The sequence below is a fragment of the Nicotiana tomentosiformis genome, chromosome 8 (genome assembly GCF_000390325.3).
Source record: "Nicotiana tomentosiformis chromosome 8, ASM39032v3, whole genome shotgun sequence".
NCBI lineage: Eukaryota > Viridiplantae > Streptophyta > Magnoliopsida > Solanales > Solanaceae > Nicotiana > Nicotiana tomentosiformis.
The window spans coordinates 88,679,924-88,751,200 of NC_090819.1; the positions used below are offsets into that span (position 1 = coordinate 88,679,924).

The window sequence follows — 71,277 nt, forward strand, 5'->3', positions numbered from 1 at the left end:
AGGGGTCGACTCCGACACTTACTAAGGGCTAACAATAAAATACTGATACTATAATTATGCGTGGATTGTATAGAATGGTTGTAAACTCCATAACGTGAAGTAAGTAAACAATTCTTTTGTTAATAGGAACTTTCCAAATTTATTTTCGTCATTTAACAATTTATATCTCAAGCCAAAGAAGCAATATCAATTATAATTGGTTCCAAAGATTTATCATGCACAAATTATGTTGAGGTCGTACGGCCCGATCCAACATAATATTTAAACTGTACACTGCCGAGGTTCGAACGGCAAGAACCATAAATGCATCTATCTACTACTGAGGCATTTGGCCCGCTCCACAAAAGAGAAAACACATTAAACAACCAATTCAAGATTTATTAAGGGGCAAATATTCCAAGAATTTACAAATTCTCATTTAATGGTCAAGTAAATGAAGTTTAACCTTTTTATAATTCCTCTATCGAGTTTCTAAATATTTTAAACAATTAAATTAATAAGTAGGGCGCAGACATCGCAAGTACAATATGATATGGGTCCTAGACTACCCGGATATAAGCATAATAGTAGCTACGCACGAACTCTCGTCACCTCGTGCGTACGTAGCCCCCACAAATAGAAGCACAAAATATTTGATTCACCTATAGGGTTAATTCCCTCTTACAAGTTTAGAACGGAGACTTACCTCGCTCCGAAATTCCATAACCGGCTCCCAAGCACTTCCAACAACTCAAACCGATGCACATCGCTCCAAAACTAGTCAATAAAGGTGCAAATCTATAAATATATACTCTAATACTCATTATAAATCAATTTACAATAATTTCCAACTCCACTCGAAAAGTCAATAAAAATTCCGAAAATTTTCGAAGACAAACACTACCCATAGCACTACGAACTCAATTATATAATTTATTCACAATTTCATGCCCAAATTCGTGATCAAAATCCAAGAATACCAATTTCTACATTTTTCTTAAAAAACCCAAATTTCTATAAATTTTCATGCTTGAATCCATATATAAATCTTGTATTTAACTTGCAATGGATGGGAATAACTTACCTTGGAATAGATGATGAAAAATCCCCACTTGAAGCTCTCTAAAAATCGCCCAACCAAGAGAGAATGGAAGAAAATGGGCCAAAACCCCGTTCTTAAAGAACCCTCACTCCCAGCCACGATTTCTGTTTCTGCGGTCCAATAGCCGCTCCTGCGGCTCTGCACCTACGAAAATTCCATTGCGGGTGTGGTTCAAGCTCGGCCCAACAGTCCTCGCATCTGTGCCCCATGCATTGCATCTGCGCTCGCACACCTGCGTGTTTGTGCCCGCTTCTGCGGCCCTAGGCCCTTTGGCCAGCCTCTGCTTCTACGACCCTCATGGCCGCTTCTACGGCTCCGCACCTGCGGCCCTAACCTCGCAGGTGCGGTTACACCATAAGACAACAGCCTCAGAATTTCACCCAAATATTCCAACAAGTCCTAAGACATCATACGAACTTAGTCAAGCCTTTAAATCATATCAAACAATGCTATAAACACGAATCACCCTCCAATTCAAACTTAATGAATGTTAAAACTTCAAACTTCTACAATCGATGCTGAAACCTATCAAATCACGTCCGATTCATCTCAAATTTCGCACACAAGTAACATTCGACATTACAGACCTACTCCAACTTCCGGAATCGGAATCCGACCCCGTTATCCAAAAAAGTCCACTCCCGGTCAAACTTCTCAAAACCTTCAAATTTCTAACTTTCGCCAAATGACCCCAAAATGACCTACGAACCTCCAAATCCACATCCGGACGCGCTCCCAATACCAGAATCATCTTACGGAGCTATTCCCAAACTCGGAATCCCAAACGGACATCAATAACATTGAAATGCACTTCAACCAAAATTTATGAAATTCTTCCAAAACGCCAACCTTCCACAATAGGCGCCGAAACGCTCCCTTGGTCATCCAAAACCCGATTCGCACATACGCCCAAGTCCAAAAGCATCATACGAACCTGTTGGAACCTTCCAATCCCTATTCCGAGGTCGTTTACTCAAAAATCAAACCTTAGTCAATTCTTCCAACTTAAAGCTTCCAAAATTAGAATCTTTCTTTCCAAATCAACTTTGAACTTCCCTAAATTCAATTCTGACCACACGCTCAAGTCATAATACCTTAAGTGAAGCTGCTCATGGCCTCAAACCACCAAACGACGCGCTAGAGCTCAAAATGACCGGTCGTGTCGTTACATTCTCTCCCACTTAAACATACGTTCGTCCTCGAACGTGCTAAGAACTACCTTGAAGTTGTCTGAAATTACTGTTTTAACACCTCGTGCACCTACCCTTGCTACCACAACTCAGTTGAGCACATTAGCTCGAGCAAATCTGAAGATTCTCTCTTTTATTTAGTCAAATAAGCCTTAGTGCCAAATTCCAACATCCGGAATTCTCCACCAGACCTGTTTCCAACATACGAGTACCGTATCAATCGCTACACACTGCACCAAACACGATTGTATACCCTTACTGAATTCTTACCATGCACCGCGTAACTCATTTGCCCAATGCAATCTTTCCAAAGCACAACAACTAAAATTTCCACTAACCGAAGCCCGTAGTGTACCTCATGACTAATTAAGCCTTGCTTTAACTCTCGCAATACTGCCATGATAGAGAAGATGTGTAGAACTCATAACCACCTGCCGAATCATAATTTATGGATTCTCTCCTCCCGACAAGAACTATTACCTCATTCTAGACTGAATAACAATATTTACTCTTTAATATGCTTCATATAAATCTGATCGCACTGATCCCAAGTCCAATAATCTCGTCTCACCCAGTACAAGCTGCTCAGGCAATAAGCCACCTCAGACATTGCCAAAAGTTTCATATAATGCCACAGTACACCAACAAGCTACAAACTCGAATGTGATACATAAGGAAAAATGAACTCTGGAAAGAACTACTCAACCCACGTAACTAATTAAAACACCGAAAGGATGTTATGAACCTTCCTCAGAAACGAGAAACAAAACACACAAGAATAGATATGGGAAACTTTACTCAATATCATACTGTTGCGGCATGCAACCTGATCCACACATGATACCGTTGCGGCGTGCAACCAGATCCAACCATGATACCCATGGCAGCGTGCCACTTGATCCAAACAACATATCTGTGGCAGCGTGCCACCCCGATCCACACATAATATACCCGAATATCAACCACCAGCATGCCAAGTGCATAATACAATCCTGGGGAGACGGATAGCGCCATACGTTGCGAAACTTAAGCACAATTAAGGTGCAATAAATGACTTGTATCTTGAGAGCCTTCCTGCTCTCACAACACCACAAATTTCCCGGGATCTCAATACGAGTGCAAATAATCAAACCACCTCACAACCCATCTAGCATAATATAGATTACACGGAATAGTTGATGACATAAATAACATCCAAGGCCCGAAGACTCTTCCGAAAACAATGTTATGCTGAAATGAACACATCGCCCTGATATTGGGCCCACATTCACATTTAGATCCATCCACGGACCTCAAACCGATTCTGATCATACCATGTTTGGCTAAATAGCCCCTCAAGGGCCCACAATGACCTATTCACGACACATAAGAACAACCCAAGGAATAGAATGCCTCTCAGGCATAAACTCTCGCACTTGCGATATTACTATGACCTCCATATTCGGTCTTATTCTTTAACAATCAAGTGACTTACATGTCACACTTATACAAATCACCCTGTGGGGCATGCTCCCACGACCATTCCTCTCAGGTAGCAAGTCTGCACCTCCATACTACCGGCGACAATAATGTTGTAAAACAAATCAAGAAGCCGCATATTAGTACACAAAGCCTCTTACATAGGACACCGATCTCAGGTGACTCTAAAGAAAATACCAGCTTACTCTAAGCATCTAAATTCTTCCCCGTTCATCCGAACTCTTGACATTCTTGTCGACATCAACTACAACCTTGATCCTCAACTTTCAATTCCCATGCCGCTCACTACACCTAACATACCAATACGTGAGAGTACAAGAATTCCATCACAACTCCTGATCCACTAATAGAATAATCACTCCATCACATAGCAACCTTTTACTTAACTCATTTAAGGAGAACCATTGCAACACACGACTCAATTCCCATAACCACAGAAAATACAATCCTCAAGTAGTGGTCTAAACCACCATAACTCTAATGGGACCCATCTACACATGACAAGCCATAATACTCGAATGCCTCCAAATGAAAATCAATTATAGCGGTCATCGAGCCTCGCACGTACCGCCACAAATCACATGTATAATTTCACGCTAGAGAAACTGGTCACTGCTATAATTGTGTTGATTCAACCATTACCAACCGAGACACTTCTTCTAATTTACTCGGGAGTTACTCTAGAAATAATAATAGCTCCATTCAAAACATCATGAACCCAAATCCACACTCATCCCAAGTGACCTTATTTCATGAGACCACACTGTCTCCAAAACCCACGAACCATCTCATACCCTCCTTATGCGCATATTCGCATCTTCAACTGGTACACCCATTCTAAAAATCCCTCTATGAATCCGAAGTTATTTTCTCCCATTCCTCCAATGCCACACTGCAGACCGAAGATAACGTAGAACACTCCAAGCCACTTTTCATAATCCACTGCAAAAGATTAATACTTAACCATACTACTGGCTCGAAATCCTTAGGCACCGCACTTTGAATCTTTGAACCCACTAGAACCATTGTTGAGAGTCACCCACTCTGGATTGTTCCCAATTATGATCAAACTCCAAGGCCTTGCTAGCACATGAACACCTTCTCAAAGAAGCACTCGGCTGGATCACTTTCCTTGTACTTCACATCTACACGAAGCATAAACTCTGAGTCCTCCCAAAGCCTGAACATGAATAGATAAGGCCAATTATAGCACACATCCCTCAAATCCTTTGCTCAAATTACCACTGATGTTCTCTTTCTTTAGTCGTAATAACCCACCAATATGTCAATAACCGGAAACCTCACAAGTAGATAACCATGCAATCCAATCATAGACGGTGGAGCTCTCCCACTTAGCTTGAAGCTACCATTGCATAACTCTGGAACCCACCGAGACTCCTTATCCCCCATTGACATGATTTTGCACAATCAACCCATCAAATTCCTCGAAATCCTTATGTTAAACATTTCATGAACATTCTAAATCACTAGCCACATTCACATATTCGACCTTTTTCTGGATATCCAGTAAAATCCTTCGTAGAGGCTTCGTCAACACCATGCAACCGCTAACCTGCTCACCAGAAATAACCCACCTATGGAAATTCCATGCCAACATCTTCCAACAATGCTGCATCGAGTACAATTACTAAGAAAACAATAAACCACCCCGAGCTCGTGCTCATTCACTAGGTGTACAAGTCCATTCATTCCCCATTGGCATCAACTAAAGGTGTGACGATACATTCCAATCCAAAGTCAGGTTGTATCCTTCTTCATACCATGTAACTCCTTTCCGTCGTATCCAACCCTTCTCCGTATAGCAGCCAATATTCCAAATTAAGTTCGTAGACTTAGTCACTGCCCACTATGAGTTGCAAATCACTCTAAACTTTCCTCAACACGTGTAGCTATCCTACCACAGAACCCATATGATACTCTGCCACTCTCCCACTTTGGTCAAACCCTCTTCTTTAAGCAACTACTCGACTTCTGCTTCTCAGACTTGGCCTTCTAGAAACTTAACCGCGACAAGACACCTCCCACATGTCCTTCCTCATCTTTCGCTGCCCAGTTGTTGTCTTAAATCAAAATCTATCTCTGTAGTACTTAAACCAATCGATCGCTACCAACTTTAAACCTTTCCGAAGATCATCCTTCTCGAATCATGAACCACTACACACCGCGATCTCTGATAGCCGCTTCCCCGGTACTATTTCACAATACCCTGCCCCACAAGTGAATTGAAGAAGACCATAACACTGGCAAACTTAACACATTCAATCAAGGACGATGACATCACATCACAGATGAAAATTCCACCACGCTCGAGAATACCAAGTCTCGTTACTCCATCAACCCAAACGTGAACACTCATAGTTAGATTGCATTTCCTCCACTGGAATTAAAATACTGAACCTCTTAATCATGCACTGAGAAAAAAAACCTCCTTCCAATTCATTCATTGGCCCTACACGTAGACAAGTATCCTACCATTACCTTAATACTGTGCGATAACAACTCATGAACATCATAGCAATTGGTGCATATCCCCAAAACTATCAAAAATACAGCTACTGAGCTGAGATGACAAAACATCCTTCCATAAGGCGACGACATTAGCCCAATCGAATACGCAGGGAGAAACATCCTGATCTATATCAGTAGTGCCATTAAAATTCCTCGATTCCAAATTTATAACAAGCGCTTCACGTCGTATAAGATTGAGTAGGAAGGAAATGAAAGCATAAGCCTCAAAAGAATCAAATCGCACGATGAGGAATCAAGAAGGGAAGTGCTCCTAACAATCATGTAGCCTTTCGAAGATAAGTACAGACGTCTCCGTACCGATCCGCAAGACTCTACTTGACTCGCTCATGACTCGTGAGACCTAAGTGAACCTAGTGCTCTCATACCATGTTGTCACGACCCAAAATCCATTTAAGGTCGTGATGGCGCCGGACACCGCTGTCAGGCAAGCCAAAAAAATAAATACTTAATTTGGTTCTCATTTTAATATTTTGAAGTCATATTTTTCTTCAATTAAATAGTAAAATATGGAATTTACAGAGTAAATAATAATATCTTTAACAATTTAAATACAGGACAACGCATAATCACCCCAAAACCCCGTGTCATAAGTGCATGAGCCTCAACTAGGAATGTAAAATAAAATACAACATCTATCCGGAATAAAAATTGGACAGGAAAAATATAAATACTCTGGAGGAGACTTTGCTGGTTGCGGATCGTAGAATAGAATACAGCTCACCTAAGTCCCCGCAATAATCGCACCTCCGTGCCCACAAGGCCACTAGACATATATGTACCTGCACAAAAATGTGCAGTAAGTGTAGTATGAGTACGTAAATCAATGCGTACCCAGTAAGTATCCCGCCTAACCCCGAAGAAGTAGTGACGAGGGGTCGACTCCGACACTTACTAAGGGCTAACAATAAAATACTGATATTATAATTATGCGTGGATTGTATAGAATGGTTGTAAACTCAATAACATGAAGTAAGTAAACAATTCTTTTGTTAATAGGAACTTTCCAAATTTATTTTCGTCATTTAACAATTTATATCTCAAGCCAAAGAAGCAATATCAATTATAATTGATTCCAAATATTTATCATGCGCAAATTATGCTGAGGTCATAAGGCCCGATCAAACATAATATTTAAATTGTGCACTGTCAAGGGTCGAACGGCATGAACCATAGATGTATCTATCTGCTATCGAGGCGTTCGGCCCGCTCCACAAAAGAGAAAACACATTAAACAACCAATTCAAGATTTATTAAGGGGCAAATATTCCAAGAATTTACAAAATTTCATTTAACGGTCAAGTAAATGAAGTTTAATCTTTTTACAAGTCCTCTATAGAGTTTCTAAATATTTTAAATGATTAAATTAACAAGTAGGGCATAGACATCACAAGTACAACATGATATGGATTCTAGACTACCCGGACAGAAACATAATAGTAGCTACGCACGGACTCTCGTCACCTCGTGCATACGTAGCCCCCACAAATAGAAGCACAATATATTTGATTCACCTATGGGGTTAATTCCCTCTTACAAGGTTAGAAAGGAGACTTACCTCGCTCCGAAAATCTATAACCGGCTCCAAAGCCCTTCCAACAACTCAAACCGATGCCCATCGCTACAAAACTAGCCAATAAAAGTGTAAGTCCATAAATATATACTGTAATACTCATTATAAATCAATTTACAATAATTTTCAACTCCGCTCGAAAAGTCGATAAAAATCACCCTCGGGCCCACGTGCTCGGATTTCGAATATTTTCGAAGACAAACACTAACCATAGCACTACGAACTCAATTATATAATTTATTCACAATTTCATGCCCAAATTCGTGATCAAAATCCAAGAATACCAATTTTTAGATTTTTCTTCAAAATCCCAAAATTCTACAAATTTTCATGTTTGAATCCATGTATAAATCTTGTATTTATCTTTCAATGGATGGGAATAACTTACCTCGGCATAGATGATGAAAACCCCCCCGCTTGAAGCTCTCCAAAAATCGCCCAACCAAGAAAGAATGGAAGAAAATGTGCCAAAACCCCGTTCTTAAAGAACCCTCACTGCCAGCCACGATTTCCGCTTCTGCTGTCCAATAGCCGTTCCTGCGGCTCTGCACCTGCAAAAATTCCATCGCAGGTGCGTTTGAAGCTCGGCTCAATAGTCCTCGCAACTGCGCCCCATGCAGCGCATCTGCGCTTCCGCTTCCATGATCTTCATGCGTATCTGAGCTCACGCACCTGCGTGTTTGTGCCCGCTTCTGCGGCCCTAGGCCTTTTGGCCATCCTCCGCTTATGTGACCCCCATGGACGCTTCTGCGGCTCTGCACCTGTGGCCCTAACGTCGCAGGTGCGGTTACACCTGAAGAAAGCAGCCTCAACATTTCCCCCAAACACAACTCGATCCGTTAACCGTCCGGAATCCACCCGAGGCCCCCAGGGCCCTAACCAAATATACCAACAAGTCCTAAAATATCATATGAACTTAGTCGAGCCTTTAAATCACATCAAACAATGCTAAAACATGAATCACCCTCCAATTCAAACTTAATGAACTTTGAAACTTCAAACTTCTACAATCGATGCTGAAACCTATCAAATCACGTCCGATTGACCTCAAATTTCGCACGCAAGTCACATTCGACATTACGGACCTACTCCAACTTCCGGAATCAAAATCTGACCCCAGTATCCAAAAACGTCCACTCCTGGTCAAACTTCTCAAAACCTTCAAATTTCTAACTTTCGCCAAATGACCCCAAAATGACCTACGAACCTCCAAATCTACATCCGGATGCGCTCCCTATACCAGAATCACCTTATAGAGCTATTCCCAAACTTGAAATCCCAAACGGACATCAATAACATTGAAATGCACTCCAACCCAAATTTATGAAATTCTTCCAAAATGTCAACCTTCCACAATAGGCGCCGAAATGCTCCCGGGTTATCCAACCCCGATCCGGACAGTCGCCCAAGTCCAAAATCATCATACGAACATGTTGGAACCTTCCAATCCCGATTCTGAGGTCGTTTATGCAAAAATCAAAACGTAGTCAATTCTTCCAACTTAAAGCTTCCGAAATTAGAATATTTCTTTCCAAATCAACTCCGAACTTTCCGAAATTCAATTCTGACCACACGCATAAGTCATAACACCTAAAGTGAAGCTGCTCATGGCCTCAAACCACCAAACGACATGCTAGAGCTCAAAACGATCGGTCGGGTCGTTACAGTTTCATCAAAGATTTCTCTAAGGTGGTGAACACGTTGTGCAAGCTTCTTGAGAAGGATGCTAAGTTAAACTTTAATGATGATTGCATGAGGGATTTTGAATTTTTAAAGTTTATGTTGTCAACTACTCCCATCATCACTGCTCCAAATTGGAGTGTCCCTTTTGAACTCATGTGTGATGCAAGTGACGTAGCGGTTAGGGCAGGTTTGGGGAAATGCATCAACAAAAAATTTCACCCAGTCTACTATGCTAGTAAGACCATGAATAGTACCCAATTCAACTATACCGTTATGGAGAAAGAGCTCATTGCCATTGTGTTTGCAATTATGAAGTTATGCCCATACTTGATGGGTGCAAAAGTCATCGTCCACACAGATCATGCGGCGCTTCGGTATCTTCGAGCAAGAAGGACTCCGAAGCTCGGTTGATGAGATGGGTGCTTTTGTTGCAAGAGTTTGATATTGACATCTAAGATAGAAAAGGGAGTGAAAACCAAGTGGCGAATCACTTGTCTCGTTTGGAGGAGGAGGGAGGCCGCATAATGGCCTTGAAATTAATGACTCCTTCCCCGATGAGCAACTCTTGGCTATTTTAATGAAAGAGGTTCCATGGTTCGCTGATCTAGCAAATTTTCTTGTGTGTGGAATCATTCTGGATGAGTTCTCTTCAAACCAAAGAAAGAATCTCAAACAGGATTGTCAAGATTATTATTGGATGAACCATACCTTTTCCGAATTTGTACGGATGGGGTGATTAGAAGATGTGTATCGGAAGAAGAGCAAGGTAAAATTCTTGGGGCTTGTCATTCTTCGCCATATGGTGATCATCATGGTGGAGCAAGAACGTGGCCAAAGTGCTTAGTTGTGGCTTCTATTGGCCCACTCTTTACAAGGATGCGGGTGAGCTAGTGAAAAGATGTGATGAATGTCAACGGGCCGGTGGAATCTCAAAAAAGAATGAAATGCCTCTCACAACCATTTTGGAGATTCATACTTTTCGATGTGTGGGGTATTGACTTCATGTCCCTTTTGTGAGTTCTTGTGGAAATACCTACATCTTGGTCGCAGTTGATTATGTGTCCAAATGGGTTGAAGTCATTGCTTTACCTAACAATGAGGCGAGAAGTGTGGTGGCTTTCTTGAAAAAGAATATTTTCACAATGTTTGGTACTCCACGTGCTATTATAAGTGATGGGGGGTCACATTTTTGCAACAACACTTTCGATACTTTGCTTAGCAAGTATGGTGTTACTCACAAAGTCACGACTCCTTATCACCCACAAGCTAGTGGGCAAGTGGAAGTCTCCACTCGGTAGATAAAGAGTATCTTGTCCAAAACAGTGAATGCTAATCGAAGGGAATGGTCCAAGAAGCTTGATAATGCATTATGGGCTTATCGGACGGCTTACAAAACACCTATCGGAATATCGCCATACCGGTTGGTGTTCAGAAAAGCTTGTCATCTTCTGGTGGAACTAGAGCACAAGGCCATGTGGGCTCTAAAGAAGTTGAATCTTGATTGGGATGTAACCTCTAACTTGAGGGTTACACATTTAAATGAATTGGATGAGTTCTCGTACCATGCTTATGCAAGTACATCATTGTGCAAAGAAAAGATGAAATATCTTCATGACAAATATATTTGGAACAAAGAGTTTGAGGTAGGCTATCTTTTATTGTTGTTTAATACAAGGTTGAGGATCTTTCCCGAGGAAACTAACGTCTAAATGAAGTGGTCCTTTTGAATTTGTGGGTGTGACACCTTTTGGTGCATTAGACTTGAAGAACAAAAACAATGAAGAATTCTGAGTCAATGGTCACCGGGTGAAGCACTATTTGGGGAAGGTTGGAGAAAGCCACGTCGTGGTGGTTATTTATTTCAATTGATGGTATTCTGAGTCGTGCTGCGACGTTAAATCATACGCTTCTTGGGAGGCAGCCCATGTTTCTTTTCTTCTTTTTTTTTCTCTTTTGTGGTTAGGTATTATTTTCATTCTAACTTGATTTGAAGTGTGCTACAGGGCTGAGTGTGACTTAAAGGAATTATGAACAAAAATCTGGCTAAGTGTTGCAAGAATTGTGGACCGCGGTTGATTTGTGCGGACCGCATATTTTGGGTATTGCAGCAAAAGAACATTGAGGCCGCACAATTACCTTCCGGACCGCACAAATGAGAGGTTAAAAATGTCAACTCTCTGGAGTTTAGTCTGTCAGAGAAAAGTCTGATGTGTGACTGCACATGAAATCTGCGTAAGCAACATGAAATCTGTGACCACACACAAAATTGTGCGGACCGCAGATGAAATGATAGGAGGATGTCTTCAGGTAACAGAGTGCGGACCGCACATGAAAATGTGCGGCCGCACTTGCCCTTCTTTCCCTTAGCAAACCAAATCATATAAATAGAGGATTAGGGCCACCGTTACATTTTTTCACTCTCTGAACAAAAGAATAGTGCCCTTATGAAACTTCTTGGTGATTTCATCTGTCCACACACACAACATCTTTGATCAGTCACTCAGTATACTCATTCATCTGGTATGCTTCAATTTCTTGTTAATCTTTTTCTTTTAATTTATAGATTTTTAGTTCTTTTTAGGCCATTTGTCAGTATTCAATTGTGGATCCATATGTGGGTAAATCTGTAATGTATTAACTAATAAATGCTCTATGGGGAATAGGTCAACATATTTTCATGCCTCTATGATGTTGCCATGTCAAATTGTGCACGAAATTGAAAAAAAACTAGATAGAAAAAACTGAACTATTCGTAATTTTTGAATTCTGCGGCCGCACCTGAAATTGTGCGGTTCGTATAAATTGATTTTAGGACAAAATTAGTGAAGAAGGAATCTGTGGCCGCAAGATAAAATGTGCGGGCCGCTGAATTCCTACCGCGGCCACAGAATATCATTTTTACTATCATCAGAGAGTCTATACTATTTGACTCCAATATGTGGTCACATGTCTAATTGTGCGGACCGCAGAAATCATGTTGCGGCCGCACATCAGCCATTTCTCTACTATTAGAGAGTTGGCATCTTTTGGGTTTCACAGGTGCGGCTGCAAGTGAAATTGTGCGGACCGAACTTCACTTTTGCGGCCGCACAACAAAATTGTGCGGTCCACAAGTCCTCATCTGCGGCCGCGAGAAACATTGTGTGGACCGCAGATCATTTCCCTGCAAGCATGTTCTAACTATGTACCCTCACTGTGTCTTCTAGTTTATAGCTTACTTGCATATCTCCCATGTATGTCTAAACATAGAATTGCAACTAACAATCACCTTTGCTTGATACAGATAATGATTCGATCTAGAGGATGTGGCGACATATCTAAAGGAAGAGGTGAACCTTCTCGGGGTCGAGGCAAGAGTGCCTTACCCCTTGGCCAACAAAAGAAAATTACAAAGAAAGCTACAGCCGGCAGAGGGAGAGGTGCAGATCTCTTCGAGGCGAACTCATATGTCCCGTCTAGGGAAGCATCAGAGGGCAACTCAGCCTCTGTTCAGGAGCAGTCAACCGTAAAGTCAAGGATGCAAGGGAGATACCAACTCAGGGACGAGCTGTTCTCATATCATAACACTTCTGAGGAATCAGAGAGTGCTAGTCAGGATTCAGAGCCATCGGCTATACCAGTCCCTGAGGCACAGAATACACCAGTTCAAAATACCCCCGATGATGGTAGATGGGGAGATGCTACAACTGACGGTCTTGAAAGATCGAAGAAGAAAGAGGTTTGGGAGAACCGATTTGTTAGCTTGGCTGCCTTCACCAGCTTTCGTACATGGTGTCCAGCGAGGTTGCTAATACTTGAGCGACAGTTTCTATTAAAAGATTTAGAGAGGTATAATCCAGCCATTTTGAGGCAGTTCAGGGAACGCAAGTGGTGGGTGTGGTTCACTGAGAGTGTAGTAGATGCCAAAGAGAACCTTGTCCGAGAATTCTACGCCAATGTGGCAAATATCAAAAAAGGGACAAAGGTGACCAAAGTGCATAACCTCAAAGTAAGGTATGATAGGCATACACTTAACACGTACTTGGGCTTCGAAGATATTGAGCCGAAGGAGTATTTGGAGAAGTGTGCATTGAGAGACGCAATCCGACCTTGGTTAGCGGAGATTCTAGCAGTACCAGGGCCACCACCACCATGGATTTCCGCTTGGGTTCCTATGCACCGGAGCACTCTGAGTTTCAAGGCGAAGGGGTGGCAAACCTTTGTCTGCAGCAGACTGGACCCGAGCCAAAATGATACTCACCTTCCGATTCCTCGGGCAGTTTTGCTTGCTTCTTTTATGGCCTGGTACCCTATCAATGTGGGTGTCATGATGTCGGCTAACATCTCAGTGATTGCTCGGCAAGATGACTCGTCGTACCCGTATCCCAACACTATTACAGAATATCTCATGGATGCAAGGGTAGAGTCGAGAGATTATGACACAAAGGTGAAGTCGAAGAAGCCTTTTACTTGGTATTCCCTAATGGATGCGAACAATCCGAAGAAGAAAGTTCAGCCTCCTACCACCGCACGCCAGTATGATGAGTCAGTTATGGTAGCTCCTGAGGCAGTTGATGTTCCATCCACTTCAGTCGAGCCTTCCTCCAGTGCCGCAGCTATGCCTCCACCTTCCTCTACAGGCCCTACTGTAGCTCCTACCACATCTCCCACCTCGGTTTTGAAGCCAGTGCTTGTGCCTCCTCATCCACTATCTGCATTACAAGTCTCCCGGACATTGGCGAGTCTCAATAATTGGATGCAGACAATCACTGTAAAGTTGACTGACTTGTCCAATACTATTGCAGCACAGTCCACCTCACAAGCATCACAGATTCCCTCTGACATTGAGGAGACATTGAAGAAAATTCTGGAGAACCAGAAGGCTATTATGGACACCTTGGTGCAATATGGGTTAGTGATTGAAGAGCTGGAAAAGGAAGTAAAGAAGATGAGAAAGTCCCAGGCCAGCAAGAAGTCAGTGGACAAGCTCTGGAGATAGGTGACCAGGCTTGCTACAGCCGGAGATCTCCCCTTTGACATGATACTTGACCCACACCACTTAGTCCCAGATCCTACAACACCATCTGCACCGGTGGCACCAGCTAGCCAGTCTGAAGAGCCAGACCTTATTGCCGACACTGCTGAGGAAGTGCGTCAGATGTTCGCCAACCCAGCGACACCTAGAGTTGAGGATGATGAGATTCAGTTGGCTGATCCTGAGGGCGATAACATTGTTAGGGACACAGAGATGTCCAAGGAGCCATAGGGAGTTTTCTTTACTCTTCCCTCTTTTACTCTTATTTTGCTAAGCATTGGGGACAATGCTTACTTTTATTCGGGGGGGGGGGGGGGGGAGTTTATTTGATACATTTGGTACTTTGATACATTTGGCCAGTAATAATTTGATGATATTCTCTCTTTTCTTATTTGTATGTATATACCTTCTCTCTCTCTTACTATATAGATTCATTTTATCCTTAGTAGTTTTGTTCATTAGCTTTTTTATCTTTGTTTTTGCTTATTAGCTTCTTTTTATATTTTAGTAGTGTATTAGCTTTTGTTTTGCTTAGTAGCTTCTTTTTATATATTAGTAGATAATACGCCTTTGGTTTTCTTAATGCCACGGTTCTTTCCAAAGGTTGTTTTAGTGTGAATCGGGTGACTCGTCCCAACGATGAAGGTGTGAAAACCTTCTTAAGGGAATGAGTCCATTTTTGGAGTTTAGATAATAATAGTAGTAGTAATGAATAAAAAGACCTAATCAAGTCATGCTTGAATTGTCAACCATGCTTCAATTGGCATCAACACACTTAACTACGTGCTTATGGTTAGAGACATATTTTTTGAAAGAAATAACTATAGTTAGTGACTTTTTGTTAACTTTAGCAATCATCGAGTGGTTTAATTGGATCATAGTGATCTTTAAACTTGAATGTGGTCGTAGTGGGCCCTCAACCCTGTCCTCTTTTACAATCTGGTTGCGTGAGGGATGAAATGAATTGTTGCTAGTCCAAGTATTCGTGCAAAGGGTCTAAAACTTGCCCCAAATATGTTTCAAGGCGAAATCCTAAGTGTTGTTGGGTTTGAGATGTGATTGTAGGATCTCCTTGGCCTGTTTGAGTTTTTCTATTGCCAACTAATGTCATTATCCCTAGTCAACCCATTTCAGCCTCTAGCCTTTCTCATTTGATAATCATGTTACAAGTTTTTACCTGTTTTGTCGTGACCCTCTTGGCACACAAGCTTTCCTTAACACTCTTATGAAACAAATTGCTTAAAACGTAAGTTTTGGGGGTAAGATGAGGAACTTGAAAAAAGTATCAAGGCACAAAAAGAGAAAAGAAATGATCTCTATAAGAAGAGAAGGCAAGAAAAGAAAAGAACAAAAAGAAAAATGCAACAAGTGAATAAGTGGAAGGGTTGAATGGATTCAAAAAGAGGTAATGATCCCAAACATGGAGAAATCAAAAAAAGAAGAAAAAGAATGAAATGATCAAGAAAGAGTGATGCTAAGTCTCTCTAGTTCCCAATGAAAAGAAAGTGGCCTCTAAGAATTGGCAAAGTGTGAGCCGAGAAATGAAAGACGGAGTGTTTAAGGAAAGGTGTAACCACTTACACATACGGTATTCTATCATAACCCAAAAGCTTTCATTACATCCCGAAAGAAGTCCTACTTGATTTCAAACCAAGTGAGCTTACATTAGTGGCGATCTATATGAGGGGCAAGCCTATGGTACTTGAAGCCGTACTTGTGACATTCTCTTGAGAGAGATGAGTGAAACTTTCATAAATCTTTGGATTGATTGCTAAATTTCTTAAGTGAGCTTGGAAAATAGAAAGTAGCAGGAGGAAGAGTTTGGAGTCCACCATGGCCTACATGATAGAGCAAGGGTCCTTGATGAGTATAGTCAATTCTTGAAGCTCAATTGTCACATTAGAACTATATGTGCATGAATGTTTAACTTGTCGCCTTGTTAATAATGCATGAGTAGTGTGGGTAATTATTGGTCCCAATTGATGTGTGAATGGCTCACCTTTGACTCGCTGAAATGACCCTTAATTTTTGGAGGCGGGAACTAATTTGTTTGCTTGAGGAAAAGTAAAAACTTAAGTTTGGGGGAGTTGATAAGTGAGGATTTTGACTGCTTATTAGCACCTTTTAGCTTTTGTTTTGTTCCGAAAGTATTAAATTGTGTTTCCGAAACTAATGAAATTGTGCAAATTGTAGGAATGCTAGAAGTTCGGTCTCTGGAGATGAAATCCGACTAAAAAAGGAGTGTTCTGAAGCACAAGGAAATAAAGAGTGCAGAAGCACAAATATGTAGTCCGCAGAAGAAATTGCGGACCGCAGAATTCCATCTATGGCCGCAAACCAAGAAGAAAAACCCAACAAGACTTTCAGCAATATGCGGACCGCACATGAATTGTGCGGCAGCAGAACTGGGCTTTTACTAACAAAGATGCAAAGTTCAGAGAATATACAAGAAGAGCAAGTCTTGGAGCCTTTGTGAGGTGCGGACCGCACAAGAATTGTGCAGCCGCAGAAGTTCTGCAAGCTGAATAAATATGCGGACTGCACATGGAATTGTGCGGCCACAGAACCTCCCGAGGGACATTTTTGTCTATGATTTTTTGCCCCGTATAAATAGACGAGTTTCACAAAATTAGGTCAAGTTTGAACACTAAAAGTTGCTGTAGCCGTTTCTTTTTACTACTTTAGGAAGTTTTACATTATTTTGGTGAATTAACATTAGATTTCATCATTTTAATCTTTAATTATGGGTTTAATTAGCTTATCTTCTTTATTCTCTTCAATACCCATTATGAGTAGCTAGATTTTTACTGGGGTTGTGATCCAACCCTAGTGTGTAAACCTTATGGGTGATTAATTTTAATGCTTGTTTATGATTGGGTGTTAATTATTTAGCTTAGTTCATGCTTCAATTTTAGAATTAATGGTTGCAAATATTGATTCATGCCTATTTGACTTAGTCTCTACTTGAGAAAGAGAGACTTAGTCTAGGATAACTTGGCTAACAAGTAATTGGGTTAATTGAGAGGTTGATTAGCCTAATTAAAGGGTTCAAACTAGAGATAGTAAGAACCCGACTTGAGCTCATATCAACTATTTTGTTTGATACCCATTTGGACTTAAGAAAGTCAAATTGGGCAAAATTACTCTCTGACCGAGAGGTATTGAGTGGGTAACGTAGAGTTGAGAGTTATAATACACCCAATCAACAAAATAAGTGTTAACATCTTTATCCCATTAGGCAAACACCTAGGTCATGGTCACAACCCCAGACCTTTAAACTATTTGGAAAAATATCAAAAATATTTATCTCTAGTTTACTTCCCTTAGCTTACAATCATTAGAGTTATAGTAGAAGTAGAAATCAAAACTCTATTGTGGAAGTGCAAATTTAGGTAGTCCATTCACTTGCTTCAAATATATACTCCTGACACCCCTTATAAATCCTAGTGGATTCGACCCCGACTCATAGTTGGGTAATTATTATTGCATACGACCGTATCATATCTCTTGTTGAGGTGTGTTGTGGACGTCATCAATCTTGTAGTTACTCGACCTGATATTAGCTATGCATTACAGAGTTTTAGCCAATTTATGCAACTACCTAGGAAGTCACATATAGATGCTGCAATTAGAGTAGTCAGATACTTGAAATCTGCACCAGGAATGGGTGTGTTGATGAAGCGAGGACCTGTTGATACGTCGACTGGCTTTGTGACTCTGACCGGGCAGCATGACAATAATAAGGAGGTCTGTTAATGGTTATACAGTCAAACTTGGCGAATCATTGATTTCATGGAAATCAAAGAAGCAACACGTTGTTTTAAGGAGCAGTGTTGAACTAGAATATCACAACATGGCTTCATCAGTTTTTGAGATAGTGTGGTTACTGGGACTGTTTTCAGAGTTGGGAGTTTTCATTGTTAAACCAGTGACATTATTCTGCGATAGTAAGGCAGCAATGCAAATAGCCGCAAATCCCATTTTTCACGAGCTCACCAAACACATCGAGATATATTGCCATTTTATTCGAGAACGCATTAAAAAAGGTCTATTGACTACTCAGTATGTCTCAATTAAAGATCAACAAACAGATCTTCTCACCAAAGGTTTAACATCAGGACACCATCATTTTTTGCTTGGCAAGCTGGGTGTGTTGAACATTCTCCACCCTCTAGCTTGAGGGGGAGTATAGGAAGTTAGTGAGTTTATTATAATTTATTGGGGTCAAAATATAATTACTAGAAGTTTGAGGTCCTTATTATTATTTTAGTTTCTCTCTTAACCACTTTGTATATATGTGGGCGGTTATGGTTGTTAATAATAGAAAGAGAAAATTTCCAAAACACTTGTCTTCTTCACGCTTCCAGCTAACCTCCATGGATGAATTCTAACAACCTTCTATGCGGAGAAAAGTATATAAAGAGAAAGGCTTCTAAGCTTTATTATTTGGTCTTTAAGACATATAATTTCACCATCAAAGGTTATGGTGGGGGTGAATAGGATACATTTACCTTTAACTAGAAGCTTTGAGTTCGAACCTCTGAAATAAAATATTTTTGTTAAAGAGCGCTTTACACTTTAATGGGCCTTAGGCGGTGTTAATTCAAATTATTAGGGATGTAGGTTTTGGGGAAGTGCACAAACAACTAATTTTAGGACCCGGTTTAAGCAAAACCGAAGTTCATAAAATTTTGTAAGTTTAACTGCGTCAAAAAACTTCAAACTCGTGAGTTTGAAGTTAAAATCTTTTAGACATATGAAGTTGGGCTTACGAAAGCCTAACTTAAAATAAGTTGGCATATTAGAGCAAAATTCATTTGTAGCCACTCGACCAGAACTTATATTACCCGGTAACCATAAAATGACCTCATACAAGTCATAGCCTAAAAACAATAATAAGGGCTATTTTTCTTTCTGCTCCTCCGGTCCCTCACCGCACATTACTGGAAATCAAAGCTGAAATCTTCTGTAATTATTTTCAACTCGTTGTAAGTGATTCGAGTTAGCATAATTTCCGGTAAGATTGGCTCTAAATCCAGAAAAACCTCAGCCTTGCTGGACTCATATCTCCTCTTATTGATAAGGACAAAGCAGGTACTGATACTTAAAATTATCCCAAAGAAAGCTGCAAGAGTAGATCCTATTATCACTCCGAGAGGTCTTGATTTTTCTCTTTCAGAAACGATTGGAGGCTGATTCTGTGCCTTTGCGGAATTCTGTGCCTTTGAGGAATTCTGCACCTTAAGAAATACTCTTTTTTTCCCCTCAAGGCGTGATGTGAAATTGCAGAGAAAAAATCAGGTATTAACTTAAACCCTGCATAGCTAGTGAACTTAGTTTAATTCATAAATAATTTTTTTTAAAAAAAATATATACTAAATAGACTGTCACTATATAAAATATATACAAAATAGACTGTTACTATATAAAAAATATACTAAATAGACTGTCACTATACAAAAAATATACAAAATAAACTAACTATATAAAAAATATACTAAATAGACTGTCAGTATATAAAATATATACAAAATAGACTGTCACTATACAAAAAATATACAAAATAGATATTTCGGGCTATTAGATGTAATATGTTTGGGTCGAAGGGTCATTTCGTGTAAGTGAAAAAAAACATGGGCTATTAAAATTTAGAGGGGCTATAAATGATAGTTTTCTCTATTACTTTTGTAAGGTTGTTATTGAATTTGCCAAAGCCTAACTTCAAACAATTTGGCATATTTCTTGTGCAAATTTATCTGAAATTTGGTTTAGCAATCCCAAGTCTGAAGTTTGAATTTGAAATACAAACTAAACTTCAGACCCCCGTCTATGCACCTTTTAATAAGTTCCACTGCATTTTTTTTTTCCTTCGATTAGGATAAAATTAGTAATAGAAAAATTCCATCGTTGAATTGAAATTAGTTAATCTCCATCCCTGAACATCTCTATATATTAATGAATATGTGAAATTGAACCGTGCTTTTCTTAAAACATGGAGAATTTGAGGACTTGCAGCAAATCATCCCAAGTACCAATATGGATGCAAAACATATTCTAATGGTCAATCTTCATACTTAATTATGCTATTAGAGATACTTGATGCTATTTAACGAAATATTTCTAGTACCAATACGGATTTGACATTGTAATGTCAAATTAAACCTACTTCTCTTAAGATGGGGCAAGGATCTATAACATCAAACTTTGGTTTTATATTTATAACAATAAAGGAGGAGAAGAATAGGTTTTTGTATGAAGTTTGTCAATTGTCAACACTTATAAATTAAATAATTTGAAAATTTTAGATAGATTTTTGTCAGAAATTTGCACTACAAGTTAAATAATAGCAGTGTAAAAATTAGCTATCAAGTACAATTCCGATTAAATTTTTTGTAGTGAAATGGAATATTTTGAGGAAAACTCGGCCAAGAGTTCTAAATTGTTATTTTTGAGCAGTCAACCAGACACACCACTTATTATCCCGTTTGTTCGAGATCAAAATTGCAGCAAAATAAAAGCTTAGAGGACTATTTATGCTGAGAGTTATATTTTAAAAGGATGAAATTAGACTAATTCTTAAATTTGAGGGACTATTTGGTCAAAAACTCACCAAACGACCATAATGGTTATGTGGACAAAAATCCCGTCCTAGGGAGGAAAAGTCAAGTCTAGTACTTGTATTCTTCTCCCCCGCCGGAGTTCAATCCTGCCTCCATTTCATTGTATTACTTCTTGGTTTTCAATTCACAAAATCTACTGTTGATTGAATCAAGAACAAACTAGGGGGAGGGGTAATAAATCTATATGGAGAGAATAATTGGGGAGAAGTACAAGTTAGGTAGGAAGATTGGAAGCGGCTCTTTTGGCGTTATATATCTGGGTCTGCCCCTTCTTCTCTTTTTCTTTCTTTTTTTTTTTTTTTTTTGGAAATTAAGTCTGCTATTATATTTTATAGAATCTGATGGTCTTTTATGGTTTTCTGCTAAATTTTCAGCTACCCACATCGAAACCTTTGAGATTGTTGCTGTTAAAATTGTAAGCTTTCTTGCCTAGATTTTATCTCTCCCTCTCTTTATTTGGTTTAAGAAGTTGTTTGGCAGTTGCTGTTGTTATTCATCTAGCTATGTTAATCATGTACTACAACTTTAAAATTTCATTGTTGATTGTTAAGTGTACCTTGTATTTTGATCAATTAACATTTTCATTATAAAACACCAAAATGATGTGAAATTTATTATACAAAGTGAGCATGTGGCTTAACACCATTTTAGAAGATCCTCATGCTCTTTCTTAAGTTGTCCACTGTTAAAATGACATCCCATAATTTTCTCTAAAAAAATGATATCCATATTGTACACTGCTTTGTGATTTCCAAACTTTTCTCCTTCCCTTTTACGCCCCCTCCATGCCAACTCCAACCAATATGATTAAATTGTAAAGGATTTCGTCTCTGCCACTTAGATATAATCTTATCTCCTCCCTCCCCCCACTGAATAATCGTGCATTTTAGTGGAGAAATTCCTCAACCTCGTCGCATTCCCAACATTAGATGCCCTCCTAAAACTTATATCTCACGGTCCACCGACCATCAGAATTCAAGTAATTGGCTTCTGTAACTTCTATGACATTCACCTGACCATCACCAAATCATATACCTACGAATAACATTCTCCTATGCTATCCCTTGTACCATACATCTTTTGAGAGATGTACTCTAGTATCATTATCCTCATTACAGCCAATGCATCTCGAGTACTTTTCCATTCCCTCTATAATTCACTTCACTAGCTCACTCAATAAGAGTTTCACCCTCTGCTAGTCGTCCAGCATCTAATAATCATCTGAGGAGTTATGCATAACCATTTTCCTAGTAGTGCCATCTTGAAGGTGGGCAACCTTCAGATGGTGTATCCCTCACTGAATGGAAATAAAGAACTTCCTCCATTCCAAATAATATTTGTTCTTTTATCTATTTGCAACATTTGCTTCCATAAAGCATTCTCCTCTTGTGCAAATCTTTCATCGTCATCATCATTGTTAGTGTACTTAGTTGTTTGGACAGATGTGGTTTACTCCTCTGAGCTCTAGTTCCAATTTAGTCCCAAGTTCCAATATCATGGGGTTTCTTTCTGTAGTGGGATTTGGTATGCTCATTTGTCTATGGCTGCTTTGAGTTAATAGTTGAGTCACTTCTTTTGCATTATGTAATTAGCTACTCGTTCTGTCATCTGTATGTAAATTTTAAATAGAAGCCATCCTTGTGCTCACAAAAACACTTTCAAGACTAAAGTGATAAGTCTTCCTAAGGATTATATTTGATTTGTGTTCCTCCATATGTAAACACGTAATACTGATTGACCAATGTAGTTTGTAGATTAATTTGAATCCCATAATTATCCTACCTCTTCCATTTCTATAGCATGATGTATTTCCTGGTTTAATCCCAACAAATAATCTTCTTTAGAATGGATTATTCAAAAAAATACTTACATAAGATGCCCAAACATCAATGACATGGATGGAGGATGTGAGGATATCTAGTTTTAAGCAACATTTGAGTTAGAAATCTTAGTTGTGGTTGCTAGAAAGGCTGAATCAGTCATTTGACTCTGCTCTCTGTGATTGCAGGAAAATAGGCAGACAAGACATCCTCAGTTGCTTTATGAGGCAAAGCTGTACACTATACTTCAGGGAGGAAGTATGTCTTCCTTTATCTTTATGTTTAATGTTTGTTATCTTTGTTATTCATTATTAGTTATTACTTGTTTGTTTTGATTTCAGGTGGTATTCCTAATATAAAATGGCGTGGGGTCGATGGGAATGATAGCGTCCTCATTATTGACCTGCTTGGTCCCAGTCTTGAAGACCTCGTTGTACACTGTGGGAGGAAATTCTCACTGAAAACTGTCCTAATGTTGGCTGATCAGATGGTAATCAAAATATTACATACCTCTGTTTCTCTTTGTTATTGCCTTTGTCCCATGACGTCTATCATGGAATTATGAATAATGGAGTTCATAACTACTGGGGATTCTTTTCTGTGACAACCCAGATCACGAGAATAGAGTATTTGCATTCAAAAGGATTTCTACACAGAGACATAAAACCAGATAACTTTCTCATGGGTCTTGGCAGGAAGGCAAATCAGGTGATGATCTTGTTAGATAAGCTTCACGGTCATGTCATTTAACCAATCATTGGTTTTCCTCTAATATTCTGTTTTACCTTTGGCTTTGTATTCTTGTTGTCCCTATTGATGGAGCAGGTGTACATTATTGATTTTGGACTTGCAAAAAGATATCGTGACCCCGCCACAAACCGTCATATTCCTTACAGGTGTGCCTATATTTGGTTTTATGCAACTTCCCTCTGGAAGCATATGACATTCGCTGTTCAGTATATTCCTTTTTGCCCTGCTCTTTCAGTAACAGAACTTCATTTTAAGTGAAAATTTGATCACTACACTTGCATTTTATTGATTGTTATTATTTTGTTTATGTGATACTTGGTTCTTTGCTATCATTAAGGAGTTGATGATTGAAAACTGTGTATTGCTTGAAATTTGTCAAAATTGAAAAGGCATATCCTATTTATTTATAGAAGAATCCCAGTAGGCTTCACGGCCTAAGAAAGAAACCACTTTTGCTGGTTTTCTGTTTCTTCCCCAGTTTAAATTATTTTTGTCTTTCCAATTACTTGAACAGTGGTTCTTGCCACTTCTTGGTGCTGAGTTACTCTTCTGCCTCCTGTACTGTTACAGAGAGAACAAAAACTTGACAGGGACAGCAAGGTATGCCAGTTGCAATACACATTTGGGGATAGGTAAAATTCTGTTGTATCTTGGTTTCTTATCTCTGAGATTGGACATTGTACTAAAATATCCCCTTTTCAAAATCTTTAGAGCAAAGCCGGAGGGATGATCTGGAATCTCTTGGCTACGTTCTTTTATACTTCTTGAGAGGCAGGTGTGGCCACTTTTCCTCAATGCTATTTCTCATTTACTATTGTTGATTTTTCTTTGGTTTGTTTTTTGTTCTTTTCTGTTATTGAGAAAATTAATGGCTTGACTTTCTCATGTAGCCTTCCATGGCAGGGTCTAAAAGCTGATACCAAGAAGCAAAAATATGACAAGATCCGCGAGAAAAAAGTATCAACACCAATTGAGGTATGTTTTAGGAAGTTGGATGGCTAGATTCTTTTTTTTTTTTTTTTTAAACATATATACTCCCTCCGTTTCAGTTTAAATGACACATTTTTCTTATTAGTCCGTTCCAAAAAGAATGATACGTTTCTATATTTAGAAACAATTTAATTTTAAACTTTTCATTTTACCCACTTTATCCTTAATGCGAAGCTTTTACAGCCACACAAAATATCATGGCCCCACAAAGCTTTTACCCTTAAGTTTTTAGGACCACATGTTTCAAAAGTCTTCTGTTTTTTCTTAAACTTTGTGCCAAGTCAAACTACATCATCTAAATTGAAACGGAAGGAGTATAATATAAAGGTGACATCCCGGCCAACTTGCTTGCGCGTTGGCTGATTCACAGAGTGCCTACTACATCCCTCCAGTATAGGTACTGTGTAACTTGCCTATCAAGACTTAAGTAAGTGGAAAGAATTGACGTCGCCTCTGTTTGGACACCTTGGTTGCCAAGAATGTCACTTCAGCTCTTTGACCTGTAAACCATCCCTTTGGGGGCGGATGACTAGATTCTTCTTCTTTTTGCTTTGAGTTGGTGCATTTTTAATGGGTTAGACTAGAAGGGGCCTAAATAGATTGTTTTATAACTTTAGATTAACTCTCATCCAATCTTGAGCCGAGGGTCCGGAAACAGCTTCTCTACGGGTAAGCTCTGCGTACACACTACCCTCTCCAGACCCCACTTGTGGGATTACACTGGGTTTGAGGTTGTTGTTGTTGTATTAATTCTCATCCAAAATGAGAATTTGGAAATGACCTGTACTATGGCCATTTGAAATCTAAAGCTTCCTTGAGTATCAACTGGCATATTCCAAGCTTGGGCTTTGTCCGTGCTGAATCAAAACCAGAAAAATAAATGATAATCTATCTTACTTGGACTCTTCAAAAATGCCGCCGGATGCGTGTCAGGTCCTCCCTAAGTAGTGCATTTTTGGAGGATCCGACACGGGCGAGGCAAAATTTTTGGAGACTCCGAGCAACACATATGATGATGTATTTCAAACTATTATTGTGGTAATGGCTAATGGGTGCTACAATTAAAACATTATTAGGTTAAGACATACACAGTGACTTTCATTTCATTGCGTTTTATGGATAATCAACTGACGTTCAATTTTCTCGCTATAGGTTTTATGCAAATCTCTTCCAGTGGAGTTTGCTTCATACTTGCATTATTGTCACTCTTTAACATTTGACCAGCGCCCTGATTATGGATTCCTGAAGCGCTTGTTTCGTGACTTATTTACACGTGAAGGTACCGATTTTAAATTCAGATTCTAGCACAAGCAAAATGAACTTGTATTGTTGCTGCATTTCTTACTGTACTCTGACTTCTGGATATGATATTTTCGGGTCTCACATGAGAACCAAAAACAAAGATAGAAATCTGAAAAATGTGTGTGTAATTAGGACATATAAGATTAGGAACGTCAAAAACATCATTAATTCTGTGTCCATAATTATAGAGGGTTAACCTAAGGTGTCTAGCTTAATTGGATTATCTGCCCAGAAAGAGGTATTCAGTACTTTTATAAGTTTCTTGCAAATAGGCTTGATCTTTCTTAGGCAGAGTTCCCAACATACCTGCATTCTTGCAGGATTTAGAGTTATTTTATTGAAGTTTTTTTCTGAATATTGGATTGTGGTGACTACTGTTCTCTATCCCATCAGGGTATAAATTGGATTATGTGTTTGATTGGACCATCTTGAAATATCAGCAGACGCAGAGCTCAAGGTCGCAGCTAGAACTACCAGTTAGTACTTTCATCACTTTGTTTGTCGGCCAAAGTGCTGTTTTCATTGGCTTTAAATATTTTTTTCTCGTGTATGAAGACATCTGGTATTATATATCATCTTTATAAAAAATAAATTTGATTTTATGTTCTTTTCTCTGTCATTTGGAAATTGCAGAGCCTGCATCCACTTTCTGTAACGACGGGCACTGGAGCATTGCCAAAGGTTTTAAATAAGCAAGGTAACTTGTCTTCCGGCTGCAAATTAGCTCTTTGATCTGCTGATTTCGATCTCCAAATATGACAGCCGTTTCTGTAGAATAGCGAAAGCAATTTGTAGTATTGTGATTCTGTCAATTTTTGGAGCTGCTGTATAGACAGAACTTATTAGGGTGGGTGTGTGTGTGTGAAGTAATTCCTCTTTTTGCAATCTGCAGGAAGTTTGATTTTGAACTTTCCAGATGACTCCATTTTATCAGATTAAAACCTCGGATCTAGCTGTTTGAATTATCACAATTCATATGAACTTTCCTTAAGTATGACTACTTTTGCTCCATTTAGCTGACCTTAACCTTGTTATAGTTTTGGCAATCATCGATTCCCTTTAATATCTGCCATATAGAGAAGAGAGGAGTAAATCTCAAATTATATTTTTTGTTTGAGAGTTTACTGATATTTAACTGGTTTTAATCTTCATTTAGGATTTAATAATGCCACGCACTTAGCTGACGCTACAAAGCAGAAGGTATCCGGTAATTTTGCTCGTGGTGATGGATCAGCAACCTATCTGAAACCCGATAATCGTACTGGAAAAAATGTAAGTTCAATGTAAGCTGGAGATTCTTGTTGATTTTATCTATCCGATTTTAATTATATCAAACTTCAATATAGAGTGGCATTTTACCATCAAAAGATTCTTCTTGTTTCATTTAGTGGTCTTGTTTGCTGTATATGCATGCTGCATACTATTGCTCTATTTTTTTTTTATTTGTTACAGATAACAACCGATGCTTCTGTTCCTTCTACATCGTTGGCTGATGCTTTCAAGAGATTCACAAAACACGAAGATTCAATTGAATCTGGAAATGTAGGTCATGCACACAGTGGAAAAACTGGTGCTTCAAGCAGCAAGCTGCATTTCTTAAGCAGGATTTCTTCAGCCAAGTGAACTGGTAGGGGAATCTCAAATTGTTTCTCTTTCTTTTAAGTTGCATCATACACAGCTGCATTTTTCCTTTTACAGGCCATGGATTAATAAGGCTATTCTTTCTCCTTTCTTTGGAAAAAAATAGGGATGATAGTTATTTGACGCGGCTAGAAGTGCAGAAGTCATCTAATGTCTACTTCGTGAAGTTGAATTCACTTGAGCCCTGTGTACCACTAATGTACCTATCTCGAGGTGACTATGAAGTATAAAGCATTGGATGTTGCTGAAAGATGGCCTATCAAAGCTTGGTTGTCTTTTTTATTTTTCTTTGTCTTGAATAATGGGACATTAAGCCAGCTACAGTTCACTATTAAATGATGTGTAAAGTGTTTCTTTCATTCATTTTCTAATTGCGTATAAAAGTGACATTCAAATGTTTGTTTGCTTTATGGCACTCTTATCTGAATTTTATTTCTTTAGTTTCTTTGCAAAAGCATTGATGTTTACGTGAATCAGTTTTAAACCTAGGTGCTCAAGTCCCTGAAAGTTCGAATCCAGTATAGAGCATTTCAGGTATATCAAACATATTTTGGTTGGTGTTCAGGTTCTCACTCTCTTTGTTAGTTGTGTATAATGTAGCTTATTTGCTTAATTTTCATGAAATTCAGACATCTATATGTCATGAATTTTGATGATGAAGCCTGCCTTTGGTGTTGAAGTTCCAATGGGGCGTCATCGTGGCTCTTAATAAATCAACCTTGCCTTTGTTTATAATCCTATACTTGCTTCGGAGATGATGGAACTTCTATCAGCTGAAGTAGCAGGTAATCAATCCGGAATTAGAGCCTTAGCTTTTCTGCTCCTTTATGTTTATCTAATCTTATCTAAAAACAGTCTTCATACCACTTCATGGTGGCCATTTTCGCTTCAAATAAGGCTTTTCATGTATTTAGCTCAATAATATCTTATTTCTCTCTCTGTATTTCTGCTCTTTCAAGTAGTGCATGGGACAAAGAAGTTATCGTAGTTTTGGTAATGTTCTGTCAAGAGGCTAGTTTGTTGAACTTTTTGGCAGAACACTATTTAGATACACCAATAAGTTTGGACCGAGAAGTTTCAATCTTTTCCATTAGCTTCATGTTACATTATTTGACACGTATCATACCCCAGTCGTAATTTTTTGTTTGTTGGTTATTTTGGTTGGTTGGGGGGGTTTATTTGTATCTTCATTTTCATCTTCATCTTCAGCACCAGATGATATTCAACAATGGTGAAATTCAGAGAAAAAAGAACACGGAATATTATTATTAGCGTTGCAAGACAAGATCCTAAGTCGGACAGGTGGTATTCTGGATTGAAACTCACAAAGACCAATCACAAGTCTGAAAATTTTGTGCTGAATTTAAATGAATAGAACACAAGTTTGTTCGTCTAGTTCTTGATGTGGTACAAGGCTTGTGAACCTCAGGGCACTGGTTTATTCAATGTTCAAGTGCTCTTTTACCTGCAAATACAGTGTAGCGGTGTAGGTCTAGAGTTATGTTGCTGAACATACCAAAACTAATCGTCCGTCCGCCACTAATTGGGAATCTTTACTGCATAGCTTCCCATCTGCTGTTTTCTCTCAAACGCGCCATCACTATAAAGGTTACAATTTAAGTATTCAAAATGAAGTTATTATGAAATGTAAAATGGGTAAAAATTTATCCTTATTGAGTTCTTACGCCAAACTAACTGTACTCTGGCAAGTACCGCAAAAACCTGTTGTCTTTTCCACATTCAGACTGATAATTGAAATACTTAGCATTCACTGTTACAATTGGAAGAAATTAATTGGCGCTTCATATTTTTTGATACATATATATATGACTTATTCTTCTTTCAAGGAACTTAGACATCTAGAATTTCTATGTATTTAGATTTACCCCCCCAGAGTAAAGAAGAATACAATGCATTTTAATCCTTTGTAGCGTGCTACTTGCATCTTCAAAACATCTTGCATTCCTCTCCTCCACCAAATGTTTGAAACTATATTTATCTCAATGAATTCTTAAACTGATACTTGTATAATAAAAGCTAATTTTACAAGAACCTATTCAAACTGTGACAAGGACAGTGGAATCACATATTGAATTCTTCTACTGCAAACGCCAAATACAAGGGAAACATGCAAAGGGTAAAAATGGTGAAGGCTGATCTGCCATCTACCGTCTGTTATTAGAAGAGAAAATATACAACGTAAAGGAGGATTATAGTCAAGTTGGAAAATGAGAACGAAACCTCCTAAATCCTAATGTTATTTTTAGATATTTAGAGCGAAAGAAATTACATGCGAGTGTCAAAATGAGTAATATATACAGTTGCATGCAAGTACCCTCTAAGGTATAAAAGTATATTCGTTATAACAAGAGTTGAGGACCTTTGATGCAATAGCCAAAATTTTAAAAGGCAATACATTTTTAATAATCACCAAATTCTCCATCTTCCACACGTAAAATATTTCTACTAAACCAAAATTTCCAAATTTTGGTGATTTCGTAAGCAAATGGTCCTTCCTAAATTTATGTTAAAGTGATAATGAAGGAGGAGTTGGGACCTTGAAAGGACTTAGTGCTCCATTTGCTATCTCTTAAGACATGATTAGACACATAGCAATGATTAAAGGGTCAATTAAAAAGAGATGCTTTCTCTTCTTTCTTTTTTTCCTACTTTGTTGATTGCGTTGGAGTCATAAAACCCCATTTTAAGGTAGATACTTATCTATTTTCTTTCTCTCCTCTTTCTTCCGTGCGGGAAAGCGGGTGTTTAATCATCATTGCTTTTGCTAATGCTTAGATAACTAACCATAAGAAGTGTTATATTTCCCGAGTTAGCAAGCTATGTCCAGGGCTCTGGAGTCTAATCTAGCGGTAGGTAAGAACACATCGAGCTAATTATCCACCGAGTTTCATATCATGTACCATTAGCCCTCGCTTATGTTATAATAAAAAGTAGTGGTTTGCCCCAATTTTTAGTGAAAGTTACTTTACAAAGTATGAGAAAACATGAATAAAGGATGATAAAAACTTACCTGTATATGTGTTTATGCAAATCAATGCATGCAAAATAGGTCTTTCATCCACACATTTATCATTTAATCATGATTAAGCGCTACGTCTTCACTTTAATTTTTAATTGCTAAGGTTAAATTTCTCGATTTGGTGTAAATAGTGTTTTAGGCTGCGGAAAAGCTTTTTGTACCTTAACACATTATTTTCTTTGTTTTTTTCTTTTGACTGCAAAAGACAATACCTTCCCCAATAGAAAGTGGTCAACAACTGAAATATAAGCAAAGGTCCTCATGTAGTTTTTCTTTTATTTCGTTTCCTCACCCCAACCAAGAAAACAAAGAAAATTGATTAATCAAATAAATAATAATGGACAATATTATTCAAATTAACTGTATATAAAAAGTAGTTAAAATCAGTTGGTTAACCATGCCGCTTAGCGCTTGTTTCATGTCAAAACAATTTCTTTAGACATATCAAAGGATACATCATAGTTAAATTAATTAAAATAAAATCATTTTGGGTAAAGTATTATTTCGTTTTTTGTTCTTAAAATTCTTACATATCGCAACAGAGGCCGATGATTCATTCTAGTCGTTGTATCGTTCGTTTTCACAGTTGATGGAAAACCAAAAGTAAGGGGAAAAAAGCCACTTTGAACAAATGGATAAGGCATTCAATTCCATATATACTTCACCATTTGGCTTAAATGTTTAAGAAAAGTAAATGCCCTTTTATCATTTGTGCTGCTGCTGCACACCATAATTTCAGCAGTTTTTTGGACTTGAAAAATAGTATCGTAACTGTGAAACATCATATTTGTATAAGTTTATATCATCTTCTGCTGTAGCTTTTATTACAGCTCTGAAAATATATGCATGTAATGGAGGGTCCCTATTCTTTAATTTTCATGATGAAGCCTGCCGTTCAAGAACTAATCTTTATGTATAAAGAAGAAATAAGAGTAGAAAGACAGAGACAAGTTGAAAATAAAGTTTAAGTGAACTTTTAAACTGGGACCTGTCAATATCCAATGTTAGAATACAGTCTTCCACTTCATTCCTTCTTTTTGAAGGGACTTTTGAATTTTTTACTCACAAGTTACTGAGTCCTACACTGTTATATATCACACTGTTTCCTTCCTCTTTTTTCCATTGTGCTTCACCTTGCATACTATGTTAACTTTCTTTGGTATCAACAGATAGATATAGGCAAAAGTAAGTGTTATTGAAGTTAAAAACATTCAAAAGTTTCACGTAGAACAAAGTTTTTACTTGTTAGTAACTCACTGATCTTCTCCTTTTCAATGGTTGTAATGGAGACAGTGAGATCTTGTGTTGTTAAATGCAAGTCAAATAAGTTGGAAGGGATAAATGAAGACAGTGCAGCAAATTGGCAACCATTGGCATTCCCTCCGCCAGAAACTCCTACTGAGTCTATGGAGTTCCTTGCAAGATCATGGAGTTTGTCAGCTATGGAACTCTCTAAAGCGCTTTCTCACACAAAATCAACAAGTTGTCTAGACGAGAAGATGTCATTCTCTTCGTTGCAAAGTCAACTTGGAAAAACATCGATTATGAAGGAACCTGTAAGCCTCTCTTAGTTAAAGCTTGTGCTTTTGTTCATTTACTTCCAGTTATGGAAATGCTTTACTTTCATTTATTGCTTACAAGTTTCTCTTGTTGTCTTTATATTGCAGCAAGAACAACCACCATCTAACTCAGATAGCCCTCCAGTTTCTCCAAAGGGAAGTGACAATACAAAGGTAAACCAAAGAGAGAAGCAAGAAGGGGAAGGGGGTTCCTATCTATTCTTGCACATGCATGCATGCAACTAAATCTTTTGGATATTTACATCCTTCTTTGAAATTATACAAGGATAACTACACCATTATACTTCGTAAAAACAATTTATCATGTTCCGTTATTCGTATTTCTCAAGAGCACAAAAGGCATGTAAGGGTAGTAACTAGTAAAGTGTATGAAATGCACATGCACTAAAAGAAAGAGGAAATTGACTGTCCTATGAAAACCTGCACTTGAAGAGTTGAATTATAATTAGGCTAGAGGATTAACAGTAGTGGTGTACCATTTTTACTGAATTATATTGAACACAATTACACAAACTAGGCAGTACAACAATGAGTCATGCATTTGGTCGAAAGAATAACCATGAAGTCATCATTATTTTGTGAATCTAATTAAGTACATGGACTCTAGGTTGATGGAATTACACTTTCTTTCTTGGTCCTAAAATTACCCTTATCTCTCTCTGTCTTTCACTTTGAATAACCATAATCAGAACTAACTGTATTGATGTGTGCAGGAATTGTTTTTATTACATCAGGCACTCAATCCAGATTTCCTCTCTAGTCAACATTTGATGAAAGCTGGGGTATACATTTATTTTGGAAATATTTTACTAATGCATCTGAACCCACATGACCAAAACTGGCATAATGCAGCTCTACAGGACCGTGATGCGTGGTAAGACAATGGGTCGATGGCTAAAAGATCAAAAAGAAAAGAAAAAACAAGAGCTTAGAACTCACAGTGCCCAAGTGCACGCAGCAGTTTCAGTAGCAGGGGTTGCAGCTGCAGTGGCCGCTCTTGCAACCGCATCAGTAACTTCTCCAGAGAAGTCCACAACCCAACACAAAACATCTTCAAAGATGTCGACTGTAATTGCCTCTGCAGCAGCTTTAGTTGCATCTCACTGTATTGAAATTGCAGAGGACATGGGTGCTGAACAGGAACAAATCTTATCGGCTGTAAATTCAGCTATTAATGCAAGAACTAGTGGAGACATCATGACCTTAACTGCTGGAGCTGCTACAGGTATCAATCCAACTGGTCAACCGTTATAGAGATGCAAACAATTCTCGTCAACTGTTTCATACTATAAGGAAGCTTAAACAGGTAACAATAATCTATCTCATTGGCATTCACCGTTACAGCATTGAGAGGTGCTGCGATTCTAAGGGCGAGGCTACAGAAAGGAAATGGAGCTGCAGCTGTTGTTCTAGCTGACGAGCGTGTCGAAGGTAACAAAGAATCAACTGTTACAGCAGCTCTGAGCTTTGTTGCCAAAGGGGGAGAACTACTCAAACGTACAAGAAAAGGTACTATGAATTGAGGAACTACACTTACCTTGCAAGAGATACTGCAGTTTTGCCAATAATATTTCTGTTCATGCAGGAGATCTCCATTGGAAACAAGTCTCTTTCAGCATAAATTCTGATTGGCAGGTAATATATGAGAGTACTATTAGACAAATGAACTGAGTTTCAGATCAATGGTAATGTTATATCTGCTCAACTTACATTCTAAAATCCTCAAATAAGTTGTTAGACGGAGAGCAACAAAGTTTACTTGTGCAGCTCACATGGTTGTTATCTCATTCTCCCCTATATCATCAAAACAATAAAAAGCGTATATGATTCATGGTAGCAGGTCATAGCTAAAATGAAAAGCAAGCACATGGCAGGAACATTCACAAAGAAAAAGAAATGTAAGCCCAAAGAAACACTCACTCTAGTATCAAATTGTCTATGTGTTCCTTTATACTTTCATCTAAATTGCTGCTTGATGCGTGCTCAGCTGAGGTCTCTGGAGTCTATTGTGACATAGCAGCATGGCTTGGACGAGAAGAGGAAGGTGACGAGCAGAAGTGCTACTTCGGGATACAAACTGCAGACAGGATGATTGAATTCGAATGCAGAAACAAAGGGGAGAAACAAATGTGGGTGGATGGAATTCAACAAATGTTGTGCTGCCGCATGACCATGACATGACTTTGGATGAACATTTCAAAAGAGAATCGATGTAGTAGCTTTTAGTGTGACTTTCAAACTCTAAAATAAGGCATCAAACCAGAGAAGTAATGGATTTATTTCAGCTGTTACATCTATATACAGGGATAAATTACATATTGAAAAAGGCACTGCAATGATCTATCCTTGGTTAATGATGGAATAGATGATCTGAATGATATCACTGGACAAATTGTGACTATTTCTTCAGAAGCATAGTGCGGGATTGAGATGTTTGAGGTGATACTGTATATGTTCACTCTAATTCCTTCATAAAATCAGCATTATCAACAAAAACCTGCAAGATGAAAAAATTATAGAACTAAGATGGAAAGCAAATAAGGAAAAACCTTTTATCCTTCCTATTCTGATACCTACCACAAGTGGAAGAACTAGTGCTCTAACTGAAGCTGAACATATTATTCCAACTCAGACACATGGTTTGAATTAGTCTTCCCTAACTAGATTACACATGACATCATTTCACAAGCCAGAAACCTTACATCAATCGCCAACCTTATAGTGGTGTATTCTTTTGCCATTTACTGATACATCTTGTGTCTCAATTGAACAGACCTAGATATTATCCAATATACTTCAGCTTTACGATTGCAGAAATAATGTTTTGGTCATCAAATTAAATTTGGAATCCAATCCAGAAATAACATCAGTTTTTCCTAAATTCAACAGGTGCTGCATACAGCGATTCTACACCAAAAACTTAGTCGGTGAAATTAACATATCAATTTAGGAAATAGAGTGCCGTCTGCTCTTCACATATTGAAAGAAATAATGTATCTACAGCAGATTTGAAACACCACTTATCTCTCTCACTCAGTGTCTCCCTGTATGGTTAGAAGTGACTAGAGTTATTGCTTATTCTACGGTAGTCCTAGCCAATGGAGTGAGGGTCTGCGAAGAGAAGTTTTCAGTGATTGATCTTTGTATAACTTTGGTTTTGTCCTTTCTTCAAATAAAGCTAGAAGATATTCTAATGATTTCAAGGGATATAACTGTCTTCAAATTTAAACTAGATACTTTTAAACTAGTAGTCTGACAAAATAAAGCATGGGATGTCTAGAAACAAGTATAGGTGCATTCTCTAATGCTGGAAAGGAAACTACCAGTTCATACCAAAGATAATCATAACTGTTGAAGACTTACTGTCTTCCAACCATCAGGATCAAGGCATGCCATGATCTTGGTGTTGATGCCCGGCAACGGTCCAGGTTCAAGCACAATTTCCCCTCCATACAGTTTTATAGCTTCTGCAGTCTTGTAGACATCATTTGTTCCGACTGCAATCTGCAAAGATATATAACGTCACTTACAAGCTGAGACCTACAGAATTTTTGCAAGTCTTGGAAAGAACCGATGATCAATTAACTTCAAATTAGTTTGTTAAATTTTACTTGTCTTACACAATATACTGAACAGTAATAAGTTCACCTAATTTGTAACAATATATTACAAAGAATGGCGTTACCTGAGCATAACCATTTCCTTTATCATAGCTTTTGACACCATAGTTATATGTCAATTCCAGAACAGCATTTTTGTCTTCAGGTCCATAACCCATGACGGCTATTGTGTTCTGAGAACGTGTTAATTAATAAACAGAAGAGAGACAAAATCATAGATAAGCATTAGGAAATGTCCAAGTAAAAAAAACAATATATGATGTATAGGGAGCATTATTTTAATAAAATCTAAAGGAGAATATAAGAAGAGACACCATCCTAGTGTAAAGACCCAATCTAGCATGACAGGAATTGTGTACCACCTTGAACTTAAAGTATGTTTGAAAAACCAATGGACAGAGAATCAAGAGCAAAAGGAAACACAAACGACAAGTTGTTTTATTAAAGATGTTGCAGCCATAAACCAAATAAATAAACTTTTACATGAGGTGGTTCACACAATTTAACATATGAAAGAATTAGAGTACTCAACCAAAAACATAAAACAACAATTAGAGTGACCTTATGATCTTTACAAACCCCTTTGGAAGCCCTTTAATAGCCAATGTGAGACAATATATAACTCAGTGCACTTTCCAACAACAAGAGGATTGCATAAGCATACGAACAGGAAAACGTACAACTATAACCACAATAGGACAATATTTCGCAAAATAACCTATAAACTCACTTTGTTATCCGGATTATCTCTTTTACGAAGAAGCTCCATGCCAAATGCCTTGAAAAATTAATCACAATGAGGATTTAGTATTTATTGCAATCTAAGAGGACAAGTATGTAAAGAGCAGTTTAAGTTTTGAAGACAGAGAACTTTCATCTAGCAAATGTTGCAGTTTACCTTCTTATAGAAATTAATGGACTGGTCAAGATCTCCTACACGAAGCATTACTTGACGGAAAGGTTCAGGAGTAGGCTTTCTCTGTAAAAGCTCAAAATTGTAGCCATCAGGATCTTCCACGAGGGCAATTATAGTTCCTCCAACCTCTGATTGGACCAGGTTCCAGGTCCCTCCTTTAGCTTTTACTAGGTCTACCGTTTTAGCAACCTATATGGAAAATTCGAAAATTATGTCCCGGTAAATATATGTGAACTTCTATAAATAATTATAGGGAGAAAAAAAGAAGACAAAGAATTACTATTAGAAGAGCTTTTCTAAAGGTGTCTAACTGAAATGCTGGTACTTTTCATGGCAAGATGTATGAAAGTCACCAGCAAGTAATGAGCAGTAGAGTAACTTTTAAAACCAAGACCAATCCAACAAGGACAAAGGTAAAAACTAATCAATTCAAAGGCAACTGCTCTAAAGACCTGTAAAGCTCGTGATCGCAGTTTACTTGATTGCATGATATCAAAGAAGTATAAATTGAACTGATTGAATTTTTCATCTTATGAACAACTTACATCCTCAACTGAAATTCCAAAATGACCAAAACCAGTTCCAATGTCATACTTGTCAACTCCATAGTCTGAAAGCAAAAGGGAAGTACAATGACTGCAACACCCTAAAATATAATAGCCGACTGTCGAACAAAGTATAGTGGCAACTGCAAACTATGAGGAGCCTTACTGTAAGTAAGTTCAACAGCGAAATTTGTTTCTTCAGGTCCATAACCAAGAAAAGCATTTGAATAACCCTCCTCTGGTATGTCTCGTTTTCTTAACAGCTTCATTCCCAAGCATTCAGTATAGAACCTGTATCACAAGAACGTCTCTGATAACTAGTTGGGAATATGAAACATAGCACTGAAGCTTCAAGTTTTTCTTTTCTGTTAAAAAGTAAACATACTTGATCGTCTTGTCCAAATTCCCAACACGATAAACAACATGGAGCATTCTTCTTTTGTCCTTCTTGATCCACTCTGATGCATTTTCATCACTTAGGGCAATATTTGACTGCGCCAGATCAGCAATAGTTCCACTTTCGATCACTTTCCCTTCGGCGCTAACGGATTCAGGTGCTTTTCCATTGAATAACTGTGACTGAGTGATAGCTGAAAAAATAATGAACTTCAGTTAAGTCCTTTACTAATTCTTCAGTTTTTTATTTCTACTTAAACTAAAGTTATGGTTACATCTAATAGCTCAACTGCTGTAAAGTCCCTTGGTCAGAGTTTCTTAAGCAGCGAATGTAACAAAGAATTTTATGTTCATTAACCGATGCCTCCTACCTTGATTTGGGGTATGGTCTAAACTGTGCAATAGGCTTTATGTGAGCTTGGTTTTTGCTCTACTAGTTCTATTCCCATATTCTTCCACTACCCCTCGCTCGACATCATATATCATGTGATTATTAGTTGATCAGTTACAGCTACTTAGAATAATTCATCAATTCAATGAAATGTGAATTATTAGTAGCTCAGTTGGCTACTTAAACTTTTCACCTTGTTGGTGAGGGTTCGATTCCCTACCTTGTAATCCCCTCTCCTATTTCCCCTTCCCCTACCTCCAATTTTTTTCTAAAAAAGAAATGCAATGATATATGCTACATCTTTGATGTTCTAAGAGTTGAAAGATCTTCAAGAAAACCCATTAGTCAAAATAATTTTTAATTCAGGTGATATTAACAAAGTGTAATCTTAGGTTTATGAGCTCGGCATTAAAAAACCTTTAAAGCTAAATCTAGCTTTGAGCAGTAAGACACTAAGACCCTTTCTTTCATTTCTTTTTTTCATTTGGGATTTAGATATTCAAGTAAATTTGTCTGTTTTCTTTTTCTCATATCATCTTTTTCTTATAGTCAGTTTGTTATTTGAATTGAAGTTGGATGAGATAAGAATAAAAGGCCATTCTTTTTTCAGTTAGTTATCCAATAATGTAGAAAAATCACGTAGCAATAATTTATTCATAAGAACTGCATAAGAAGAATGAAATGCAAGAACCTGTACTGAATTGAAATAAAGCAATACGACGAGATGAACTGTAAGCACAAGGCACAAAGACACTGCACCCATTACTTGAAGAAGTAGAAGAAGGAAAAATGGAGTTCAATGGCTGTTGAATTTTAGGAGAAAATATTTGTAAAGCCATTTGTTTGTCTGGAATCAACTGTAACACCTCTGTCCTCTCTATCTATCAACCTTTATCCTAACTTTATTTGGCTGATTTATACGTATGGGTGTGGATAAAAGAGGAGAAAACTTGAATGGTCCCTTAATTATGGCTGAAGGAATTATTTGTTAGAGATTAGTGCAAATGGTATTACATCTGTTGGGTAGTAGTATTTTAGTTAGTATTAGTTCATTCTTTGTATTGGGGCTCGAAGCTCACTTTGTAATTTTTTTCAGATGTGTAGTAGTTTAGACTTTAGAGGTTAATTGAGTTTAATAGTTCGGGCCAGACGGGTCCATATATAAAGAGAGGCGCATGTATGTTGTACACCGGATGATTATTTTCATTCTTACAAGTAATAAGGAAGCCCCAATTTCTATCTAAGTTCTTTTAATCTTAACCATGGAATCTTCAATCTCTCTCTCAAATCTTAGTATTAACATGGTATCAGAGCTAAGATCCAGAGAGGGCTCGTGATTTTCTCTCGTTCGATGTTACCCTCGAGGTTTTTCGTTGAAGTTTTCGTTCCCGATTCTCTTCCTGTGGTTGACCATTTTTTGATGGAATTTTCCAGATTTTCCGTCAAATTTTGTATTTTATTGCTGATTCCTCTCACGTTCTGCATTATTTCATCGAACACACTGGGTTTCCTCAGCTGATTTTGGTTTTCGTCAAATTCAAGCCAAAGCTAGGGTTTGGTGGTCGTCCTTTCATCTGCGGCTTACCAAGTTTTCTTCAATAAACAAGGACGTTGTTCCTTCTAGTTCGTGAAGGAAATTGGTAACTTTCCTTATCTATAGATTGCATGCATAATATCTGTTGATATTCATTTCCTTATATTTTGAGAAATGCCAAAAGACAATTCCTCTTCCCCTATCCTGACTACTTGTAGACCTGCATCTTCTCGTTCTGCCTTCCATGAAGATGACTATACCTATCCTTGTCATCCCCTGTATGTCCATCCTTCTGATGTACTAGGAACCTCTTTAGTCTCGGTGCCATTTGATGGTACTGGGTATGGGAGTTGGAGACGCACTATTTTAGTAGCCCTCTCTGTCAGAAACAAACTCGACTTTGTCAATGGAGTCTCTGTTAAACCTCCTTATACTTCTCCCCTGGCAAGACAGTGGCAGAGATGCAATGATTTGGTGATTTCATGGTTAACCAATTCCTTGTCTAAGGATATAGCTCGTAGTGTTGAGTATTCTGAGCTTGCCAAGGACATTTGGGGAGGAGTTGGAAGAGAGATATGGTCAGGATGATGCTGCCAGAATTTTTGAACTCAAAAAGGAGTTAGCCCATATCTCACAAGGGTCTCTTGACATTGCATCCTATTTCAGTAAAATCAAGCAACTCTGGGATGAGCTTGCTGCTTTATTAGTCACTAGAGTTAGGACTTGTAAAAATTATGGTGCTAAGTCTGATTATTAGAAGGAAGAGGATGTCCAAAAGGTCTACCAGTTTCTGATGGGTTTAAATGATACCTACATACAAACCAGGATCAACATTTTCATGATTAAACCATTTCCCTCTGTTAGCATTGTTTACATCATCTTACTCTCAGATGAGAAACAGAGACAACTTTCCATTTCTCCTCAGTTTCTTCCTAGCTCTGCTTCATTTAATGCTGGTGTATCCAAACAAGTCTACCTTTGTCAAATTTGATTCCTCTAAACCCCCAACCTGTAAGTACTGCAAGAAACCAGGTCATACCATTGACAAATGCTATAAGTTACATAGGTATCCTCCCAACTTTAAGTTTACTAAGGGGACTGCTCCAAGGAAAATTGTTGCACATGTTGAGTTGGAGCATGGTTCCTCTGCCAATGCTGTTGTTCCTGGTATGGGGTCTCAGTTTGATACTTCTTCTGAGGTTGTCTCTGACTTAGTGGTGCCTGGTCTCACTAAGGATCAATATTCACAAATGATGATGTTGCTTCAACAAACTCACATCTCTAATTCATCGTCCACTCCAAATCTCATGGCTTCTGCCAATTTTGCTTGTAAGCTGCTCTCTGAGAGTGGTTTGCTCAAATCTTGTATGCTTTCTCAAGTAGATAGTTTTATTTGGATCATAGATTCTGGAGCCTTTGATCACATGACCTCCCACAAAGACTTACTTTTCAACTTACAACCCTTACCAATCCTTTGTCTTGTATCCTTACCTAATGGTTATAAGGTCAAAGTTCACCTTGTAGTATCTTTGACTTTATTTCATAACTTCATAATTCATCATGTACTCTATCTCCCTTCTTTCCAATACAATTTAATTTCTGTACATAAGTTGTTAGATCAATTCAATGGGATTGTTCTGTTACCAGAACTCTTTGTGTTATACATGCCCCTTCACTGAAGATGCCTCCGGTTCTTGGTAAACTGGATCACAATCTCTACAAGCTCCTTCTACCCCTTGTTGCTTCTTCAGTCATTCCCACTTCTTCTGCTTCTTCTCTTGTTATACATGATGTCTATGTTTTTGCTTATGAGATTAGTGCAAATGTAACTATTTGTTGGTTCTGATAAGAGACATGTACATACTGATGCAAATTTGAACAATTTTAATAAGATGGATGTGGTTTGGTGACGAGCGCAAAACACACACTTAAATTTTGCTCGCTAATCAAATATAGTATAGTATAATATCGTATTCACAGGGATTGGATTTAAACAGTATTCTCGTAGTTTCTAGCTTGATTGCTATCAAAGATGATCAACAGTTGAGATTTATAAGATGTCTAACTAAAATTAACTAAGAATCTAAAGCTATTGACTAATGACAATCGAAATAAGGAATAAGCAAATAAGGTTATCAATGGGAGAATATAGGGTTTTGATAGGATAGGTGCAAGATAATTATTTGGGATCTAACTCTAGATAATTCACTTCTAATGTTCAAGCGAGTCTCTCGAATTCACTCAATTAGTTCAAACGTTAGGCAAAACTCCTCTCTCGATTAAGTCTTAACCTCACAAGATGAACCAATTTAAGCACGTGAAGATATGCAAGAATGCGTCGTGGATTGGTCTTTAGGAAAACCTCTTTCGATTATTCTCCTAACTAGGTTTAATCAATGATTCAACTAGCCTCTTTCGATTACCTAGAAGAATCTATGAACTTAACCAACAATATAATGCAAAGATATCACAAGTTATGCCTCTCTCGATTACATGAACTAGTGAGTATAGAAGTAATAATTAATTCATCCAAAAATGATTTGATAAATAAAACTAGAGTTATAATCTACAAACAATCATCAATATACCAAATCCATCAAACCCTAAAGAGAACTACTCCATAGTTATGGAGCAATTCATCACAAATAAAATTGAAGTATAGGAAAACATAAATTTAATCCAAATTCGGGTCTTGAGTGAGGAAGGAATGATGAAATCCTTGTGCTTGTGTTCTTCTAACTCCTCCTTAGACTCCTTAGGTTGAATATATGTCAAAGGTCCAGAAAATAACGTTTTTCCATGTATTTATACCAAGTAGGGTCCGGCCCAGACAAAACCACCTTCTCCTAGTCAAAATAGGATTTTCACTCTGTAAAATTTGCATAGGCGCACCGCATGGGGCGACGCGCCATGCGAGGCATTAGTGGGGATTTCCAGAGAGCTAACAATTTGACAAGCAACGGGGTTTGGGCAGACGCGCCGCCCCACGCATCGCGACAATAGGGTATTCTTAGAGTACAGATCAAATTTTGATTTTTGACGTCCAGAATTGGTCCTCGACCCCCGAACACGATCCCGGCTTAATCCTTTGGGCTTTTACTCAGACTTCAAAGCTCCAAATCGCTCCAATTCATTCCATAACATCTACATAGCTCCGAATCACTCCTACAAGGCATAAAACACACAATAAGTGCAAAACACTATCAATTAAAGCTCAAACACAAGTAAAGTGCAATGAATTAGAGTGCAATAAGTGACTAAAACACGAGATTATAGCCTACCTTCAACACCCCACACTTAAACCATTGCTCGTCCTCGAGCAATCGAACTACACTTCATATAGACACGACCTTTTTCAACAACTCTTATAACTCATCATACCAAGAATATTTAAAACAGATTAAGCACAATACCGTAACATCCTTGCCTCAAGATTTGAATCAAAAGCATCATCTATTTTTATAACCCGCTCACTTACTCTAACACAGAGGTCAACGACATTACCTTTCCTTCATGAATCAAGTGCCCTCACACAACCATAGAGAGTAGTTCCACACACAATAAAATTTAAGAACAATTAGGAACTCAAGATAGAAAGAATTCACTCACTCTCAGAAACAACATTCATATGCCGCAAAGACGTACCGTTGGCTTACCCGTAGTGTACTACTCTACTAATTGAGCTCATTCAGTCAAGGAATACGTAGGACTTTAATTGATTGTAATGTAGGCTGCGGGATGTGTAGGATACATTTGGATATAAGAGGGACTACACCTCCCTAATCACTTTAATACATACAATTAACCATTCGAAACCCCACACTTATGTCAAACCAAACTCCACCTTCACATCAATATATATTAACTCCTTACTTCTTTAAGCACAATTACATCAAGAGTTACCACTATCAAGGAATATTTTTCACAATCATACACTTAATTTTTTTTCTTCACTTAATTTTTTTTCTTTCTTTTTCAATTCAAGTGGCTCTTATTTTTTTTTTCAAAACATTGCACCTTTCTCCTTATTTCAATAGCTCCACTCAAAAACCAACTCAACCACCCCATACTTCAACTTTTACAAAGTTCATGACAAATTCAAGTGCTCACGAGAGGTAAAAGGTTCAAATAGATGATCAATTCAAACAAATGGGTAAGGCTTGTAATGTGGTTGCCAAAGAGACAGGATTACAAGATCAAAGGGGTTAACTAAGATACATAGCAATTAGTTGGGTGAACGTATATCTGGCTCAATAAAGAAATGCCTATATCACTTTCAAGACTGACTAAAACTACTATTTCGCTTTGGAAACACACGGGGCAAGTTCTAGACATCAAATGCAATGCACAAAATAACACAAAACCTCACACGCACATGGCACATAACTCAGTCAGGATTGGACTATCAAGACACCCTCGTCAAAGCAGTTAAGCAAAGTTAAGATCATACAATTTAAGGTACTTATACAAGAGTCAAAAACTGAGCCTAAGCATCACAACTAAAGCACTCACTATTCTCAAGGTATAATAAAGTCATGAGATATTGCCTTCAATTCAAATTATATCACAACATTTCCTACTCCTAAAAAAAATAAAAACTAACTCACCTGGTTCAAACAAAACCCTTGGAAAAGAACTGCGACACAAAAAAAAAACCAAGGGGGAATTATTACACCACCTACAAATAAAAATCTTTTTTTGCCTTTTTATTTCGACTTTAATCCCTCAAGAAACCTGTCGATGATATCCATCATCGGGAAAAATCGAAAGTTTTAAAATTTTTTATGTTTTTTTCAATTTTTTTTCTATCTCTAACTACTACAACTAACAAAAAGACAATTAATATACATACATACATATAAATATCCCCCACCCCATACTTTAAGTTGTGGCATGTCCCCATGACACACAATTAAAAAGCATAAGGTAGAGAGACTTCCTTGAACATCTACTTAGGGTTTGAGTCGAAGACAGGCTCCATTTCCCATGCCCGAACTAATGCACACATCCATGTAGACAACTTCTTCTCAGCCTTTTTGGGGTACACCCCACACTTATCTTTCTCACTCACCGCAACCTTCTCTTTCGGGCCCTTCACTTTCCACTCAACACTCGCAGCAGGTTTGTCCTTTTGTGCCCCCTTTGCTACATTCATCTCAAAAGTCACAGTTTCCTCACCCACTTTAAGCATGAGTTATCTCTCGTGTATATCTAATATCGCTCTACCCGATGCTAAGAATGGCCTTCCTAGGATAAGGGGGCCTCCTTGTTTTCCTCCATTTTAACCACTATAAAATCCACAGGAAACACAAACTTATCCACCCGAACTAACATATCTTCCACTATCCCCTCGGCTATTAGAGTCGTTTGGTCTGCCACCTGCAAAGATATTGGTGCAGACTTTCTGATCTCCTTATCTAGTTTCCTGTAAATAAATAGAGGCATTAAATTAATTAAGGCACCAGAATCACATAATGATTTATCAAAATGAATAGTTCCTATAGAGCAAGGTATAGTAAAACTCCCTGGATCTCCACACTTTTGTGGGATTTTATTTTGTAATATCGCACTGATATGCTCTATGAGCTTGACCACTGAGGTCTCTTCTATATTCCTCTTCTTTGTAAGGATCTCCTTCAAGAATTTGGCATAAGCATGCATTTGTGAGAGCACTTCTGTGAATGGTAAGTTCACATGAACATGTTTCAGCATATCTAGAAATCTCTCAAACTGCTTGTTCAGCTTTTTGATGGTAGGCTATAATCCTATATTTTAGTCACTTATTGCACTCTAATTCATTGTATTTTACTTATGTTGAGCTTTAATTAGTAGTGCTTTGCACTTATTATGTGTTTTATGTCGTGTAGGAGTGATTTCGAGTTATTTAGATATTACGAAGAAAATTTGAGCTAAATGGAGCTTTGAAGTCTGAGTAGAAGCCCAAAAGATTAAACCGGGATCGCGCTCGGGGGTAGAGTACCAAGTCCGGATGTCAAAAACTGAAAAAAATGAATTACTCTATAAAAACCTATGCCCAGAAATGGATTTGCAACTCGTTCTGGAATTCCTCACAAGCGCGTCGCATGGTGCGGCGCGGTAGTGCAAAATTCTTAGAGTATCTTCCCATTTCCGCTAAAAAGGGTATTTTTGTTCGGGGTTATTTGGGGGATAGTTAAATACACGGGAAAACACCATTACCAGGACTTTTGACATACCTTACACCTAAGGAAGCTAAGAGGGAGGAGGAGAAACAAGAGCACAAGGATTTCATTCTTCCTTCCTCCTTCAAGATTCGGGTTTGGATTGTATTTATGTTTTCCTATACTTTTATTTCATTTGTGAAGAACTTCTCCATGTATATGGAGTAGATCTAATTGGGTTTTGATGGATTTGGTGTATTGATGATTGTTTGTGGATTATAACTCTATTTTTATGTATTTGAATCGTTTTGAATGATTTAATTGTTTCATCTATGTTCACTTGTTCTTGTAATCGAGAGAGGCATAAGTTGTTATATATTTGCACTATATTATTGGTTGAGTTCATAGATTCTTCTAAGTAATCAAAAGAGGCTAGTTGAATCCTTGATTAAACCTAGTTAGGAGGATAATCGAGAGAGGTTCTCCTAAAGACCCATCCATTACGCATTCTTGCATATCTTCACAGAGCTTAAATTGGTTCATATTGTGAGGTTGAAACTTAATCGAGATAGGAGTTTCTACTAAACATTTGTACTGATAATTAAGTGAATTCGAGAGACTCACTCGAACATTAGAAGTGAATTATCTAGAGTTAAATCCCAAACAATTATCTTGCACTTATCCTGTCAAACCCTATTTTCTCCCATTGATAACTTCCTTACTTACCTTTATTGCGATTGTCATTAGTCAATACCTGTAGATTTTAGATTATTAATTATATAAATCTCAACTATTGATCCTCCTAGATAGCAATCGAGCTATGAACTACGAGAATACTATTTAAATTCAATCTCTGTGGATACGATAATTATACTATACTATCTTTGACTAGCAAGCACAATTTAAGCATGTGTTTTGTGCTCGTCACTTTTCTCTACACTATTGATTGGCAATCAATAGTGTTTGAAATAGTTTGTAATGCTAAATCAGGAATTTATTTTTATTTTTATGGATTTTGTTCTTCATGAGTTTTTCCTCCGTGTGCAGGGCAACATGTTAAGTCCGTAGTGTATGACACGATCTTGTTGTAAAGAAGTAATACCTTATAACCCAGAATTGGAAAAACACCTGCAGCAACTGAGGAAGGAGAAAGAGTTCACCGTAAGGTTCTTGGTCCAAGCTTTAACCCAAGAACACATAGCTAATAACGATGACGATGAGGTAGAGACAACTGCAAGGATAGTTGCTGAGGCAGCCCATAGAGCTGCTGAGGTAACTGTCGAAGACAATAGGGGTCGGAGATTTAATCTAAATCGACCCTTGATTGAAGACCAGTTTGAGAATACGGTACCAAGTCTTGGTAGAGCATTGGGTGACTACGCCAAACCAGTCTACAATCGAGGATTATCAAGTGTTAGACCACCTCCTATTGTAGCCAAAACTTTCAAGTTGAAGCAAGGTTTGCTTCAAACCATCCAAAACAATTGCATTTTCATAGGAAAGATGAACGAAGATCCAAACACGCACCTGATGGACTTCGAGGAGATTATGAACACCTTTCAATACAATGGGGTGTCACAAGATGTAGTGTATTTAAGGGCATTCCCCTTTTCACTTAAAGATGATGCAAAGCAGTGGCTTCGAAGCTTGCCAAATGGATCAATTAGAACATGGGAGGAAATGACCAGAAAATTTCTTGATAAATATTTCTCCTCACCTAAATTAGAAGAGAAATCCATAACTTCTGCCAGAAAGAGAGAAACTGTTTTTGAAGCAAGAGAGAGGTTTAAGGAGATAGTTAGGAGGTGTAAACATAGCAGAATTAAACTCTGGATGCAACTCCAGGATTTTTGGGATGGATTAACACCGACCTCGCGTAGAACATTGAGCAATGCAGTTGGAGGCCCCTTTATGAAGAAGACTCCAGAGGAGATAGTTACAATTCTTGATGAATTATCCGAAGATGCTAATCAGTGGCTCTCTGATAGTGTGGAAAGAAGAAAATCAACTGGTGTTCACCAAGTTGATGCTACTACATCTGCGCAAGTACAACTTGATGTTATGGCTAAAGAAATACGAAAGCTAACTGTAGCTTCGATGAAAAATGTACACCACGCAACTTATGATCTATATGGAAGAGGACACCCTACTCATGAGTGTCAAGCCTCAACTGAGGAAGTAAATGCTGTAGGAAACTATAATTTCAATGCAATGGGTCAGAGGCACCCCGATTTTTCATGGAGTTACCTGGGGGTATTACAAATACATGAAAACAAAACAACCCCAGATTCAAGGAACAAGGAGCTCCAGGTTTTCAAAATCAGCATAGGTAACAGTATCAACCTCCACAGTCGAATCAACCCAGCATAGAAGATCTTATGAAGACCTTCATTATCAAGACGGATAAAAGGCTTGATGCCTATGATGCAGCTATCAAAGAATTGGGTACATCTTTTCGAAGCCTGGAAAGACAGGTTGGGCACTTAGCTACTCTAATGTCTGAGAGAGCCCAGAGAGAGCCCAGGAACACGTCCGACTGATACAGAAAGAAATCCCAAAGAAACAGTGAATGTTGTAACTTTGAGAAGTGGGCAAGTATTGAAAGATCTCACCCCAATCCATAAAGATATGAGATATGAAAAGGAAAGAGGGGAGCAGCTGAAAAGTGGTGTCGAAAAGAAGAAGGAAGAAAACTCGAGAAGGGAGGAACCTAAGGCGAGCAAGCATATACCTGCACTTCCTTTTCCCCAAAAGCTAAATAGAGAAAAGCTGGACAAGCAGTTCGATAGATTTCTAGATGTTCTTAAACAGGTTCATGTAAACCTACCGTTCACAGAAGTGCTCTTACAAATGCCGACTTATGCCAAGTTCTTGAAGGGATCCTGACAAAGAAGAGGAAAATAGAAGAGACCTCAGTGGTCAAACTCACAGAGCATTGCAGTGCAATATTGTAAAACAAACTCCCACTAAAGTGTGTAGATCCATGGAGTTTTACCATACCTTGCTCTTTAGGCACTACTAATTTTGATAAGTCTCTATGTGATTCTGGTGCCTCAATTAATTTAATGCCTCTATATATTTACAGGAAACTGGAGAAGGAGATTGGAGAGATATGATCTGCACCAATATCCTTGCAGCTGTCAGACCAAACAACTCTAATACCCTAGGGAATAGTTGAAGATGTCTTAGTTCGGGTAGATAAGTTTGTATTTCCTGTAGATTTCATTGTGGTAAATATGGAAGAAAACAAAGATGTCCCCCTCATTCTAGGAAGATCATTCCTAGCAACAGATAGAGAAATATTAGATATACATGAGAGAAAACTCATGCTTAGAGTGGGCGAGGAGACTGTGACTTTTGAGATGGATGTAGAAACGGGGGTAAAAAGGGAGAAGCTAGCTGCTAGTGTTGTGTGAAAAGTGAAGGGTGAGAAAGAAAAGGCTGTAGTGAGTAAGAAAGAAAAGTGTGGGGTGTAGAATCCCAAGGGATTAAACCGGGATCGCATTCGGGGGTAGAGTACCAAGTCCGGATGTCAAAAACTGAAAAAACGAATTACTCTATAAAAAACTATGCCCAGAAACGGATTTGCAACACGTTCTGGAATTCCTCACAACGCGTCGCATGGTGCGGCGCGGTAGTGCAAAATTCTTAGAGTATCTTTCCATTTCTGCTAAAAAGGGCATTTGCATCCAGGGTTATTTGGGGGATAGTTAAATACATGAGAAAATACCATTACTAAGACTTTTGACATACCTTAGACCTAAGGAAGCTAAGGAGAAGGAGAAGAAGCAAGAGAACAAGGATTTCATTCTTCCTTCCTCACTCAAGATCCAGGTTTGGATTGTATTTATGTTTTTCTATACTTTTATTTTATTTGTGAAGAACTTCTCCATGTCTATGGAGTAGATCCAACTGGGTTTTGATGGATTTGGTGTATTGATAATTGTTTGTGAATTATAACTCTAGTTTTATGTATTTGAATCGTATTGGATGATTTAATTATTGCATCTATGTTCACTTGTTCTTGTAATCGAGAGAGGCACAAGTTGTGATATATTTGCACTATATTATTGGTTGAGTTCATAGATTCTTCTAAGTAATCAAAAAAAACTAGTCGAATCCTTAATTAAACCTAGTTAGGAGGATAATCGAGAGAGGTTCTCCTAAAGACCAATCCATTACGCATTCTTGCATATCTTCACAGAGCTAAATTGGTTCATATTGTGAGGTTGAAGCTTAATCGAGAGAGGAGTTTCTACTAAACATTTGTACTGATAATTAAGTGAATTCGAGAGACTCACTTGAACATTAGAAGTGAATTATCTAGAGTAAAATCTCAAACAATTATCTTGCACTTATTCTGTCAAACCCTATTTTCTTCTATTGATAACTTCCTTACTTAACCTTTGTTACGATTGTCATTAGTTAATAGCTGTGGATTTTAGATTATTAATTATATAAATCTCAATTGTCGATCCTTCTGGATAGCAAACGAGCTATGAACTATGAGAATACTGTTTAAATCTAATCCCTGAGGACACGATAATTATACTATACTATCTTTGACTAGCGAGCACAATTTAAGGGTGTGTTTTGTGCTCGTCACTTTTCTCTATATAGCTTTTGAGGGAAAGGTAGCACCGACATATGCTTTCTCTCATCATGTTCCTCCCTTCTCAATTTTTCTTCCTTTTTCTGTTTCTCAGTATTCATTGGGCCTTTCTTCTTCTTGTCATCATCACTTTTCAGCTGCTCCCCACATTCTTTTTCAAGTCTCACATCTTTTTGGATCGAGGTGGGATCTTTCAATACTTGCCCACTTCTCAAGGTTACAACATTCATTGTTTTCTTGGGATTTCTCTCAGTATCAGCAGGGAGAGTGCCTGGAACACTCTCAGATAATATTGTTGCAATCTGTCCCACTTGCTTCTCTAAATTTTGAATTGCTGCCCCTTGTACTTCAAATCTTTCATCAATTTTCACAATGAAGGCCTTCATGAGATCTTCTAGACTAGGTTGATTGGGCTGTTGAGGCTAAAACTGCTGCCTCGGTTGATTCATAAAACTAGGAGCTCCTTTTCCTAAAATCTAGGGTTGTTTTGTTGCCATCCATTTGTGGTACCCCCAGGTGAATTCCATGAAAAACCGGGGCGCTTCTGACCCATTGCATTAAAATTATAATTTCCCACATCATTCACTTCCTCAATTGAGTTTTGACATTAATAAGTAGGGTGTCCTCTTTCACATATATCACACGCTGCATGAGGCTCACTTTGTATTGTAACCAAGGTCAGCTTCCTTATTTCTTTGGCCATAGCATCAAGTTGTACCTGCACAAATGTATTAGCATCAACTTGGTGAACACCAGTTGATCTTCTTCTTTCAGCACTCTTAGAGGGCCACCAGTTTGCATCTTCAGATAACTCATCAAGAATTGTAACTATCTCCTCTGGAGTCTTCTTCATCAAAGGGCCTCCAACTGCATTGCTCAATGTTCTACGTGAGGCCGATGTCAATCCATCTCAAAAGTCCTAGAGCTGCATCCAGAGTTCAATTCCACTATGTTGACACTTTCTAACAATCTCCTTAAACCTCTCCCATGCTTTAAAAACAGTTTCAGTCTCTTTCTGGAAAAAGTTATGGATTTCTCTCCTAAACTTGCCGTCTTAGCTGAGGAGAAATATTTATCAAGAAATTTTCTAGTCATCTCCTCCCTTATTCTAATAGATCCCATGGGTAAGCTTCGAAGATACTCATTTGCATCATCTTTGAGTGTAAAGGGGAATGCCCTTAAGTACACTGCATCTTGTGACACACCATTATCTTGAAAGGTGGTCATAATCTCCTCAAAATCCATTAGATGTGTATTTGGATCTTCGTTCATCTTCCCTCTGAAGACACAACAATTCTGAAGGGTTTGAAGCAACCCTTGCTTCAACCCGAAATTGTTAGCTGCAATTGGAGGTGGTCTCATACATGATAAGCATTGATTGTAGACCGGTCTAGCATCATCGCCCAATGATCTCCCAGGCATGAGAGCTATATTTCTGAACTGGTCTGCAGCCAATGGTTGATTTTGAGCAATTCTCCGACCCCTCTCTTCCTTATAGATAATTTGTGCATCTCTAATAGCTGCTTCCTCAGCATCCCATGCAGCTTTTTCTCATTGTTGGGCTGCCTCTCTTGCAGCCAAATCTATATTATCATAACTGTTTCCAGCCATAAGTTCTTTGGTAAGGATTGCCCAGCCTTTTCTAACGTCTCAGTGAGATTTCTTTCCTTCCTCAGATGTCGTAGTTGTTTTGCTATCTCTGGCTTGTATGGTATCACTTCTTTCGCAGAAGCTCGAGTCATGCACCAATCTAAACCAATAATCTGCGCACAGTTAACACCACCAAACTTAAAAAGGAACAAATAAAATTAAAAAAAGAAAAAAAAATTCTTGAATTAGCACTACAAACTATTTCAAACATTATTGATTGCCAATCCCCGAAAACGACGCCAAAAATTGATGAGCGCAAAACACATACTTAAACTCTGCTCGCTAATCAAATATAGTATAGTATAATATCGTATCCACATGGATTGGATTTAAATAGTATTCTCGTAGTTTCTAGCTTGATAGCTATCCAAGATGATCAACAGTTGAGATTTATAAGATGTCTAACTAAAATTAAATAAGAATCTAAAGCTATTGAATAATGATAATAGAAACAAGGAATAAGCAAAGAAGGTTATCAATGGGAGAATATAGGGTTTTGATAGGATAGGTGCAAGATAATTATTTAGGATCTAACTCTAGATAATTCACTTCTAATGTTCAAGTGAGTCTCTCAAATTTACTCAATTATTAGTTCAAATGTTAGGCAAAACTCTCTTGATTAAGTCTTAACCTCACAAGATGAACAAATTTAAGCACGTGAAGATATGCAAAAATGCGTAGTGGATTGGTATTTCGGAAAACCTCTTTCGATTATTCTCCTACCTAGGTTTAATCAATGATTCAACTAGCCTCTTTTGATTACTTTGCAGAATCTATGAACTCAACCAATAATATAATGCAAAGATATCAAAAGTTATGCCTCTCTCGATTACATGAACTAGTGAGTATAGAAGCAACAATTAATTCATCCAAAAATGATTTGTTACATAAAACTAGAATTATAATCCACAAACAATCATCAATACACCAAATCCAACAAACCCTAAAGAGAACTACTCCATAAGTATGGAGAAATTCATCACAAATAAAATTAAAGTATAGGAAAACATAAATTCAATCCAAACTTGGGTCTTGAGTGAGGAAGGAATGATGAAATCCTTGTGCTTGTGTTCTTCCAACTCCTCCTTGATGGTAGGCTATAATATCATATTTTAGTCTCTTATTGCACTATAATTTACTGCACTTTATTCATGTTTGAGCCTTAATTGATAGTGTTTTACACTTATTGTGTGTTTATGCTTTGTAGGAGTGATTCCGAACTATGTAGATGTTATGGAGCTAATTCGAGTGATTTGGAGCTTTGTAGTCTGAGTAAAAGCCCAAGGGATTTAGCCAGGATTGTGTTTGGGGGTCGAGGACCAAGTCTGGATGTCAAAACGCACGAATAAATCCGTACATTAAGAAATCCCTGTTGCTGCAGTGCGTGGGGTGCCGCGCGTGTGTATTTTTCTATTGCCTAATAGATTTTAACTCTCTGGATTTCTCCACTAATGCCCCACATGGCGCGTCGCCCCATGTGGCACGTTTGTATATTTTTTACAGAGTTATTTTCCTATTTCAGCTAGAAAAAGGTGGTTTCTTTTGGGCCCGACCCTACTTGGTATAAATACATGAAAAAATGTTATTTTCTGGACTTTTGACAAATTGGAGACCTAAGGAGGCTAAGGAGGATTTGGAGAAGCAAAAGCAGAAGGAGTTCGTCATTCAATCCTCACTCAAGACCCGAGTTTGGATCATTTAATCTTTTTCTTTACTTTAAACATATTTGTGATGAATTGCTCCATATCTATGGAGTAGTTCCCTTTAGGGTTTGATAGAAATGGTGTATTGATGATTGTTTGTGGATTATAACTCTAGTTTTATGTATTGAAGCATTTTGGGTAATTTAATTATTGCATCTATATTCACTAGTTCATGTAATCGAGAGAGGCATGACTTGTGATATCTTTGTATTATATTATTGGTTGAGTTCATTAATTCTTCTAAGTAATCGAAAGAGGCTAGTTGAATCATTGATTAAACCTAGTTAGGAGAATAATCGAAAGAGGTTTTTTTAAAGACCAATCCACTACGCATTCTTGCATATCTTCACGTGCTTAATTTGGCTCATCTTGTGAGGTTAAAACTTAATCGAGAGAGGAGTTTTTGCGAACGTTTGAACTAATAATTGAGTGAATTCGAGAGACTAGCTTGAACATTAGAAGTGAGTTATCTAGAGTTAGATCTCGAACAATTATCTTGCTCCTTCCTATCAAAACCCTATCTTCTCCCATTGATAACCTTCTTTTTCCTTGGTTCGATAATCATTAGTCAATAGCTGTAGATTCTTATTGATCATATAAATCTCGATTGTTGATTCTCCCAGATAGCAATTAAGCTAGAAACTACGAAAATACTGTTTAACTCCAATCCTTGTGGATACGATATTATACTATACTATCTTTGACTAGCGAGCATAATTAAAGTGGTGTTTTGCCCTCATCAAATTTTGGCGCCGTTGCCGGAGATTGACAATCAATAGTGTTTGAAATAGTTTGTAGTGCTAATTCAGGTATTTTTCTTTTTATTTTATTTTATTTTTTCCTTTTTACGTTTGGTGTTCTTTGACTCTGCGCAGGTTACAGGTTCAAAGTGGTGCATGACTAGAACTTCTGCAAAGGAAGTGCTACCATACGAGCCAGAAATTGAGAAACAACTATGACAACTGAAGAAGGAAAAAAATCTCACAGAGACAACAGAAAAGGTTGGGCAATCCTCAACCAAAGAACTTATGGCTGGAAACGGTGAAGATAATGTGGATTTGGTTGCAAGAGAAGCAGCCCAACGAAGAGAACAAGCTGCACGAGATGCTGAGGAAGAAGCTATTAGAGATGGGCAAAACATTTATGAAGAGGAGAGCGATTTCAGACTTAATCAACATCAACCCTTGCCTGGGAGACCACTTGGTGATTATGCTAGACCGGTCTACAATTAAGGATTATCCAGTGTTAGACCACCTCTAATTGCAACAAACAACTTTGAATTGAAGCAAGGGTTGCTTCAAACTCTTCAAAACTGTTGTGTCTTCAGAGGGAAGATGAACGAAAATCCAAACACACGTCTAATGGACTTCGAGGAGATTATAAACACATTTCAATACAATGGTGTATCACAGGATGCAGTTTACTTAAGGTCATTCCCCTTCACACTCAAAGATTATGCAAAGCGGTGGCTTCAAAGCTTACCTAATGGATCGATTCGAACATGGGATGAGATGACCAGAAAATTTTTTGATAAATATTTCTCATCAGCTAAAACATGTAAGTTTAGAAGAGAAATCCATAACTTCTGCCACAAAGAGAATGAAACTATTTTTGAAGCATGTGAGAGGTTTAAGTAGATTGTTCGAAAGTATCAACATAGTTGAATTGAACTCTTGATGCAACTCCAGGACTTTTGGGATGGATTGACACCGGCCTCATGTAAAAAATTGAGCAATGCAGCTGGAGGCCCATTGATGAAGAAGACTCCGGAGGAGATAATCACAATTCTTGATGAGTTATCTAAAGATGCTAATCAATGGACCTCTGAAAGTGCAAAAAGAAGAAGATCAACTGGTGTTCACCAGGTTAGTGCTAACATATCTGTGCAGGTACAACTTAATGCTATGGATAAGGAAATAAGGAAGCTGACCTTAGCCTCGATACAAAATGAGCCTTATGCAGCTTCTGATATATGTGGAAAAGGACACCCTACTTATAAGTGTCAAGCCTCAAGTGAGGAGGTGAATACTGTGGGAAACTACAATTTTAATGCAATGGATCAGAGGCACCCCAATTTTTCATGGAGTTCACCTGGGGGTACCGCAAATGCATGGCAACAAAATAACTCTAGACCCCAGGGACAAGGAGCTCTAGCATTCCAAAATCAGCAGAGGCAACAATTTCAGTCTCAACGGCCCATTCAGTCTGGCATAGAAGATCTCATGAATTTTTTCATTTTAAAAACTGATGAGAGACTTGAAACTCATAGCACAACTATACGGGAACATGGAGCAACTATCAAAGAATTAGGCACTGGTTTTCGAATATTAGAGAGGCAAGTGGGACAAATTGCAATAATATTATCTGAGAGAGTCCCAGGTACTCTGCCAGCTGATACTGAGAGAAATCCCAAAGAAACAGTGAATGTTGTGAACTTGAGAAGCGGACAAGTGTTGAAAGATACCACTCCAATCCAAAAAGAGGTGGTACTTGAAAATGAAAATAAGGAGCAATTAGAGAATGATATTGATAAGAAGAAGAAAGGTAAGAAGGGAGCTGACAAAAAAAAGAAGGAGGAAACTTCGAGAAGGGATGAATCTAATGAGAGCGAGCATATGCATGCTCTACCTTTTCCTCAAAATCTATATAGAGAAAAGTTGGACAAGCATTTTGAGAGATTTCTATATATGCTGAAACAGGTTAATGTAAATTTTCCATTCACAGAAGTGCTCTCCCAAATGCCAGCTTATGCTAAATTCTTGAAGGAGATCCTGACAAAGAAGAGAAAGATAGAAGATACATCAGTGGTCAAGCTCACAGAGCATTGCAATGCGATATTGCAAAACAAACTCTCACAAATATGTGGAGATCCAGGGACTTTTACTATACCTTGCTCTTTAGGCTCTATTAATTTTGATAAATCTTTATGTGATTTTGGTGCCTCAATTAACTTAATGCCTCTATCTATTTATAGGAAACTGGAGAAGGAGATTGGAAGGATAAGGTCAGTGCCAATATCTTTGCAGCCGGCAGACCAAACAACTCTGATACCCAAGGGGATAGTGGAAGATGTCTTAGTTCATGTAAATAAGTTCGTATTTCCTGTAGACTTTATAGTGGTGAATATGGAGGAGAACAAGGAGGTCCCCCCTCATCCTAGGAAGACCATTCTTAGTAATGGGTAGAGTAATATTAGATATACACGAGAGAAAGCTCATGCTTAGAGTGGGTGAGGAGACTGTGACTTTCGAGATGAATGTAGAAATGGGGGTGAAAAAGGAGAAGCCAGCTGCAGATATTGAGTGGAAAGTGAAGGGCTCAAACGAGAAGGCTGCGGTGAGTGAAAAAGATAAGTATAGGGTGCACCCAAAAATACTGAGAAGAAGTTATCGGCATGGATGTGCGTATTAGTTCGAAGGCGAGGAATGGAGCCCGACTTCGACTCAGACCCCGACTAGATGTTCAGGGAAGTTTTCTTTACCTTATGCTTTTTAATTGTGTGTTATGGGGACATGCTACAACTTAAAGTGTGGGGTGAGAGATATGTTGTATGTTGTATATTGTATGTATATGTGTTAGTTTAGTTTTTGTTTTAGTAGTTAGAGATAAAAAATTTGAAAAACCATAAAAATTGAAGATTTTTTGATTTTTCCCGATGATAGATATCATTCGATGAGTTTCTTGAGGGATAAAAGTCGAAAGAAAAAGACAAAAAAAGATTTTCTTTTGTTAGGTGGTGTATTAATTCCCCCTTGGTTTTTCTTTGTGACGCGATTCTTTTCCAAGAGTTTTGTTTGAACCGGGTGTAGTTAGTTTTTATTTTTTTAGGAGTAGAAAACCTTGTGCTATGAATTGAATGGAAAGGAATATCTCTTAACTTTATTATACCTTGAGAATAGTGAGTGCTTTAGTGTGACGCTTAGGCTCTATTTTTGACTCTTGTATAAGTACCTTAAATTGTATGACCCTAACTTTGCTTAACTGTTTTGATAGGAGTGTCTTGATGAGTCCAATCCTGAGTGAGTTATGTGTCATATGTGTGTGAGTTTTATGTTATTCTGTGCATTGAATTTGATGTCTAGAACTTGCCCCGTGTGTTTGCAAAGCGAAATAGTAGTTTTATTCAGTCTTGAAAGTGATACAAACATTTCTTTGTTGAGTCAATGATATGCTTTTATCCTCATGATTGTTATGTATCGTAGTTAACCCCTTTGAGCCTGTAATCACGTTCCTTTGGCAACCACATTACAAGCCTTACCCAATTATTTGAATTGATCATCTATTAGAACCTTTTACCTCTTGTGAACACTTGAATTATTATGAACTTTGTAAAAGTTGAAGTGTGGGGTGGTTGGTTTGGCTTTTGAGTGGAACTATTGAAATAAGGAGAAAGGTGCAATATTTTGAAAAAGTAAGAGTCACTTGAATTAGAAAAGAAAAGAAAAGAAAAAGAAAAACAGTTGTATTGTTGTAAAAAAATATTCTTTGATAGCGGTGACCCTTGATGTACTTGTGTTTAAAGAAGTAAGAAGTTAATGTATATTGATGCGAAGGTGGAGTTATGGTTTGACATAAGTGTGAGGTTTTGAATTGTTAATTATATGTATTAAAAGTGCTTAGGAAGGTGTAGTCATTCTTATATCTAAATGTATCTTACCCATCCCGCGGCCTACTTTACAACCAGTTAAAGTCCTACTTGATCCTTGACTGAATGAGCTCAATTAGTAGAGTAGTATACTACGGGAAAGCCTATGGTGAATCTTTTGTGTCATATGAAAGTTGTTTCTGAGAGTGAGTGAATTCTTTTTATCTTGAGTTCCTAATTATTCTTAATTACATTGTGTGTGGAACTACTCTCTATTATTGTGTGAGGGTATTTGATTCATGAAGGAAAGGTAATATCGTTGACCTCTATGTTAGAGCAAGTGAGCGGGTTATAAATAATGCATAGTGATTTTGTCGAATCTTGAGGCTAGGATGTTACGGTATTGTACTTAATCTGTTTTAAATATTCTTGGTATGATGAGTTAAGAGAGTTGTTTAAAAAGGTCGTGTCTATATGAAGTGTAGTTTGATTGCTCGAGGACGAGCAATGGTTTAAGTGTGGGGTGTTGATGGTAGGCTATAATATCATATTTTAGTCGCTTATTGCACTCTAATTTACTGCACTTTATTGATGTTTGAGCTTTAATTGATAGTGTTTTGTACTTATTGTGTGTTTATGCTTTGTAGGAGTGATTCCGAGCTATGTAGATGTTATGGAGCTAATTCGAGTGATTTGGAGCTTTGACGTCTGAGTAAAAGCCCAAGGGATTAAGCCGGGATCGTGTTTGGGGGTCGAGGACCAAGTTTGGATGTCAAAACGCACGAATAAATCCGTACTCTGAGAAATCCCCACTGCTGCAGCGCGTGGGGCACCACACGTGTCTATTTTTCGGCTGCCTGATAGATTTCAACTCTCTGGATTTCTCCACTAATGCCCCTTGTGGCGCGTTTGTATATTTTTTACAGAGTTATTTTCCTATTTCAGCTAGAAAAATGTGGTTTCGTCTGGACCCGACCCTACTTGGTATAAATACATGGAAAAACGTTATTTTCTGGACTTTTGACACATTGGAGACCTAAGGAGGCTAAGGAGGAGTTGGAGAAGCAAAAGCAGAAGGAGTTCGTCATTCAATCCTCACTCAAGACCCGAGTTTGGATTGTTTTATGTTTTTCTTTACTTTAAACATATTTGTGATGAATTGCTCCATATCTATGGAGTAGTTCCCTTTAGGGTTTGATAGAAATGGTGTATTGATGATTGTTTGTGGATTATAACTCTAGTTTTATGTATTGAAGCGTTTTGGGTGATTTAATTGTTGCATCTATATTCACTAATTCATGTAATCGAGAGAGGCATAACTTGTGATATCTTTGTATTATATTGTTGGTTGAGTTCATTAATTCTTCTAAGTAATCGAAAGAGGCTAGTTGAATTATTGATTAAACCTAGTTAGGAGAATAATCTAAAGAGGTTTTTCTAAAGACCAATCCACTATGCATTCTTGCATATCTTCACGTGCCTAATTTGGCTCATCTTGTGAGGTTAAAACTTAATCGAGAGAGGAGTTTTTGCTGAACGTTTGAACTAATAATTGAGTGAATTCGAGAGACTAGCTTGAATATTAGAAGTGAATTATCTAGAGCTAGATCTCAAACAATTATCTTGCACCTTCCTATCAAAACCCTATCTTCTCCCATTGATAACCTTCTTTTTCCTTGGTTCGATAATCATTAGTCAATAGCTTTAGATTCTTAGTTAATTTTAGTTATTGATCATATAAATCTCGATTGTTGATTCTCCTAGATAGCAATTAAGCTAGAAACTATGAAAATACTGTTTAACTCCAATTCTTGTGGATACGATATTATACTATACTATCTTTGACTAGTGATCATAATTTAAGTGGTATTTTTCCCTCGTTACTCCTTAGCCTCCTTAGATCAAATATCTGTCAAAAGTCTAGAAAATAATATTTTCCCATGTATTTATACCAAGTAGGGTCGGGCCCAGATGAAACCTTCTCCTAGCCGAAATAGGATTTTCACTCTGTAAAAATTACACAGGCGCGCCACATGGGGCGACGCACCATGCGAGGCATTAGTGGGGATTTCCAGAGAGCTAACAATTTGACAGGCAGCAGGATTTGGGCAGCCGCGGTGTCCCACGCGCCGCGCCGCGCCATGCACCGCGGCAGTGGGGCTTACTCATAGTACGACTCAAACTTCAATTTTTGACGTCCAGACTTGGTCCTCGAGCCCCGAACACGATCCCAACATAATCCCTTGGGCATTTACTCAAACTTTAAAGCTCCAAATCGCTCGAATTCATTCTATAACATCTATATAGCTCAGAATCACTCCTACAAGGCATAAAATACATAATAAGTGCAAAAATCTATCAATTAAAGCTCAAACACAAGTAAAGTGCAGTGAATTAAAGTGCAATAAGCGACTAAAATACGACATTATAGCCTACCATCATTTGGCACTATAGACTTCGGCAAATTCCATTTTCTATAATGAAATATATTCCTACACTTTCCCTACACTTTTCTCATAAACAGTCCTTTTCTTGCCCAATTTGTCCCTTAGCAAGGCAAACTAGACTGTCATTTCCTGATAGCAGCATACAGACTACAAAGCCTTTTCAGTTAATATACATTGATACCTGGGGTCCTTATCATTCCCCCACTTATAATGGGTCAAAGTATTTTTTGATCATTGTAGATGATTTCTCCATAGCCACTTGGACCCACTTAATGGGTGCCAAGTGTAATACATTTGATCTCTTAAAGGCTTTCATAGCCATGACTGAAACACACTTCCAATTAAAGGTTCAAACTGTAAGAAGTGATAATGCTCTAGAGTTTGGGCTCAAGCATTGTTGGTTCTACACAATTCTCTGAAAAAAAAATCATGCATCAAACATCATGCCCTCACACCCCACAATAGAATGGGGTTGTAGAAAGAAAGTACATACATCTCTTAGAAACTGCTAGGGCCCTTCTCTTTCAGTCTGGATTCCCCATTAAATTCTGGGGAGACTTCATGCTCACTTCCACCTATTTGATAAATAGGTTCCCTTCCAGTTTGTTAAAAGATAAAAGTCCCTATGAAATCCTCTACAACAAACTTTCTATTTACTCCAATCTTAGAGCTTTTGGATGTCTATGTTATTCTACTGTTCCAAAGTCTCATAGAGACAAACTTCAACCAAGGGCAATTCCTTGTATCTTCTTAGGATATCCCTTTGCTAAGAAGGGATAAAAATTGTATGATTTGGAACACAAAACTTATTTTATTTCCAGAGATGTTATTTTTCATGAACACATATTCCCCTTTATTCAAACAAAATCAAAGCATTCTCCTATGTGTAATATACCTCTTTCTACTTGTTTTAACCATTCTTCTCACCCCGATTATTCTGAGCCTACATCATCATACCATACTTCTCCTAATTCATCCCCATCTACTACTGTTTCCTGCCAAGAATTTAGCCCCTCTCCTTCTGTTTTCCTCAGTTCTACCTTGTCTTCCTATTCTCCTTCCTTGCCACCTCAGTCCACCTCTTCCCCTATTTCTAGTGAAGCAGTTCCTGTAGTCAGAAGGTATTCCAAACCTCATAATCCTCCTTCCTATCTCTAAAACTATGTTTGCCACCTTCCTTCCCAAGGACCTAAATCTGCTAACTCCACTTCTATTTTTACTTTTACTGAAAATAATATTTTTGAGCCTAACACTAACTCACAAGCAACATCCAGTCCTGAGTGGAAGGATGCCATGAAAAAGGAATTTGAGGCCTTGGAGGCTAATAACACTTGGGATATTATTAAGCTACCCTTAGGTAAGAAGTCTATTGGTTGTAAGTGGGTATATAAAGTCAAATACAAAGATGATGGGACCATAAAAAGATTCAAGGCTAGATTTGTAGTTAGGGGGACACTCAGGTTGAAGGGATAGATTTTCATGATACTTGTTCACCTATTGTAAAGATGTCTACTGTTAAAACTTTAATTGTTGTGGCTGTCAAAAAGAAATGGCCTTTATTTCAATTAGATGTCAATAATACTTTTCTACATGGGTATTTGGATGAGGAAGTCTTTATGAAACTTCCACCTGGGTTATCTGTTTCTTATTCTTCTTTTTCTTCTTTGTCTACTTCAGCTCCTCTAGTTTGCAAGCTCGAAAAATCCTTATATGGGCTAAGGAAAGCTTCTAGATAATTGTATGCCAAGTTGTCAAACGCTTTGTATTCTAGGGGCTATGTGCATTCCTTGAATGATTACTCTCTCTTTACTTGGAGTTCTGGAGAGTCTTTTGTCATTTTGGTGGTGTATGTGGATGATATAATCATCACTGGGACTGATCTAGCTGAAGTATTTGTTGTGAAAGCCTTTTTCTATGACCAGTTTAAAATTAAGGATTTAGGCAACCTCAATTACTTCTTGGGGATTGAAGTGCTGCACACTGAATCTGGGGTTTTACTTCATCAAAAGAAATTCATTCATAATCTTCTCAAGGAGTTCCATTCTTCTGATTGTTCATCTGTTGTATGCCTTCTTGAGATGCATGAAAAGCTAAAGGCTACTGAAGGTGATGTGTTGCCTAACCCTGAGAGATACATATATTCGATTGGGAAGCTAAACTTTCTTATTCACACCAAGCCTGGCATCTCCTTTGCAGTACAATACTTAAGTCAGTTTATGTAGCATCCATGCCTTCCTCACATGCAAGCAACTCTGCACTCAGTTAGATACCTTAAAGGTACCTCTGATTTTGGTATATTTCTAAATGATTCTCCTGATTTTTCTTTGAGTGTTTACTGTGACAGTGATTGGGAGGTCTGTCCAGGTAGCAGGAAGTCTGTGTCTGGGTCTTGTATCTTGTTGGGAGGAAGTGTAATGAGAACAGTCTGTAGTTTCTTTATCCTTTGCAGAGGTTGAGTACAGGTCGATGAGCAAAGCTACTGCTGAAATTACATGGGTTTTCCGGCTCCTTTATGATCTTGATATTCATGTTTCTTCTCCAATTCAGCTTTTCTGTGATAATCAAGAATCTATACACATTGCCAAGAACCAGTCTTTCACAAGCGCACTAAGCATATCGAACTTGATTGCCAATTTGTCAAGAGCAAACTCACTGAATGATTGATTCAGCTGTCTCATACCTCTAGTGCCACTCAATTTGCTGATATGTTCACTAAGCCCTTGACATGTGCTGTTCATCATGTCCATCTTCACAAGATGGGGTTATCTCATCCTCCAACTTGCCGGGGGGTTTTGAGATTAGTGTAAATAGTATTACATAACATCTTGTGGTTAGTAGTATTTTAGTTAGTATTAGTTCATTCTTTGTATTGGGCCTCGAAGCCCACTTTGTATTTATTCAAATGTGTAGTAGTTTAGAAGTTAATTAAATTTAATAGTTTGGGCCAGACCAGTCCGTATATATAGAGAGGCACATGTATGTTGTAGACCAGACGATTATTTTCATTCTTACAAGTAATAAGAAAGTCCCAATTTTTCTCCGAGTTCTCTTAACCCTAACCATGGAATCTTCAATCTCTCTCAAATCTTAGTATTAACATTATTTTATCCCTATCTTATACTCTATGGTATAAAATACCCCTTAAAGTATCCAAAAGTGGACAAATTAGTCTTTGCTTCTAATAGAGTTTATATACTAACAACAACTTAAAAAAAGTTAACGGCAATATACGTACAATTAGGGGTCATTTTGTTGGGAAATAAGTTATCCCACCCTTTCATAGGGATAAAAAGAACACTACAATTCGAGGATAACTAATTTCGGAATTAGTTATTTTATCTCAACCTAATATTGAATAGACTCATCTCAAATTTAATTACAAGATTAATTATCCATTATCCCTCGTACCAAACAAGACCTTAAGGGACAGAAGACGAAGAAAAGCCTTTTTTCTTAAACTTCTTCCATCATTGGTGTAAGCATTAAAAAATCCCTAATTTCTTCTTTATTTTGGTGCCAAAATGTTCTTCTAGAGGCAAAGACTTGGCAATCACATTCTTTAATCAACAACAATATTTATCAAAAGGATTAGGGGAACAGAACAAAACCTTTGTTATATTGAGAATTTAATTTATATTGTTTGTTCAAGATTCCAAAAGGTTTAGAGAATTTTTGCTTTTTATCTTTATGTTGTTAGTAATAGAGCAGGCCGACACACTATTTTGTTTCTGATTTTGGTCGGGAAGAAGGGCAAGTTGAGCCTAGGTATATTGGGACTTTTGAGATTCTTGAGAGAGTTGGAGAGGTGGCTTACAGACTTGCACTACCACCTAGTCTTTCTGCGGTTCATCCGGTTTTCTATGTTTCTATGCTTCGGAAATATCACGATGATCCGTCTCATGTGTTAGACTTCAGTTCGGTTCAGTTAGACAAGGATCTATCTTATGTTGAGGAACCAATGGCTATTTTAGATAGGCAGGTTCGAAAGCTAAGGTCAAAGAACATTATTTCTGTGAAGGTTCAGTGGAGGGGTCATCCGGTCGAGGAGGCGACTTGGGAGGCCGAGCATGATATACGCAGCTGTTATCCACACTTATTCACCAGCTCAGGTACTTTTTCTAACTCTGTTTGAGGACGAACGTTTGTTTTAGAGGTGGAGAATGTGATGACCCAAAATGTCACCTTTAAGTTTAATGATTAATTACGTGATCTAAGCACTATTTACCATTACTTGACTTGCGTGTGCAGTCCGTAAAAATTTTTCGGAAAGTTTTCAGATGAAAAATGGATTAAAATGTGAATTAGATGTTTAAAACATAACTGAGTTAACTTTGATCAATATTTTGAGTAAACGGACTCGGATCAGTGTTTTGACAGTTCCGATAGGTCCGTATCGTGAATTGGGACTTGGGCGCATGCCCGAAATCAAATTTCGAGGTCCCTAGCCCGAGATATGGAATTTTGATGAAACATTTAAAGTTTAAGTTCAAATAGTGACCGGATGTCGAATTATGTGCAAATAAAATCGGAATAGAATTTTGATGATTCCAACAGCTCTGTATTATGAAAACTTAATGTTGTTGGACTATTTTGCCTTTATATTCTGTTTCTGCTTGCGTTAGATTATGTTAGTATAAAATATTTTATTTATTAGATATAAGTTAAATGGTTCTATTCTAACTTTCCGATAATTTTAGTTTGGAATCCTTATAAAATGTGTTATTTTTTGGTTGACTTACAATGTCATGTTACGATTAAAGTATATCATGGGGGGTTTGATGAAACATAAGCCAACTAAACACAATGTTGGAGGTATGGTAGACTATTTTGATAATGTGAAACCAATAGATCTTAATATATATGATGGAGTTGAGGAAGATGGCCGAGCTTTGTGGTTACGTCAATGATTCACTAACATTGTGGCACAAATGAGGGAAGTTTGTTAACATATTGAGACTAGTGTCTAATGAAGTTTAAGCTTGTGCAATAGTCAATTCCCCATCCCAAAGAGAAAAAATATGCTTTAGACCATCTGGACTCTTGCTTTGAAATGTCAGAGATGGAATTTGACAATTAAGTTAAAAATATCAGTACTTTGAATATGCAAACATACTAGCAGAGTTACTGAAAAACTTGCTAAAATAGAAAACTCGTTGTTTACCTAAAAACGGATAACAATTAAATTTGTAAGTGGTTTTAAGGATATGTGGATTAATTCAATACAAACGATAAATTGCGTTAGATTAATTAGATAAAGGATGTAATAAATTGTCAAACCAATCAAGATGAGTGATCGCGGACTTAGTAACTGCCTAATGAAATGCATGCCTTCGATACCGGGCTCACGTTACTGGTGATTTGATGAACAAAAATAAGAACTTTGAATAACGGAGAAAATAAGAGTATATTGCCTTGGCGTGCCTGTTACAATATCGCTAATGAATAATCAGACCTCTCTTTATATAGTAGGAGAGTTTTACCCTAAGTACAATTCCATAAAAGATAAAAATCTTATGTTGAACTAATCACCGGTTCTCTGCCGATACGTGCCGAGATTCACGCCGTGACATCCGGCTGGTCACGGATATCACGATCTTTTGTTGGTCGTGCTCGATTATGTGGTAATGCTCTCAGAGGCCTTTGGGATTCGAACCTGGGGGTCATGGTCCCGATAATCCCGAGGTCAAGCATTTTGTCCTGATCCCGGCTCAAGGGGCTCTTTTCTTCGACTCCGGTTCCTTACCGTCATGTCTCCCGCTCCGTTTACTTCATCGGAAACCGAGGTATCCCATGAGTTCAGTTTTGCCCGTATACAGATAGTCCCCTCGTTTCTCGGAGAGTATGTTTACGAAAACGACGAGAAACAACATGTGCACTTCGATCCCTTCTTCAACACGCCGTGACAGAAACGATAAAGAATTCGGAACGTCCCGCCAGTCGCGTCATAATGACTTCAAGCGCGTGTCAACCATCAATAGGCCATCCCTGGATGCAAAATGGTGCTAAGGCTCTATAAATACTCCCCTCATTCGTTCATTTTTTACCTTTTGACCAAGTTTCTACCTTCGAATCTTCAGGATATTACTGCCCAACCTTTTTACCTCATTTCTTCAAGATTTCTCAGTAAATTGCAAGCTTTTACTTATTTTCTACCCAAACTAGTGCACTTAACTTTCTCAGCAAAGCTTTTACCTGTCATCTCCAACCTTTCTTCATATTTTTCAAACTTTTTCCAGATAATAATGGCGAAAACTTCCAAAACGGTTCCCTAAAATGTTGCTGCTTCTTCTTCGCAGCTGACCATCGAAGTTGACGAGGCCACTCCCGATGTGGTCATCCTCGAGAGAACCACTCCGGGCGTGGCTACCGATGAACCGGCTCCCGATCTTCCCTTGAAAATTTTCATCCCCGGGGGTGCTCGATCGCGGATGCTTTTAAGGTTGAAAAGCCCTCGTCGGTGCAAGGCCGATGCGAGGTGGTATCTAGGTACATTTGCTCCATCACCGAAGAAGTCCTTCCTGCGGTTCGAAAGGAATGCAGTTGGGCCGATAAGGACATAGTAATCCCCGGGCCCGAGGAAGCCATCACTACCCATGTGGAGGGGTATCTGAGTGTTTACACTTATCTCTTCACACTGGGCGCGATGGATCCAGTCATTCTGGACTTCTGTAAGAGGTATGAATTATGCCTCGGTTAGATCCACCCGTCGCTGCAGAGGATCATAATCCTCCTTCGATACTTCGTGAATAAAACTAACTCTTGTCGATTCACCATCGATCATCTACTCTACCTGTATAGTCCTCGAATCTTCCGATGGGGACTGATAAAGCTCGTACGCCGGGCTAGCAAAGCCCCATTCTCAAGTATAGATGAGGACCAGGACCGGGGCTGGCAGGGATGCTTCGTCCGGGTGAGGACCTGAGACTTGATCCCTTCCGAATTTAGGCCATTCCCCGAGAAGTGGAATGTGTCACGTAAGCACAACTTTCCTTTAAATGTCAATTTTACGTTCATCTCCTTTTTCCTTACCAGTCTTTACGGTGGTACAATTGTTGCTCGAGTCCCAAATGCCATTCCTCGGCTAAAGGAGTGGATCGAGGGTATAGTTCGCAAATGCCTTACTCGGAGTGCTCATGGCGCGAGCTCTCGAAGGGCCGTTGGGAGGTTCGTTCTCACGGTAAGATCTCTTTTCTCGAATAAGTAACATTAGGCTCCCCCTTTTTAGCATCACATTCTCATTTCCTTAATGTTCTTTCGCAGGCCTGCCTAAGACCATTGAGCTTAGGCCTCCAGTAGGGATGGGGACTTGTCCTTTGATCCCTCCATCTCGGGACAACTTGGGGCTGCTGTAGGAGATAAGAAGAAAAGAAAGGCTCCGAGTTCCCCAAGCTCGGAGAAGAAGAAGCCAAGGAGAAGGTTGGCCCGCAAGCCAAAGGAGAGTTCTGGCTCTCGAGCACCCGACTTGGACTCGCTTTATCGGCTTAGGGATGAGCCCGAGGAGGATGATATTCATGTGACATGTAAACCAATCTCCCTCGAAGAGTGGGTGGATGTTGAACGGTAGATTCATGAGGCCGATCTCCCTCAGATTAGGGAGGTCGATGAAGAGACCAGGGCCGAGACTTCTCGGGATGCCAGCCATGCCCTGAAGGAGGCACCTAGTGTAATAGATATTTCACGATCGCCTTCTTATACCGCGTCCATGCTTGAAGAGGCTCGAGCGGTGAAGGAGCGATCCAACGAAGGGGCTCATGGTGCAGATGACCCCCTTTGTTCTTTTTTCGAGGGTGTAGACTCGGCCGCTTTGGAAGATTTCACCGGGTTGGGCGACCTGGAGGTGCCGAGGAGGCAGACGTCTTCAGAAATCGGTGGGCTGAATTTGAGCCCAAAGTTGATCAACCAGTTTCCCGCCCCGAGCATAGATTCTGGCAGTAAGAGGTCAATAATCATCACTGTCCTAGAGGATGTACGGGTTCTTTCTGTCCCAGTTGGAGTGGCGAGATACCTCCAGTGCCTGGTAACCGAAGAAGATCAGGCGGAAATGAGTGAGATATATGTGCCGTGATTTTTTAACGAAGCACATCAGGCACTGAATCGGGTAAGGTATCGTTATGTTCTTCCATCTCCTGAGTTAGTTTTTGATATTTCTCACGTCTTCTGTTTTTTTATCTTTTTGAAGGCTTTGGTACTCCATCATGAAAGTTTCCTATGGTACCAGGCCGAGGTTAACCAGCTCGAGGCTGAGGCCAGGGAGCTTGCCGAGAAGAGCAACACGTATGAGCTTCTCAGTGAGCAACAAGAGGGTGTCGTCTAGAGTCTTCGGGGCGAGTTGGAGGCGGTTCAGAAGGAGCATGCCAACTTGGTGGAACAAGTAAAGCTTTTCGAAGTTAGCAATGATGACTTAGCCATAGCGACTAATGACCAAACATCGCAGGTCCAGTAGAATATTGATCGGATCGACCAGCTCCTGGCTGAAATGAACGATGTCCAGGCCTTGACCGATGTCTGGAAGGGAAAAACGGACCGACTGGCTTTGGAGAAGGAGACCGCCCAGGAGCAAGTGGCATCAGTAGAGGTCTAACTTCAAGTGGCGAAAGAGAAGGTCGATACACGGGCTATTATATGCCATTAATCCAGTGAATATAGAGGTCTTGTCGGGTCCAAACACACTCACGCAGGTATACGTGGTCGTCAAGTAATAAAGTAGTGAATAAAGTATCGTTCCCACGAAGACTTATGATTAACTTTTGACTAATTCAAACTCGAATAGCTTATTGATTCAAAATATTTCTGACAAAATATATAATTTTCTAAATTACTACCTAAAGACTATCAAATAATAATTTGCTAAGAATTAAACACAACACTTAAATAGTTTTGAATAACAATCAATAGGATATAATATTCCAGGGTCACGGGTCATCTAACATTCATGTTGCATTCTTAGTTTAAAATAACTAAATGATTTATCTGAATTGTTGATTCACAGGGTTAATTTCACTCGTAAGAATCTGTCGAGTTCTTACTCGCCTATTCAAGTTAACTTAATACCTATATGTCTATGGAATTAAGTTTAACAAGAACGCATTTACAATTCCTGTATTGCAACCGAGTAAGGCAATTAGGTATATGTCTATCCTAATCGCGAATCCGTTCCCCGATGCCCGGGTTTGAGAATTTACTCTATTTACTTCTATATGCAATCTAGGGTTCCCACTTTCGAGTTCAACTCTAGATTCGTAGATAGTATTTCACTGTTAGCTACTCAGCAAAATAATTAAAAACAGAATTAAATAAACAACCCAATATGATAAACCCAACGTCGTCAAATTAAACTTCAAACATCAACATTCATGTATACCCATGACCCTAGAACAATAGGGTTCTTAGCCACTCATATTCAGGCAATCATCCAAAATTTCATAAGAGTGCATAAGAATCAATAAAAGAAAGAGAGAATAAGAACTCAAGACAAATTCCGTGGTTTTAGAACTTGGTTATAGCTTCTTTTCCTTCTCTAATCTATCCGCCCCTAAAAAAAACGTTTTTTAAGCTTATATATTGCGTCCAAAAGTCATGGGCTAGAGTTCTCCTAACCCTAGTCCAAATCGGCTTCAGGGGTTGATGTTAAGGTGGATGCGACGCATTCACCTCGTCCTCCATTTCTTAACTTTGCATGTGAGGGTGGACGCAACGCATCCACCTTCTCTTCTACTTCCCAGTTTTGCATGCGAGGGTGGATGCGGCGCATCCACCCTTCTCTTCTACTTCCCAGTTACGGATGCTATGGCGGACGCTATGGGCCGACTTCACTGCTAAGGATGCACGAAAGATGATGTTTTTTTCTAGGTTGGATGCGACGCATCCAACCCTTCTTCCTCTGGCTAGACCACCTTTTCTTCATATTTTGCACTCCAAACACCTTAAATCGTCACACATAACTTAATTAGTCATAAAACCAATAATTAAACCATGTCGGGCATTTTAAAGATCAAATAACAACAAGAAACGGTTAAAATATGGGCAAAGTAACAGCAACACATATCGAAATATGCCGAACATCACTACCCCACACTTAAACCTTTGTTCGTCCTCGAACAAACCATCTTATAGTAGACGAAACAAAATTAAGCTCTTATCATTCAAAGTACACTGCACCTATGACCATGGTTATTTGCAACAATTAGGCTCTAGACTATGCATCACATATCCTTCCCTTTGCTTATGCCCTTCTTCAAAAATATTCAAACAAGTCAACATGCTCATAACAATCCTAGCCTCAAAAACCGACTCATTGTCACAATGTACTCGTGGCTTGAACACCCAACATCCTAGAAAAGTCTAATAATGTTACCTATCCCTTTTGAAACCATGTGCCCTCACAAAAATAAAGAAAGTAAAATCAATCCACACATTCGAATCTCATGC

General features: G+C 38.4%; 5 protein-coding genes and 1 non-coding gene across 14 annotated transcripts; 4 read left to right on the top strand and 2 right to left on the bottom strand.

The window, feature by feature from the left end:
* Positions 1-21,208: 21,208 nt before the first annotated feature.
* LOC104092288 (uncharacterized) lies at positions 21,209-29,251 on the top strand. Of its 7 annotated transcripts, XR_004506011.2 has the most exons (18): positions 21,211-21,447; positions 21,562-21,602; positions 23,196-23,265; positions 23,349-23,497; positions 23,620-23,715; positions 23,833-23,903; positions 24,328-24,389; positions 24,469-24,532; positions 24,648-24,732; positions 25,900-26,026; positions 26,443-26,525; positions 26,683-26,746; positions 27,206-27,321; positions 27,502-27,676; positions 27,797-27,903; positions 28,180-28,224; positions 28,320-28,475; positions 28,900-29,251. XR_004506011.2 is itself a non-coding variant. In XM_009597834.4 (15 exons), exons 1-14 carry the CDS (start codon positions 21,372-21,374, stop codon positions 27,670-27,672), a joined length of 1,275 nt encoding a protein of 424 aa, XP_009596129.1. In that variant the 5' UTR covers positions 21,210-21,371; the 3' UTR covers positions 27,673-27,676; positions 27,748-28,100. The 7 variants fall into 7 exon arrangements, 2 of the variants coding, with proteins under 2 accessions (XP_009596129.1, XP_009596128.1); XR_001968494.3 differs by lacking the exon at positions 28,900-29,251 and having other exon boundaries at positions 28,132-28,224; positions 28,320-28,764; XR_685416.4 differs by lacking the exon at positions 28,900-29,251 and having other exon boundaries at positions 28,168-28,224; positions 28,320-28,764.
* A 2,453-nt stretch (positions 29,252-31,704) lies between these two features.
* Positions 31,705-34,711, top strand: LOC104092287 (VAN3-binding protein). 2 transcript variants are annotated; one of them, XM_033655117.2, is made up of 9 exons: positions 31,705-31,915; positions 32,024-32,286; positions 32,398-32,463; positions 33,024-33,092; positions 33,163-33,535; positions 33,655-33,819; positions 33,896-33,945; positions 34,148-34,208; positions 34,298-34,711. In XM_033655117.2, coding segments are annotated over exons 1-9 (1,242 nt in total). In that variant the 5' UTR covers positions 31,705-31,914; the 3' UTR covers positions 34,492-34,711. The 2 variants fall into 2 exon arrangements, with proteins under 2 accessions (XP_033511008.1, XP_033511007.1); XM_033655116.2 differs by having other exon boundaries at positions 31,706-32,286.
* On the bottom strand, positions 32,975-39,169 carry LOC104092285 (lactoylglutathione lyase GLX1-like). Of its 2 annotated transcripts, none has more exons than XM_018769511.3 (11): positions 38,870-39,169; positions 37,777-37,981; positions 37,558-37,682; positions 37,392-37,456; positions 36,829-37,035; positions 36,661-36,708; positions 35,996-36,103; positions 35,644-35,814; positions 34,231-34,807; positions 34,021-34,104; positions 32,975-33,934 (listed from the first exon to the last, which is right to left on the bottom strand). In XM_018769511.3, exons 1-8 carry the CDS (start codon positions 39,015-39,017, stop codon positions 35,653-35,655), a joined length of 1,068 nt encoding a protein of 355 aa, XP_018625027.1. In that variant the 5' UTR covers positions 39,018-39,169; the 3' UTR covers positions 32,975-33,934; positions 34,021-34,104; positions 34,231-34,807; positions 35,644-35,652. The 2 variants fall into 2 exon arrangements, with proteins under 2 accessions (XP_018625027.1, XP_009596123.1); XM_009597828.4 differs by having other exon boundaries at positions 35,674-35,814; positions 38,870-39,167.
* Positions 39,170-44,959: 5,790 nt separating this feature from the next.
* Positions 44,960-45,424, bottom strand: LOC138897799 (uncharacterized). The gene has a single exon (XM_070183814.1). It carries the CDS (start codon positions 45,422-45,424, stop codon positions 44,960-44,962), a length of 465 nt encoding a protein of 154 aa, XP_070039915.1.
* A 5,981-nt stretch (positions 45,425-51,405) lies between these two features.
* LOC117275805 (small nucleolar RNA R71) lies at positions 51,406-51,512 on the top strand. Its single transcript, XR_004506013.1, has one exon. It is a non-coding gene; the product is annotated as a small nucleolar RNA R71 (small nucleolar RNA).
* Positions 51,513-54,845: 3,333 nt separating this feature from the next.
* LOC138897800 (uncharacterized) lies at positions 54,846-57,002 on the top strand. The gene is made up of 3 exons (XM_070183815.1): positions 54,846-55,037; positions 55,506-56,434; positions 56,792-57,002. The coding sequence occupies exons 1-3, from the start codon at positions 54,846-54,848 to the stop codon at positions 57,000-57,002; spliced, it is 1,332 nt and encodes a 443-aa protein (XP_070039916.1).
* Positions 57,003-71,277: the final 14,275 nt, after the last annotated feature.

Bases quoted from the DNA above. Each gene is read 5' to 3' on its own strand.
- LOC104092288 (XM_009597834.4), top strand. From the start codon at position 21,372: ATGGAGAGAATAATTGGGGAGAAGTACAAGTTAGGTAGGAAGATTGGA. The intron at 24,533-24,647 runs GTGTGGCCACTT...TTTCTCATGTAG, and splicing joins TTATACTTCTTGAGAGGCAG to CCTTCCATGGCAGGGTCTAA. The intron at 24,733-25,899 runs GTATGTTTTAGG...TTCTCGCTATAG, and splicing joins AAGTATCAACACCAATTGAG to GTTTTATGCAAATCTCTTCC.
- LOC104092287 (XM_033655116.2), top strand. From the start codon at position 32,005: ATGGTTGTAATGGAGACAGTGAGATCTTGTGTTGTTAAATGCAAGTCA. The intron at 33,093-33,162 runs GTATACATTTAT...GGCATAATGCAG, and splicing joins AACATTTGATGAAAGCTGGG to CTCTACAGGACCGTGATGCG. The intron at 33,820-33,895 runs GTACTATGAATT...CTGTTCATGCAG, and splicing joins ACTCAAACGTACAAGAAAAG to GAGATCTCCATTGGAAACAA.
- LOC104092285 (XM_009597828.4), bottom strand. From the start codon at position 39,017: ATGGCTTTACAAATATTTTCTCCTAAAATTCAACAGCCATTGAACTCC. The intron at 37,982-38,869 runs GTTCTTGCATTT...TTATTTTTTCAG, and splicing joins TTTATTTCAATTCAGTACAG to CTATCACTCAGTCACAGTTA. The intron at 37,683-37,776 runs GTATGTTTACTT...CTTGTGATACAG, and splicing joins AATTTGGACAAGACGATCAA to GTTCTATACTGAATGCTTGG.
- LOC138897799 (XM_070183814.1), bottom strand. From the start codon at position 45,424: ATGCTGAAACATGTTCATGTGAACTTACCATTCACAGAAGTGCTCTCA.
- LOC138897800 (XM_070183815.1), top strand. From the start codon at position 54,846: ATGGCTGGAAACGGTGAAGATAATGTGGATTTGGTTGCAAGAGAAGCA. The intron at 55,038-55,505 runs GTCTACAATTAA...ATGCAACTCCAG, and splicing joins TTGGTGATTATGCTAGACCG to GACTTTTGGGATGGATTGAC. The intron at 56,435-56,791 runs GCATGCTCTACC...ATCTATTTATAG, and splicing joins TCTAATGAGAGCGAGCATAT to GAAACTGGAGAAGGAGATTG.